The sequence below is a fragment of the Lactuca serriola genome, chromosome 7, assembly GCF_051521515.1.
Source record: "Lactuca serriola cultivar US96UC23 chromosome 7, Lser_US96UC23_V15, whole genome shotgun sequence".
NCBI classification, from domain to species: domain Eukaryota; kingdom Viridiplantae; phylum Streptophyta; class Magnoliopsida; order Asterales; family Asteraceae; genus Lactuca; species Lactuca serriola.
This window is the reverse complement of record NC_136414.1, coordinates 78,087,464-78,148,411: the sequence shown is the minus strand read 5'-3', so window position 1 is coordinate 78,148,411 and position 60,948 is coordinate 78,087,464. Positions and strand designations below refer to the sequence as shown.

The 60,948-nt window shown below is 37.8% G+C and overlaps 2 protein-coding genes across 2 annotated transcripts; one reads left to right on the top strand and one right to left on the bottom strand.

The window, feature by feature from the left end:
* Positions 1-11,231: 11,231 nt before the first annotated feature.
* On the bottom strand, positions 11,232-12,231 carry LOC145061807 (putative germin-like protein 2-1). Its single transcript, XM_079009382.1, has 2 exons — positions 11,937-12,231; positions 11,232-11,862 (listed from the first exon to the last, which is right to left on the bottom strand). The coding sequence occupies exons 1-2, from the start codon at positions 12,049-12,051 to the stop codon at positions 11,327-11,329; spliced, it is 651 nt and encodes a 216-aa protein (XP_078865508.1). The 5' UTR covers positions 12,052-12,231; the 3' UTR covers positions 11,232-11,326.
* Positions 12,232-20,228: 7,997 nt separating this feature from the next.
* On the top strand, positions 20,229-25,083 carry LOC145060986 (kinase superfamily with octicosapeptide/Phox/Bem1p domain-containing protein). The gene is made up of 8 exons (XM_079008330.1): positions 20,229-22,478; positions 22,573-22,695; positions 22,795-22,947; positions 23,192-23,355; positions 23,417-23,564; positions 23,644-23,766; positions 23,864-23,951; positions 24,655-25,083. The coding sequence occupies exons 1-8, from the start codon at positions 20,769-20,771 to the stop codon at positions 24,819-24,821; spliced, it is 2,676 nt and encodes an 891-aa protein (XP_078864456.1). The 5' UTR covers positions 20,229-20,768; the 3' UTR covers positions 24,822-25,083.
* Positions 25,084-60,948: the final 35,865 nt, after the last annotated feature.

Here is a 60,948-nt window from a genome sequence, read left to right as displayed (position 1 = left end):
TTCGAAAATTCTTTATTTCCCTTCAAAACTAGCGAAGCTTTTATCCCTTCGTACGAAAATTTTGAAAAAGTGTTAAACTATCGAAGTTTTACGGGCCATTTTCGTAACATTTGCACTCTTCTTCAAAACATACGAAGCGTTGTCCCAATCATACGAAGAGTTGAAAAAGATGTTAAACTTTCGTAAGTGCAGGGATCATTTTCGAAACTTTGCTTTCTTCCCCGATTCATACGAATCCACAACATCATTCGTATGAAATCCTCAGCACCCTTCATACAAAACCCTCAACAGCATTTTAAGGAAAAAAAAATTCTCTCCCCTTCGTTAGATTCAAACACGCACCAAACTAACGAAAATTTTTTCACTGCCATTTTAACGAAAACGAAGGCATTCGAAGCCTCTGAATCAATTCTGAACCATTTCGTTTTCCAGTTCAGCAATCATCAACATTCAATCAACTAACGAAAATCATTGATTTTTCCAGTTCGTTTGCCAAGTATCGATTTCACAGCCTTCGTTCTTAACTGAGAAACCAACATCAATATTCGCTTTGCCAAACAACCATTTGATTATTCGTTCACCATCCAAGGTCCTTTCTTCCCCAAATCAAACCCAATTTCGTGCAATCCATTTATCATCGACTCCAAATCGAAAATCAATTTATTAAAGTCGACCTTTCCCACTTTGTTATCACAATCCAAACACAACGACCATACAAGAACCCTTCGTACATCAACTCCAAAATCTCACAGCGACATTAAATTCGTTATCACTTACAGGGCTTCACTCTCAATCGACTTCCCAAACACACTCGATTATCAGTTCATCTCCCTTTGAAAACGATATCAACCATCAACATTCAAAATCAGAAACCATTAGCCAAAAACAATCTTCGATACAAGTGCTCCCCCTCTACTGGATTATTAAGCATACTTTCGCCAATTTTTGGAGAATTCGATGTTGAATTACTGTCAACAATGATTTGAGTAAGATCCGAATCATCAATATGCTTCGAAGATTCAGATTGATGATTATCATTCGCATGATCTTCAACATTCACAGCCCTGTCAGGAACACCAAAAATTAAATCATAATCAAAATCAGATGAACTCACAATTTCAGACTCATCATTTGATTCATTAATAATCGGCTTTTGTTCAAAAAGTTTGTCAACTTGTTTGACAAAAAAGTCATCAAAAGTAATATTGAATGTCTCTTCGACTTTTTGTGTGCGCTTATTTAACACTTTGTAGGCAACCGAATTGTGTGAATGTCCCAAAAATATTCCTTCGCCAGCCTTAGCTTGAAATTTCGAAAGATTATCCTTGAGATTCATGATAAAGCACCTACAACCAAACACATGAAAGAATTAACATTTGGTTTTCGGTTATTAATAATTTCATATGGAGTGATGTTAAAACGTCAATGAATAAAAGAACGATTCTGAGTAAAACATGTTGTTGACACTGCTTCGGCCCAAAAATATCGAGGAAGATTCGCATATGTCAACATTGTTCTGGCTGCTTCGCAAAGTGACCTTTTCCTTCGTTCAACTACATCATTTTGTTGTGGTGTATATGGTGACGAAAAATTATGTGAAAATCCTTTCTCAACTAAGTACGAATCCAACATTTTATTTTTCAACTCAGAGCCATTATCACTTTTGATTTTTCGAACATTCTTTTTCAAACTCTTCTCAATTTTCTTGATAAAAGCAATCATTCTTTGAGCAACTTTAGATTTTAACATGAGAAAATACACCCAAGTAAATCGAGAAAAATCATCAACAATAACCAAAATGTACCGTTTCTTATTGAGTGTTTCAACAGTTGATTGTCCACAAAGGTCAATATGAAGTAATTCCAACGGTTCCACAATTTTCGAATCTATCACAATTGGATGTCCTTTTTGATGTTGTTTCCCTTGTTCGCAAGCTGCACATAAGGTATCATTATCAAATTTTAAAACCAGTAAGCCTCGAACAAGATCATCAATTACCAACTTTTTTAAATTTCAAAAATTTAAATGTAATAAACGACGATGCCATAACCAGTTAACATCAGATGTAGCTTTTGAAAGTAAACAAATTGAAGGTTTCCTAACAATCTGTTTGATATCAAGAGTAAACATATCGCCAAATTGTTTTGATTTCAGCAACACTTCATTCGTTTCAATGTCTGAGATAATACTTCCTGCTTCGTTAAACACAACTTGATTGCGAGTGCCCACAACAAGTTGTGAAACACTTATCAAATTATGTTTAAGACCTTCGACATAAGCAACATGATTTACAGTGAATTTTCCATTCGTTACTTTGACGTATCCTTTGACTTGACATTTGTGATTGTTTCCGAACTTCACAACTCCAGCGTTTTCCAAACTTCGAAAATCTCTCAAATTTTCCTTTCGACCAGTCATGTGACGTGAGCAACCACTATCGATATACCATTTCTCATCATATTGCTCATCACATAGCACCTGCGATCAATGAAAGAATTTAGGTACCCAATACTGTTTGGGTCCTTGGAAATTAGTTGTAAAAACATAATGAAATACATAACTTTTAACCCAATCACAAACTTTAGTTTTGAGACTATCAATTAAGTCTACATCACAAGGTAAAGGAACCGAAACATAAGTTTTTGATAGTTTGGGATTGTCACTGACATAAGCCTTCGTTTTCTTAGGTTGTGTCTCAACATTCTTTTCGTTCAAAACCGGTTTCCAAGTCTTTTCTTAAACATTCGAATCTTTTGAAGATAAACTTCCAGTTGACGAAGTATTCGGATACTTCTCATACGCTTCTTGAATTTGTTGTTGAGAGTAATTCCTTGATTGATACATTTGTCCTTTTCCTTCAAGCCAATGATCAATGTTTTTCTCTCGAGACAACCCTTTTTGTGTATGAAACTTTTAAGGTTTGTTTGATCGAAGGATTTGGAAAATTCGGTTTTTGTGGAATAAAATCAACATTGGATTTTGGAGGAAATGCTTGAGCATATTTACCATGAACCTTGTTTTTGTCATTTGTACTTGGAAAAATGTTACGTTGAAAATGTTTTGATTGATTTGGAAATGATTTTGGTTTTAAGTTCTGATTTTGAGAAAATTTTTGTTGTGGATGATAGGAAAAACAATTTCCTACATTTTGATTTTGAAATTTCTTTGAAGAATTATTAGCATTTGTAGAAAATGAGGTCTTCTGAACTTTTGAAAACTTGTTTTGTGAATTGAATTCAGACTTTGATTTCTTTCTTTGAGCGGAATTTTTCTTGTTGTCTGAATAAGATGATGAATACGAAGACTTGTTCTTCACAAATTTAGTCTTTGTGTTTGCAAATGTTTTTGATGTCAAACCATTTTGTTTCATTCGAGACTCAATGGTTTGCCAAAAAATCTTCTTTCGTGCTTGTCTTTTTGAAATTTTATTTTCTTTTGTAAACTTGTCAATTTGTTCTTTAAATTCTTGTGAATTTAATTTGACAACTGGTTCAGTCTCCACAATAACCTCTTTTGTAACTGCTTTCACAACCCACTTTCGTTGAGGTTTTTTTCTTTGAAAAACATACGAATTCTTTGTTAATGTGTTTTCGATAGTGTTTTGATTTGCAAAGAATCCTTCTTCTTTTGTTTTCTTGTTGTCTTCTTCAACTAATTTCTTGAACTCCGGTTTGACATTCTCAAGATTCCCAATAGTAACAAATACTTTATTTCGGAATATAACATCATCAGTGCACTTGAAATTTGGATACACCACAGTGTTTGTTTCCAGAAAATGAGCACCTTTTTCTGACAACACTTTATCGAATTTTTCTATATCCCCATACACTTGGTCAACAACTATTTGTGGAAGTATATTTCCTTTTGAATCTTTGTTTGAAGAGATCTTTTTGTACGGATTGTCTTTATCATCTTCATCATCACTACTATCCGTTTGACTATCTCGGCTAAAGATGCACAAAACCCAAATCCGATCCGATCCGGTTTCGCTTACGTCATCAAAAATCCGATCCGGTCAAAATCCGATCCGGTTCCAACCAAAATCCGAATCCGATTCTAATCCGATTTGAAACCGGTTTAAACCGATTTTAGTAGGTTTTAATTGGATTTTGGGGCGGATTTGGATCCGGTTTTTAGCGAATCCGGTTTACGATCCGGTATCAAATCCGATTTGGAATATAGGATTAGGATCCGATTGAAAATCCGGTTTTAAATCCGATCCGATCCGGTTTGGTCAAAACCGGTTTTGACCCAATCCGGTTTCGGATTGGATCCGGTTTTGAATAGTGAAACCGGTTTTTGTGTGCATCTCTAATCTCGGATATCCACAAGATCAGAATCACAAACTTTCGAAGTTGAAGGTTTGTCAGTGTCGATCTTAACATTCGAATCCTTACATATTTCTTTTCCTTTAGATTTTGATGCAACATTAATGACAGACAATTGAGAACAATCAACATCCTCAATATCACTAATTTCACTAATATTATCAAAATTATCTTCAATATCTACAAAATTAGAATGAGAATCTGTGACATCCCCAATTTCACGGCCATAAAAGACCGATTTGTTTATGCTTTGTTTTTAAAATCAGAGTAATCTTTTAAAGAAAACAGTTGCAGAATTTGTTCTCAAAACAAAATATGATAAAAATTATCAAAGCATTTCTTTAAAGAAATGTATTTTCATTATATAACAAAATCTCGGGATGTCATGTTCAATACAGACCAAAAGCATAAACTGAACAAAATAGACCTTACAACAGTTATTCATAACTACTGGCCTATAATCCAAAATCTCTCGTCAGGTCCACCAACTTATACTCTTGTGCCATTACCTATATGCAAAGAAAACTGAGTGGGTCAGGCTTGGAAGCTTGGTGAGCATATAGGGTTTTCAACCCACTATAATATAATTATTATATTTAATTATCAAACAATCAATCCAATTACCTACCCCCATTATCTTCCTTTATTTCATAGAGATTTACCCTAAGAACTAATTACCCTTCTCCCATTCATTCCTAAGAATTGCCCTAAGGAATTGGCACAAAGTCTGGTGCTGCCATGGTTCTTAAATTAACTCTAGTGAACACGCAGTTTAAAATAATTAATGAACACCTAGTTCAAGAACACCTAAGGAACACTTAGTTCAAATATCCCTGGCGAACTCAATCACCTAAGGAACACAAAGTACGAAAGCTCTTAGTTCAAACCACGTGATAATAATGTATATCTCGATCCTACAAAACCACTAATATTATTAACACATATAAATCATATTTCTAAAACAATTTATCCCATCCCGTCGATCCCTACATACTGACCCTATACAATGATCTTACGAGATCTAGCCTAAGGAATCAATATGAACAACAACTGATGAAGCTGCTTTGGAAATTTCCTGGCAGCAAATGAGGATCAATAAAGACATCAAATGAGGCGAATGGAATAAGTTTCACCACGAACCTTCGTTCGTAATATAAAGAACCACAAGACAGTTAAGTCAAGGGTAGTTATCTAGATAACAATGCCTAGGTGTGGTCCGACTATCGTGAGGTATTATACCCCCAGACTATCCCTATCCAACATCGAACTTTACCTAGCAGTGGCCTAAATACATGAGGTATTTCACCCCCAGATGCACCCTATCCAGCAATATAACACCAGACATACCTAGCAGTGGTTTATTACCGACACACTTTATTAGGCAGTCTACGAAGTTCCCTTAATTAATTCGTGAAAGAAAATGCTGATATATGAAGCTCGGTCGATCACTTCATAAAAGAAACGCTGACTCCAAAGCTCTCTCAAAATAAAAGTATGGGGAAATACTACTAGAGTACTCATGTACACTCCCGTAACCGACACACAAAATTGTCAAAAAGACTTTGTACATGATAGTACTTCTGGCACATTATGGTACTCTGGTATGCGAAAGACTCATACCCGAGAACATAATAGTACCATGACACAAGCAGCACCCAAGATACAGAGCTTTGAAAAGGACTTCGTACAAAAAATGTATTTCTATACGTAGGATGTACTCCACCGATCATCAATCTCACCCCACACGTACTCTTAATAAGAGACTACTCAAAGTCCAATCTTAATTGAACTAAACATCCTTATTTAAGTCTTAACCCATCACTAGGCAAGCCTACAATGCCTATAATCAATTTTTGATACTATCTCCGTTTAGGCAACGCCAACTAGTGTAAACTTAACACAAGGTTTTAAGTAATAATATCATATATACACATCTTGTCACATATTGAACCATATCTGATTCGCACGTTGTATATCATCAAATATATCTAACATGTATTTCGGACAATAACAAATACTTCACATACATATGTATATTTATAATTTAATCAATACTCGTATTAAAATCACATTCCTAAAAGGGACTATACACATGATACCTTATCGAATGAACACGTAGTTCAAGAATACATAATCCGTACTCCCAGATCTTTAATTTGCCTCATTACCTAATCTATATTCCAGGATCTAAAACTAACCTCTTGATCTGATCCATACTCTCAGATCAAAAACTAACCTCCTAATCTGATCCATACATCCAGATCTAAAACAGGTTTGTCTCTTTATCCTTTTATCTCATGGTCCAACCCATCTTTTATCACCTACCAACAACCTCATCTTACCAATGTTCTACCCAACATATCTTTAGATACAAAATACATATATAGTTTAACTAATTAAAACTTATATAATTCATCCATATATTCACTTATAGCACGTATTTCATAGCAAATATTTAATATTTACGTGTAAGAAGAAAGTGACCACACACTCACTTGATTAGAAGATGATCAGACATCGCTACGACTTGTAGAAGTAGTATCCTTCGGTAGATCAGGAAGATCTTCACAAAAATTGGCTTCTCGCAGGCAGAGCTTTGGCTCGGGAATTGCACTTCTCGGGATCTTCGGGGCTTCGGGACTTGCTTCGGGGCTCGGGATTAATATCAGGGCTACGGGATATTTCTTGCACGAAAAACGATGCAAAACGGGAGAGAGAGAAGATAAAATGAGCAAAAGAATCGGCTGCCCTCGCATGCCTTTTATAGAGGCTGAAGCCTCGCATTACGTTGCGCGTAATGCTCAACACGCGACGCATACACTTCGGATTCGTCATCGGAGCACTTGAGTGTGAGGCGGGTCACACTTTGGTGTACGCTGGGCGTACTCAGCTATGTTGGGCGTAGTTCGGATAAGCTTGCTGATTCCTTCGGATATTCATCCGATTTAAAGATTAAATAATAAATATTATTTATTTAAAAACTTCGGAAATTCATATCATCATCATACGAACTCCGTTTTCGACGTTCTTTATATCCACGCGTAGGTGAGACTACGCTTTACAACTTTTGTTTAGACTTCGTCGACTAATTTTGAATTTATTTTTAGTAGGCCGAGACAGGAAAACTCCGTTATAAATTCAAAACTTCTTTATCTGGCGTCCGTTTTCGTCTGTCTTTTCACCATTGCACTACTATCAACGAGATCTTCAATTCTCGTTTAGATTGTTTCTACCAACAATCACTCGATTTCGAATTTGAGTTTCGGGCTGCATACTGCTAAGCTGAAACTTAAAAAAAATCATAACTTCCTCATACGAAGTCAGATTTAGGCATTCTTTTTATGCACGCTCTCGATTTAATGAACTCTACAACATTCGTTTAGATCACTAGGGCTAAATATCGCTCTATCTTAATTTCGTACTTTACGTCATTCAGCGTCGTGCCGGTTCTGTCACGAAACTTCGACATGTCATAACTTCTTCGTTATAACTCAGATTTCGGCGTTCTTTATACGTACGGAGTCCTTGTAACATATATACTACAACTTAGTTAAGATTATTCATCGTAAATAATCTTCTATCAAAAAGTCATTTTTGACGCTTATCGTCTCTAAGACGTTACAGAATCAGATGTCAAATTCTCAGTCTTTTTAAAAATTTTGATTTGTTCAGATTTAGTCAAAGTTTCATTCACAATGTTAACTAATTCATCTATATCAAGACATTCATCAGTTTTGACAATTCCATATGCATATCTATCAGCAGGAACTTTGTCAAACTCAACAATATTTTTCTCACAATCATACGAAATATTATCAACCTTCTCTCTTTCATATGCTAGAAAAGGCAATAATTTTCTATGTTGTTCCTTGCTAATTTCACACGAATGATGCAATGCAGTTAATTTGACATAAAGTCGTTTAGCAGAATTACAGTAAATATTACGTTGAGCTAACAAAATTTTTACATCACTAGTAAGAGAATCCCTATCACACATGATGTTTGTAACATGCAACTCTAAACATTCTATCTTGGCAATTTTCGAATCTAACTTCTTCTGAGTCTCTAACAACTGTGTGCTTAATTTCTTAGCTTTGTTACTAGCAGACACCACAAGTGAATCAAAGTAAGCAACATTATCATCAAAAGCAACAATTTATGAATCATATGCACTCAAAGGAATATTAAAGGATTCAAGTATAGAACGTACCTTAGTTTTCATTGGAGACTTATCAGCAAATTTGGATACAAAGCATCGACCTGTCACCTCTTCGTTCGAATCTTTCTCCAGATTCGCATACATGGCACCATGCGTAGGATTACCCATTTCTTCATCATCTGTCCCGAAGACTAGATCTGATAAGTGCCATCATCCTCCTGTTCACCTCTAGCCACCAAAGACATATTCCTTGCCTTAGCTCTCACTTCCTCTAGTCTCTTAGAATAGTACGCTTCGTCCTTCACTTTGTTCTTTCTTTCATCCTTCTTAAGAAGCATGCAATCATTTGCTAGATGATTTGCTCCGTTGCAGTAATGGCAATCCACACCCGAATCTCCTTTCAATTTCCTCTCATTCTTATCCTCAACTACTTTTCCATCATTCTTATCAAACTTATTTTTCTCTTCTACAACATTCTTTTTCACAAAACTTCCTGTTCCCTCACTTTGTTTCATTTTTGAATTAAACGGTTTCTTGAAAAACTTCTTGACTCGGTTGTTCGATTAAAAAGCGATTGCCTCATCATCTGAATTTATGATAAACCCCTCTTCATCATCAGAATCACCTTTTTCGACAGCTTCCTTTTTAGATACTTTAGAGACAAGAGCTAATGGACCACCCAGATTGAGCTTCGAAACTTCTGCTATTTCATTCACTTCATTTTCGTGTGTTTTTAGTTGATTGTACAAATTATTTAAAGAAGATGTGTCGAAACTCTATTGATTTTTCACCATCATGCTAACACTCATCCACTCCTTTTGAAGTCCCATCACAAATGTAAGATTGAACTCCATAGGAGACCTTGTGATTCCATATCGATTCCACCGATAAATCAACTCATTCAGGCAATCATAGTAAACTTCAATTGTTTCACTCTCCTTTTGTCTGAATTCTTTCAGTTCCATAAGACATTGCTTTACTGAATTGATTTTAGTCTTCTCGCTTCCCTGATATTTCTCCTTGTGAGTATTCCAGATTTCCTTTGCACTCTTACAACCACACACATAATTGCAAACCATAGGAGGCAGTGCACCTCTCAATTCTCTCATACAACGCTTTTCGTTTTTCTTCAACCTTGTGGATTGTTCATCAACAATAGTAGTAGAATTTGAAGATCCAATGTTTTGAACATTCAGTAGAGGTTGAGCAGTTCCTGAAATACAATTCCAGAGTTCTTCATCCAAGTCATTCAGATAATCCTCCATGTGATTAGCCCATTGGTCATAATACTCCGGAATTAACATAGGAATCTTTGTGGAAGATCCTAACAAATGAGAGAAAGAAGTCATTGTGTTCATGTTGAAGTTTGCCACTATCGTACGGATGAGAATTTTTCAGAAAACTTGAAGAAATTTGAATATGATTGAATGAATTGAACAGAAACTCAAAATCAAACACTTGATTATGCAAATCAAATGCAGAATCAAATCAAAACTGATGATCAGAGATGATTTTCTGAATCTAACAGTGCAGAAACTTTTGAATCAAACTTTACGATTCAAAAACAAAAGATTCAACTGAAAATCAGATCGCAGTAATGATTCCTGCTCTGATACCAAATGATGTGCCTATAGAACATGGTTTGGCATGCGGAATTAAAGATTGACAATGAACATGGTGATTTGAGTGTTTAAAAGATGTATTGAATATGTATGGTGTTACAACAAGGGACATAGATCTACATCTACATAAATAACACACACTTACACACTCACTTTTACATCTCTCAAGCGCACCTCTACATGTGGACTAAACCCACCTTATGTAGAGGTGTTTACATGTCTCTCTCTCACTCTCTATCTCACTAGTCAAAAGGCTAATACACCACATGCAAGTGGGTTTACAGAAGTCAACACATTACAAATTCATACATGGATAACTTTGCACCCTAACACATCTAATAATAGACCTGATGAAATACTTGAAAAACATATGGAAGAAAATAAAAAGAGCTTTGAACGCTACCAAAAATCTTTAGATATGAAGAATGTACAGAAAAAAAAATTAAAGAAGAAATATAAAGAGTGAAAAGATTTCAATCATTTTCATTGATCTCAGTGCCATTTCAGAAGATGGACGTGAAATTTGAAGAAATCGTTGCAACTATATTAAAATAAAATACAATATGTAGTAAAATGTGTATTTTAGGTATATTATTTTTTATTTAATGTACTATTCATAACTCTTAATTTCTAAATTGTAATCATTAATTAATATTTTGTCTTTGTAATTTTTAATTTCTAAATATTGTAATATTCTAGTTTTATTTATTAATATTATTTGTAAAAGAATTATGATAAATTGTCGATGTGACAATCCGTTGAATTGTTAAGAGTTTAGTAGAGTATAGAGTTTAATAGGTAAAATGATATAATTAGTGGAATGCTATATGACAATCCATTAAACTTTTAAGAATTCAATGCATTGGAGATAGGATAACATTGTTAAGTATGTATACTTATGTAGCAAGGTAAATACATCATCCTCACTTGTGTTCTAGATTTTATTGGTTATAAAACTTCTTGCATCCTATTTAAGAGTTTACAATTCGTCCTCTACATGTACTATTTTGTTGTTACTAATTAAAACTTTTAAATATGACCATTATCATATCAAACCAACTTAATATATAAAGTACACCATGAATAAATACCAACATGAAAAGACAATTGCACATAAATAAATTTGAATGAAGCCTTCAAAAGAAGCCAAAGAATGAAATTAAACAATCACACGGACATCAACTGTAAACCTTTTTATCATTGGAATATTTGTAACTTTAGAATTTGGCTTGTAGCTGATCCACCACACTCTTATCCACTTGGAATGCCTTGGCTAGAATATCCGTTGGAATTGAAGGATTTGCTCCGAAAACAGCATTTGCAATTGTTATAGCACCTGGGTTTTGACTGCTTAATGCAGCAATAACAACAGCATTTCCATTACCCACATTCCGCTGGAAATGAACAAGTCCCACAGGGAACACAAAAACATCACCCTTTTGCAACACCTTGGTGATAAAGCGGTTATCGGGATTAGAAGTGACAAATCCAACTTGTAGGGTCCCTTCAAGAACCGTAAGAATCTCTGTGGCTCTCGGGTGAGTGTGAGGAGGATTAAGTCCCCATGGTGCATAGTCAATTCGAACCATTGCGATGCCTAAAGTGTTTAGCCCTGGTAACTGAGTCGCAAAGACTGGGGTCACCTTTGATCCCAATTGGTTTGATGTGTTACCCCTAAGATGTAGCCCACTGAAGAAGAAATCAGCTGCTTGAACTTGCATCGGGTTCTTACATGTTACACCATTTACTTTGACTGCACATTAATGACAATATTTTGTTAATAGACAAGCAAGATTTTAAATAAAAGAGCACCTAAGTAGATATTACCTGAGCTATTGGGATCGGCTACACAAAAATCTTGGAGGGGACTAGGCTCGTAGGCTAAGGCAAGGTAGCTAAAAGTTAGAGCTACAACACTCAATAAAATGAATCTGTTCCACATTTCTTCAAATATTATTAATAACAGCAATGAAAGATAAAAAAAAAAATATGAAAGCTAAGGAATAAGAGGGACAATGCAGATGGTTTTTGGTGCTTTACGAAGCTGCTTTGTTCAATATATATAGGGCTAATCTGCATGGTTTTTTATCCTATTGTTTAATACATATATCTTATGTTTCTCTCTGCATCCAATGTAAAATAAGCTATCTATCAGAATTGCCGCCTAAGACATTAAGAACAACATTATGCTCGTTTGGATAAGGAATTGGTCAGCCGGCTTTCTGGCATCTTTTATTCCTTTATAGTGCTATGAAATGGTCAAATTAAATCCTGAAATGTTAAACACCGAAATTGCCTACCATGTTCTTCTTAATTAAGTGCTAGTTTTACAAAAATGATGATACCTTACATGGTAGTAACTATCATTTTGTGGTGTGGGTGATAGGATAGTGTTTTTTAGAATGACATTATATTATTTAGATAAAAAGCCAGCTGGTGACCCACAAGAGTACACGCAGGTGGCTGACAAGAGCACGAGAAAGGAAACAAAGCACCAACAATACAATGGGAAGTGTTTTTTAGGGGCTCTCAAAATTATATCATGAAAACCAACCAACATTTACTAACCGAACCAATAAAATTTGTAGCCGACCAAAATTTGTAGCCGACATGTTTGGTTGGTAATGTCGTACCAACTGAGCAATCTTGGTACGGTAATGGTACAAAAATTTCGATGTCATGGTAACACCATACCAATCAATTCATTATATATATATATATATATATATATATATATATATATATATATATATATAAAGCTAATGGTATATTTTGATTGTTAACTATCTTAATATTTATAGTTTTAAGAAAATTATCTTAAGTCATTTTGTTGTATTAGTCAATAGTTATTACCATGTTAAAACAAAAAATTATTTTTTATTTTAGCGTTACTTCAATAGAATTCTTTGTAAATTAAAAGAACTACATAACTAATAGTTTTACTAAACTTCAAAATTATATGATGTCTTTACTTATTTTTAAATCTTACAATAGAAAATTAAAAGATGTTGGTATATACCATTAACAGTTTGTATCAACCAAACATGTTGGTAGCCAAATATATTGGTACCAAATATACTTGGTACGGTGGTACGGTACTAGTAGCAAATTTTTTATACAAACTATAGTTTGTACGGTACACGGTTTACGAAAAAAGGAATTTGTACCGTACCAATTCCACGCCTAAATAATACCAACACCAAAACACCCATAAATTACGGATCTACAAAGATTGTGGCATACCAACTAAGTGACATAAAAGCCATAACTTGGACATGGACCAATACAAAAACCAATGGTGGAGGTACGGAGGAAACTGTCTATTCCCATAATGTACGTGCTATGTTGTTTTATGGCTTAGAAAAAAAAAAAAACTTGTAATGTAACACCTATTCCAAGTAAATGACTCATTTATGCTTTTAGGCAATTAAAGATGTAAAATGTGGATTTTCTAATGGCCACGACAAGGTGAAGGATACACCATGACGTGGCCATGGTTGTATAAAATACGCATCAATCTTGTGTGCCACGACATGACAAGCTTGTGGTCATGACGTGGCGGCTGCCTAAGGGCTTAACCCTAATTCTGGGGTTTGTGTCCCTATTTAAGAGAAGTGGTGGACAGGGTTTGTATACCCTCAGCCTCCATCACCTCCCTTTCACCCTCCAAGAAACCCTAGCCTCCCTTTTAACCTTGTGAGCTCTTTGTGGTGATTTTAGCTCCCATTGAAGAAGAAGAAGAAGAAGAAGAAGAAGAAGAAGAAGAAGATGTTTTTGGTTTATTGTTCTAGCTAGCAAATCTCCCCATCATCATCTTGTGTTGTGTTTAGGACTCTTGTAAGTCCTCAAGTTCGTTCCTTTTTTGTTCAAGCATGATAGATCTAGGTTTTTATCCATTTTCCTCCACGTTTGATCTAGGTTTTCATCTTAAGTGTTAGGATTTCATAAAGTTAGCAACTTTATGATTCCTTGAGGTCATTTTACGACCTCTTGTCCTAGATTTGGAAATTTATTTGTAACACCTGGTTTTATTTAGAAAGGTTTTATGCATGGACTCGGCGAGTTGGGAGATCAACTCGTTGAGTAGAGTCGTGATATCTTGGAACGCGGGATGGGACCGACTCGGCGACTCCGAGCTGTTTAAAGAAAACCCAAAATTTTGGGTTTTGCCCCTATATAAACGACATTATATTCCTTTGTAGTCTCCCTTAACATCATAAAAGATCGTTTACGGCCGCAAACACTTTGGTGTGTGAAGCAAGAGCTTTGGGAGCTTGAACCTTGGGATTGTGGAAGGAATTCCAAGCTTGAAGAAGAAGTATCAAGGGGAAAACACTAGATCTAGCATCTAGTTCGTATGGGGCATTGAATTGAGATATGAATCTGTTACCTTAAGCCTAGATTTTATTTGAGAGTTATGACAAACTTTGAGGAAATGGAAGCAAGCTTAGATCTGGACCTATCACAAGGATATGGTTCTAGATCTGGACCTTCTTAGGTCCCAAATATCATAAAGTTGAACCTTTTATTAAGTTCATTCCCTCTCCATGCATGAAAACCTTATTTGATGGTTAGTTTTGGTGTTATGGCCATATGAGGCTTTGCATGCACGTAAAGTTTGCAACTTTACGTGTTATCCATACTAGTAGAGTATAGATCTGAAGTTTGGGACCTTGAGTCCCACTGGAAAGGGTCGTAAACATAAGGGACTAAGGGGACTCGGCGAGTCGTGCAAGTGACTCGACGAGTCGAGAGGGTTTCCTCGTTTACGGCCAAGGGTTCACGGTCAAGGGTGTTCGGTTGGGAGTTTACAGCCGTAAACATCAAGGAACTCAACGAGTCTCTCGGATGACTCGACGAGTCAATGAGTTAAGCAAGGAACCTGATGAGTGGCTGATTGCACTCGTCGAGTCAAGGTCAATATGGACTGTTGATCTTGACTACAGACCTAGACTTTGACAGGTTTGACTCAGAGGAGCCTTAGGGGCTAAGTTAAGATTATTTATTTGTTGGTTATATGCAATTTGAGAGGAGCAGCGTAGGTCATCCCTAAATTCAGTCGCCGGTTCAGCTTTGTGAGGTGAGTTTTCTCACCATACCAATGGGTCTAAGGCAGTTTGGGAGGACCCATTCTATGTTAGTTGGTTTACTTGCTATGTAGAGGTGCGATATGTATGTATGCATGATATACGGTAGAGATAGCCTTTGTCGCTAATGGTAGAGATAGCCTTATGGCTAAAGGTAGAGACAACCTTTATGGCTGATGGTAGAGATAGCCTTGTGGCTAACAGTAGAGATAGATTCATAGCTAATTGACGTCTGATAATGGTAGAGATAGTTTTTACAGCTAATGTGATATGTGGTTTGTGTGGGGTATGCTCTGGGGACTCACTAAGCTTTCAGCTTACCGTTTGTGGATTTGTTTAAGGTACATCGGAGCCTAAGGGCAAAGGCAAGGCCTGATGATGTAGCGTGCACTCTATCTCTCTTTCCCTATATGGTTTGGGGGACACTCTGATGTTTGAAAATAATTTTGAAAACAATTATTGGGATTTTCATGTTTAAAGAAATATGGTTGACTAATTAAAAATGAAAATTTTCTTTTGTAAAATTTGGGTCGTTACATTATTGAGTTATGAGTTCCATGCATTAGATTTGATCTCATTTCTCTCCATTTGAACCTAGCATGAGTTTCTAGACTTGCATTGCACATGCATTAGGTTGTGAAGAGAAGTTCCCATGGTATGACAGATTGACCATCATGGCATGGTGATGGACAGCTTCGCGACTATTTTGTCCTAACGTGGTTACGATGTGGGGGTCAGTTGGGGCTGGCTTTGACCGTTGACTGTTTGAACAGTTTGACTTTTGGTCGAAATTTGAGGGGTGTTAAGCTATAGTATGAGGTTTAGCTTGTGTTTGGTTTAAGAGGTTTGTGTGGCTAATTTTGTGGGACTGTGAGTAGTAGATTACAGCTCCTAGTTCAGGTGAGTCTTCTCACTGTATTACCTATGTCATAGTGGTATGCGTGAGACATTAGTTGAGTCTTATTTGTTGATTGTTGTTATATGTGTACCTGAGTTGTTGATAACTCTAAGACTGCTGATAATCCGTAGGGTTGCTGATAACCCACAAGGTTTTTGATGACCCATAAGGTCACTGTGAGCCCATAGGACTACTCATAGCTTCAAGATTGCTGATAACCCATAGTTGTTTATATTTGTTGTGGTGTATGTGATATTTAGGACTGCTAATAGTCCTTTAGGCTGCTGATAGTCCAAGGGTTGTTGATAACCCATAGTTGATTATCATGTTGTGATGTATGTGATATTTAGGACTGCTAATAGTCCTTTAGGCTGCTGATAGTCCGAGGGTTGTTGATAACCCATAGTTGATTATCATGTTGTGATGTATGTGATATTTTGGGGAACTCACTAAGCTTTGTGCTTACAGTTGTGGATTAAATGTTTTTCAGTTACTTATCAGATTGCGAAGGTAAGACTATACACACATCAACAATTTTATGATTCGAGATTCCACATAAACATTTGTCACTGTATAGGAAAAAATGCATCACTATAAGTATATTATGGTCACTGTTGAACATCTTATGGGTGACTAAATGTAAACATTTGTCACTACATAGGAAAAAATATGTCACTATAAGTATTTTATAGTTACCATCAGATTTCTTGTGGGTGACTAAATGTAAACATTTGTCACTGTATAGGAAAAAACCTCACTATAAGTATTTAATGACCAGTGTCGAATTTCTTGTGGGTGACTATATATGTCATTGTGTAGGAAAAAATACGCCACTATAAGTACTTTATGGTCATTTTCAAATTTCTTATGGGTGGCTAAATGTAAATATTTGTCACTGTAAAGGGAAAAACACGTCACTATAAGTATTTTATGATGGCGATTAAATTTATGATTTGTTTTAAGCATAACAATAGTCACGATATAATATTAAACATGTCACTACAACTTATCAATAGTCCTAATAAAAGAAATAGCACGTAACTATACTTATTTTATGGTCACCGTGTAATTGTTTTGTGAATGAGTAAATGTACACAGTAGTCATTCTATAAGAATATTCTCATCACTAAAATTATTTTATTGTGACACTTTACCTTCTGGTGATAAAAGTTACAAAATAGTCATAATAAAATAAATTAAAAGTGACTATAATTATATTATAGGTGATGGTTATTAAAATAAGTTGGATATAACTTCAAAAACTTCCCACCATACAGTGACGAGTTTAACCTGTAGCAACGGGTGTTTATGGGTTATAGTCAACACAGTTAAATGTCACCATAACTTATCATCAATGACATGACATTTCCTTATACATTAAATGAAAAAACAAACTTGTCATAAATGCTAATAGTGACGGGTTTTTGCATCAACAGAACCAATTTTTGTACTCGTGTAAGGGGTAGTTTGATATCTTGTTGACTGGGTATGGTTAACACTTTTTGGCTAACCCAGTCCAATCTGCATTTTTGATACATGAGAAAATGGGCATGACCTGGTCAACACTTCCTGATACGGCTCTAAAAAAGAGGTTGACCAAGTAGGTACATAACATAATAACAATCGTGCCCTAATAAAAAACAAGGCTCCTCCAAAATCCAACTCCATCAATGTTTACACCCATTTCAACAGTGCTTTCTTCTTCTCCTTGCACCAGACTTCCAACATTGCTCCTTCCTTCTCCACCTCCCATATATGTGTTGCTCCTCCCACCTCCGACCTATGTCTTTACCGTTGTAATCCAACGTCATTGCTCCATCTTGAACGAAACTCCCCACCGGCTGCTTCACCTCTAGTGACATTTGTCATTGCTTCTTCCCCCCCCCCCTCCCCCCCCTTCAACTTTTTTCTTTACTGAAGTCTATCATTGTCAAAGTCAATTTCATCGACCTCATGAGTCTGTAATTCATCTATCATACACTCTCAATCTATTTCATATTGTTGTTGATAATTTGATATTGATTCCATTGTAACTTGTAAATATCCTTTCATATGGTACTTACTATGAAATAATGATATTACTTATAAATCGGGGATTACTATGGCTTCATGAATGGGGGCGGTTGTTATTCAAGCCATGTCCATTACTATTTGACAGCTATGGTGACAGTTTTGTTCTCTTTTTCTTCAGCCATTCAAGCCATGTCCATTACTATTTGACAGCTATGGTGACAATTTTGTTCTCTTTTTCTTCAGCCTTAGGTAAGGAAACATAATATTGTTGGTTGTTGTTCAAGCTCAAATTGCAAACCATTTGGTACTATAGCCTAGTTCTTATGGTTGGATTGGCAAAAGTTTGATGAATTTTTTTTTTATACTTCACATGCATGGATTTTTTTTATATATATTTTTTTGTATATTCTCTTGACATGGTCATGTTATAGATTCATTTTAATTAAGATTTTCAAGAGTTTACTATATTTCTAATCGGCATGGTCTTGTTATATGTTTATTTTAATATTAAGGGGTTGTTTGATAGTTTATGTTTGAGTCAGTTCTGACTGAGCCATAGACTGATTCGATCCACTTCAGTATTCACGATCTCCCTGTTTCTTGATAACTCTCTCCCTTTCAAATTTTACGATCAAAATTTACCCTCTATTACAACTTGCATCAAGAGAGGCGGAGGTTGGTGGGGGAACCTACATCACGAGAGGCGGAGGTTGGCGACGCTTACGGCGGCGGTGAAAGTGTCCTGCGGGAGGGACCTTTTGAAAGAGGAAGAGTCGTTTGATGGGCTCTGTGGAAGACATTGTGGTGAAGGCGTTGGAAGGATTCTAGGACACAAATGTTTTTCTCTTATCACCTACTCAGTCAGCTTTTGTTTTCTTTAGGACCGAGTCAGGAAGGAATGACCGGGTAAGAAGCATATTTGGCATGTATCAAACACAGTGACCGGACCGATTCAGCCAAAAAGTATAGACCGGACCAGGTCTGCATAATATCAAACATGCCCTAAGTAATCAACATATCATTGATGTTATTTGATAGTTACAGTTTTAATTATGTAGAAAATATGAATTTGTATTTTTTTGAGTTGCAAACAAAACACAAAATTTTAAATCACCAATACCCTACACTCTCTGTCATCGGTAGAATTCCTCCGAATTTCCGAACCAAGCTCGACATGGCGAGGGTCGGCCCGGTGTTCGCTGAGGTTGCTGATTAACGAGGCCAATCCGTCTGGTCTTATGTTAATACACAAAAGTATAATAATATAATTCGGATCGGAACCGGACCGAACCGACATGAACTCGAATAACCCGAAAACTAAATAAGGGTAATTGCATGAACCGAAAACCAAACCGATTAACCAATACGAGTTCGGTTCGGTTCATGTATAAATTGGTTCGATTCGGTTATTACCCGAAGAACATGTACAAGATGATTAAAGACCTAATATAACCGACAAAAAAAAAACTGAATGAACCTTATTATGATTCTTTAACCTCAATAACCTGAATAATAGAATAACAATGTACTTTTATACATCAACATAAAACATTTAAAGACTAACATAACACAATAACACATTAAAAGAATTACATTTACATAGTAGATTAATATAATGAGAATTAATTTATTACTTGAGTTTCTTGAGTTAGAGGCTTGGAACACAATTTTCCATGACTAGGCAAAATAGGAATTCGTGAATCCTTAGAGACAATAGGAATGGTTGATTTTTGAAAGTCTGAAATAAGATGAATGATCGACAAAAGTGATTTCAAGTTTGGAAATAAATGAGAATATTGGTCGATTTTGAAACGACAAGAACGAGCGTAAGATTTTTTTTTTTTTTTTATGGACGACGAGGACAGAAGTATGAATAGTAATTTTGATTTCTATCGATCAGAGAAAAAGGACGATGAATGCTTATTCGGGTTGGGTATTTAGAACCAAATAAACTCTTATTTCAATAACCCGGACCGAATAATTCAAAACCAAATAAACATAATATAAATACCCAAAACTCGAATCAAATTAATTGTTGGGTTTTGGGTTCGGATTTCTAGGTCAAATTGTCATACCTTGCAGAGATTTATTCGGGAAGAAGCCAAAACTTATCACCAAATCTCTAATTCCACGCGCAAGTCTTTGGAATATGCGATACCCTACTCTCATAGATGCTGATTAGCAAGCAGTGCAGACTCTAGAGGAATACGATCCCCGTGTGGCCCTAGTTGGAAAGCCACCTCTCCGGTATTATTCACGGGAAAAAAATGGCGTTTTTGCTCTTCTTCTTCATCTTCTCCTCTCATTAACTCTCATTTACCCTCAACTTTCTCTTTCAATCATCGCCCTTTTCTTCACCAAATCATACGCAAACTTCGCGTAACACAGCGCACAGATTCGGATTAAAATTTACTCTTCTTATCAACGTAAGTGGCCACAAACGTTTTGAAATTAGATTTCATTGATTTTGGAAGAATCGATCACTTTCCTACTCCATTCTCTTTGGTTCTTGGTTGATTTCAGTTTTGCTTGGTAAATCTTGGGTTTTTATATTACACTTTCTGTTTGTTTGATTAAATTTATTGCATCGGTAATCGCTTGATTTGGGGATGAGAAATAGAAATTCACACGTCTTACTTTCTGTGTGAATGATATACACGGATGTGTTGTAGTCGCGTTAGGGTTTTGGAGGAATCAACACTGGAAATCGAGGAAACACAAGTCGAAATGGATAGCCCTACTGCAGTAACTACCCCTCCAGATTCAGTTCCTACTTCGAATGACGATCAACCTCGGTTAAAGTTTTTGTGTAGTTTTAATGGCAGCATATTGCCTCGTCCACAAGATGGGAAACTTAGATACGTTGGTGGAGAGACACGGATTGTGAGTGTTCCACGAGATATCAATTTTGAAGAACTGATGGGGAAGATGAAGGAGTTGTTTGATGGAGCTAGCGTATTGAAATATCAGCAACCAGATGAGGATCTCGATGCTCTTGTTTCCGTTGTGAATGATGATGATGTCACAAATATGATGGAAGACTACGAAAAGTTAGGTTCAGGAGATGGATTCACTCGCCTTCGGATCTTCTTGTTCTCAAGCATCGAACAAGATGATTCAATACATTTTGTTGAGAGAGATGAAAGGGACAATGAAAGAAGATATGTTGATGCTTTAAACAGTCATAATGACTTCCCTGAAGTTCAAGGAATGACTCCAGTGGATGATGTTCAGTTGATAGATCAGTACTACAATCAGTTGAACATAGACAATAATCTTCAAAACCAGAGGAATTTTGAGATGCCAATGATGGGAGTTAACTTGCGCCATGTAAACATCCCTCACCAACACTCTCCAACTCAAAAGTATCCTGACATGGAGTCACCATGGAGTCCTGCATACTATTCTCCAAGACATGAATTCCCGAATTCGCCCTCCTCTTCACGTTACCATTCTCCTTATACTGATCAAGTTGATAGAGTTCCTCAAGAAGATTATTTCAGGCAACAACAACATTTCAATCATCAACCTCAGTATGATCAACAGTCTCCATTACCACAGAATCCTGTATGGATGCCACCAACAAACGGTTTTCCTGGTAATATTCTTCCAATAAATGAAGCTCTGGATATTCCTAACATAGGGAATGGTTTTCCTCATGTTGCTGAAGGTGGAATTTGGCATGGAAATTATCCAAATGCTTATGGGAATGAGAATCTTTATCATCCATCATCACATGGGCATGTGCCTCCTAATGCTTTCTGGAGAAATGGTCAAACTCCTTCTCATGGACATGGACATGGGATTCCTCCTTATGAAGCATCACAAGAAAATGGTGCATGTAACATAGGATATATAAGGACTAATAGGGAATCTAGTCCTAGGATTCCAGTTGGAATGGAGAATCAGAATCTTTGGGTTGATTCATCTCCTAAAGTTACACCCATTAATGGTGGTGTTAGTTTTACTGATCATTCTTATGGGCATCGTATACCTACTGAACCAGTCCCATTTGTGCCTCCACCTGTTCAGTTTATGCCTGAACCCGTTCAACTCAGTCCTGACCCGGTTCAGATCATTCCTGACCCGGTTCATTTTACTCCTGAAATACTGAGTAACTTAAAGGAAAAAGATGGTTTTGGAGGAGAAAACTTGAATCTACCAATCAATCAAGTTAATGGAGATGAAAGCTCTCATAAAGACAAGACTCCTTCTCTTAAAAGCGAAGAACATGAGGTCCATGATTTGAGTAATGCACCTCAAAACATTGAATCTGTAAACAAATCTCAGTTAGAAGGTGCTAAAGAGGTGGAAATTGAAGCTCAAGATGATGTGAATGATGCTAAAGTTTGTTTTTTTATAGGAGATGTGGTGAGTAAAGATCAAAGATCACTAGTTATTACTTTTAAGCTTCAAGTATTAATCACTTTTCATCTTTGATCTATTTATTTGTTTTTTTTTATAGGACACAAACACAAACACAAACACACAGGTGGATTTAGATAGGGATTCTGGAAGTGACAACCAAAGCAATTCTAAGATTGAAGAAACAAAGGCTGAAGAGGAAGCTAAGTCTAGGGGTTTACAGGTTCTTTCTTTTCTACATATATTGTGTTTTCTTTTTGGATTTACTTGAATTTTTGGTATATGCATTTGACATTTTGTTTTCGTTTACATTCTTTATTAGACAATAAAGAATGATGATCTTGAGGAAATACGGGAGTTAGGATCAGGTACATATGGAGCTGTTTATCATGGAAAATGGAAGGGGTCAGATGTAGCAATCAAAAGAATAAAAGCAAGTTGTTTTGCTGGAAGGCCTTCTGAAAGAGAACGTTTGGTATAATTACACTAATACCCTTAAACATTTTATCAAACAAATCTTGTGAGCAGTAATTGATTATAGATTACTCTTAAGTAAAAAGGTTTTCTTGAGAATGGTTTTACTTTGATTATCATACAGGGACTCAATCTGCTCTTTTAGATCCTCCTTTTTGATTCATTTTAAATTTATTTATATATATATATATATATATATATATATATATATATATATATATATATATATATATATATATACACAGATTGCAGATTTTTGGAAGGAGGCATTGATTTTAAGCTCATTGCATCATCCAAATGTGGTGTCTTTTTATGGAATAGTTCGTGATGGGCCTGATGGATCTTTGGCTACTGTAACTGAGTTCATGGTTAATGGATCTCTCAAACAATTCTTACAGAAAAAAGACAGGTGGATTTTCCATTTTTCTCAAGGGTATTTTGGACATTTCACTAACGGTTTAAAGTGACAGAACTATTGATCGGCGTAAGAGACTTATCATTGCCATGGATGCTTCTTTTGGAATGGAATATTTGCATGGAAAAAACATCGTTCATTTTGATCTAAAATGTGAAAACCTTCTTGTCAATATGAGAGATCCACACAGACCAATTTGCAAGGTATTGAATTATTTCAATTAAAATCATTTTTTTATTTTTATTCTTTTAAATATTTTATTGAGATTTATCATTTGTGTAGATTGGAGATCTTGGCCTATCAAAAGTAAAACAACACACTTTGGTTTCTGGAGGTGTTCGAGGAACATTGCCTTGGATGGCACCCGAACTTCTTAGTGGCAAAAATCACATGGTATCCGAAAAGGTACATCACCAAGTGTGGAAATTACTAAAATACCCCTATTCCATTACGACCATTTATGGATAGATGTAATCATGTATGTGTTTGTTGTTTTTTGTAGATTGATGTTTACTCATTTGGGATTGTCATGTGGGAATTGCTCACGGGAGATGAACCTTATGGAGATTTGCATTGTGCTTCCATAATCGGTAAATTCAAGAAATAGCAACCTACTTTCCTTTCTTTATAAATATCTACCCACTTTTAACAATGCCATAATTTGGTAGATTTTTCAAATTATTGAAAATAAAAAAAGGTTAATCTCTTAAAAGACCTTATATTTTGTGTGTTTTTATTTTTCCAAATTAATCCTCAGCTTTATTTTTTTCCTGAAAAAGAACTTGTATTTTTTTCATTTTCTCCAAAAAAACCCCTCAACTTTGTATTTTTTTCCGAAAAAAACCTTCAACCTTCTAATTGTTTCCGAAAAAACCTTAAACTTATGTAGTTTTTTTTTTTCCCGAAAGAACCCTCTCATTTTACAAGTTCTTTTGGAAAAGGGTTAATCTCGTAAAAGACCTTATATTTTATGTTTTTTTTCCGGATTAAGCCTTAAATTTATTTTTTGCCTGAAAAAGGCCTTGTATTTTTTTTTTCATTTTCTCCAAAAAAAAACCTCAACTTTGTATTTTTTTTTTTTCCGAAAAAACTCTCAACCTTCTAAAAAAGTTGAGGATTTGTTTGGAAACATGTAGAAGGTTGAGGGTTTTGTTTTCGAAAAAAAAAATAAAGAAGAGGTTTAATCTGAAAAAAAAAACACAAAATATAAGGTCTTTTATGAGATTAACCAAAAAAAAAAAAATCAAAAGTACAATGCTATAATTTGAAAATGAGATTTATTAATTAATGTAGGAGGAATTGTGAACAATTCATTACGTCCAACAATCCCAACATGGTGTGACCCCGAATGGAAGGCATTAATGGCAAGCTGTTGGTCTTCTGATCCAACCGAAAGGCCTTCTTTTTCACAAATTTCACACAAGTTAAGAACAATGGCTGCAGCTATTAATGTTAAATGATACAAAAAGGACCCATCAACTTCCAAGATATGTCAAATTCACCCCCCCCTGGACTTGGGACTCTTTTGCACCCCTTTTTGGGTCTCTCTTTTGTATATAATACTATAACTCAGCGACTCGCTAGTATTATTGTCGTTTGTTTTAGTAGACAATAATATATTTAGCATGTGAAAGTAAAACATAGAAGATCAATTTTTTGATCTTATGATTCCCGATGTACACAACGTTTTATATGGCGTATGGAGGAAAATTTGTATTTTAATTTGGTTTAGGAAATCTTGTTTTGTTTTTTGCTGTTAGGGTGTTGGATTTCGAATAGCTGTCTAGTTATGATATTATAGCAATGGTTAGACCTGGCAATGAGGCGGGTTTTGAGCGAATCGACCTTGATCCAAAACCTTTTAAAAAATTTCAAAATCCAATCCAAACCTGCTCCGTAACCCGCAGGGTTTTCAATAATCAAACACATACCCTTATTCATCGAATCAGTAGATATCCAAACCCGCCCCATAATCCGTAGGATTTTTGAATAATCAAACACATTTTACTTAAATCATAAAATCACATTTATTAAATAAAAAATGTTGATTTAGAATACATGTTACTTACTCGTAGACGTTCAATTGGAATTAAAATCTTTATTGTAGTTACTTCTGATTATTTTTTGAGCGTCAATTGCATTGATAGAGAATAACAGTTACAAATTTTCTTCTGGTTGATAAATGACTTCATTGATTTATAAATGAAATTTGTGATTGCATGACGAAATATAAATGAAATGACATGATGATTTTTGAGAAAATGCTGAAAGTATAGAAGTTGAGTCTACGAGTCTTATGTAAAAACAGTTTAGTTTTTGGCCTTTTCTCTTTGGATTTTCGATTGGAATTTAAAGTAAACATTAAGTAGTATAAAATATAAATGTATACTTCTAAAATTTATGTGGGGGCGGGTTATAAACAGATCGGATCGGTGATGATCCATACCCGACCCTTTTAATAAAAGGGTTAGCGGGTACGGGTCGTTAACGGGTAAACAGATAAAAAACTATGCTCCAAACCCATATAATTGTTACGGGTTTGGATCGGATCAGGGTCAAAAACACGCTCCATTGCGAGGCCTAGCAATGGTATTCAAATAGAAAATAACTTTTATTGCTTTGATTGGGTGGGTTTTTTTGAAGAATAAGAAAAAAAAAATGATGGGGAATGTGCTTAAGTTGAGTCATTTTTTTGACGCATAATGATTTTATAAGAAGAAAAGTGGAACTAAATTTAACTTTAAAAGTCATAAACTTCTTTATTAATTTAACTTTACTGTTAACTTTTCGTTGAACCTATACTGATAATCTATGAGGGTGTTTGGGATTACTTTTCGGTAAATTACACGAATGGTCCCTATGGTTTGGGGGAATCTGCATGTTTATTCTCTTGGCATGATTTTTAACTCGTACAGTCCCTATTATATAATTTTGTTCCGCATTTGGTAATTGTCAGACCTAAAAAGACTATATTGCCCTTGATGATATTCTTTAATCTTTTTAAACTCTTATTTTAATTATTGTATGGAATAAATTATTGAACAAATACACTATACTGACTCTACCTCTTCCCTTTATCCCTCCCTAACCCCTGCCCCTACATCTCCTCATAGACTCGTCAACGGCAGGGTGGAGGAATGATTGCTTGATCTATCTTCTTCCGATGGTGTACTGGTGTTCTTTTGGGCGAAAAGAGATAGAGAGATGGGAAGAGAGATACATAAGACGGTGAGAGTCTGAGAGGTTTAAGCGGCACCAGGAGGGCAAGAGACAGGGAGTTTGGTAGATCATCGGTGATTGGTGGAGGTTTATAAGCGACAACTGGTTTTTACTATTTAGACGGGAGAATGGATGGGAGACAAGGGAAGTGATGGATCTAGGAAGAAGGGAACGGGCAACGAAAAAGCACATTTTAGAACTCGACTTCGATTGTTGGTCCAGTTCTCAAAACACAATTAAACACCACTACTACTTCTGACAGAGATCTTAGTTTAGGTTTGACAGGCAGCAGGAGTATGCTGGAGAAGAAGGTATCTCAGATGGCGGTACAGATGTGAACTAGAGAGACAAGAATGACGTTCTTAGTTTTGGACTTTTTTATTAAATAATATTAAAATAAATAATAAAAAATTAAGAAAGGATATTTCAGTCATATTAGGTATGGCAAGGACCAAACACGCAACAAAATTATATACTAGGGACCTTCCGAGTTAAAAATCATGCCCATGGACTAAACGTGTAGATTCCCCCAAATCACAGGGACCATTCATGTAATTTACCCATTACTTTTTAACCTTAAAAGTTTTTTTTTTTTGAAAAATGACTTTTTGCGTAAGCAGTTTCTTAAAATGTGTTTGGATTAGCTTTTGATGGGCGAAAACCAAAATTTGTTTTTAAAACGTGTTTGGCTTAACTTTTACATGTAAAGCGACTAAAAAGGACATGCTTAAAAAGTGTTTGGGTAGTTGTAATGGGTATAAATGTAATTTACTTGGTAAGATGTTAAAAAATCACAAAAATATCCGATTTCATGACTTTTGAAAAAACTGCTTTTTGTTCATGGCGAAAAGTTGTTTTAAAAAGAACTTTGGTAACACTTAGTTCCAGTATGAATTTATTTCCTTAAATTGTGATTTTTCCTGTTGAACTCGGTGAGTTGAAGGCTTCAACTCGACATGTTGAGTGGATTTTGGCCGCGAGAATTAATGGACCAACTCGACGAGTTGGGGTGCCTCAACTCGACGATTTGGCGGCTGGGAAGGAAACCATAATTTTTAGGGTGTTGCACCCTATTTAAAGGCATTAAGTCTCTTGGCTGGCCTCCTTAGCAGCCTCCTCTGTCCAGAAAACCCTAAATGAGTGTATCCTCGTCCTTGAGAGTGTGTGAGCTTGGAGAGAAGACCTAGATCCAACATCTCCCTACCCTTTTCAGTCATTTGGAGGTATAAAGTTAATACCTTGCTTTGTTATTATTTTGGATCTATTGTTTTGGGCTCATGGTTGAGTTGCCCAAGAAGTTGAGTTTTCTAGTGGTTGTCATGTTAGATCTAGCCATGTTATGGCCTTATTTGACTTAAAGTTGCAAACTTTACTAGATCTTAGGTCCCATTTATGCATTAAGTCCTTTATTAAATCCATTTTGAGTCTTAGGGTTCCTTTTAGCATGCATGGATGTAAATTTGGAAACTTTACGTGATTTCTCAACCTTAGGGGACCATATATGCATATTGAGGCTTTGTTTTGAGAGTTTAAGGGCTTAATGGGTCAAGCATCACTCCAATGAGTCTAGGGTTTGGGTTTGACTCAACTTGGATGGTTCCTAAGGGTAAAGTTGGAAACTTAACCCTTCTAGACATCATTTTCAAGGAGATCTGAGAATTGAAGCTCCGAGATCCGATTGAAACAGCTTAATGCATTAAGCTGTTGGATTCTTGGATAACTCGGCGAGTTTATTAGGTGAAATATGCGAGTTGATGCGAGTTTTCCCGATTTGTGCAGTTAATGGAGAAACTCGACAAGTTGAAGGACAACTCGGCGAGTTGGATCAACTCAGACTGTTGAATTTGACCTTTGACTTTAGTCTTTGACCAAGTTTGACTTTTAAGGGGTTTTAGGGCATTTTGAGTTGTATTTAAGGAATTGTTTCTGTTTAGGGGCGGCGTAGAGCTGATATTCACAGCCAGGACCTAGTCAGCTATCGTTTAGTATTTGAGGTGAGTCTTCTCACCATACTCATGGGTCGAAGGCACGAAGCCCGAGTCATTATTGATTATGAAATGATTCTTATGGGAATATGTAATTGCTTGTTATTGGATTTATATGTGGACTTATATGCAGACCATGGGAGGAGCCCATGGCATTTGGCAAGACCATGGGAGGAGCCCATGGCTCAACGATACAAGACCATGGGGGTAGCCCATGGCATTCCAATGAAGACCATGGAAAAATTATATGTATATATGTGTGCATGGTATTATGTGATTATATGATTCGTGTATTTTGGGAAACTCACTAAGCTTGTGCTTATAGTTTTATTGAATGTTTCAGGTACTTCTATTGATAAGGGCAAGGGTCAGGCTTGATAGCGCGACGTGCATTCTCTAGTGTTTTCACATTTAGTTTTCGTACTATGAATTTTAAAATAATATGGCTATGTAATGGGATTTTTGTACTCCTTATGGTTGATGTTTATGAAATTAAAAGTTGAAAATATTCTGAAAAATTTGGGCTGGTACAAGTTGGTATCAGAGCCTTGGTTTGAGGGATTCGGGCACACTTCTATATGTGTCAGAACTCAAACTGAGGAAATAGTAACAAATTGATTTTCAAATAGAAACCAAAGTTAAATATCCTAAAAATTATTTTGTAAGAAAAAGGGAGAATGTAATGCGAGTAATTGGCCGAGCTCAAGTAAGTGTTCCTAATGTTTTAGCCATGCTATAGTATATATGGAAATTAATGTTGTATGGATTATTTTCTAAGTGTATGCTTTCAAAGTTGTACATGTTTAGGATTGTATAACCCTAGAATGAGGGAATCTGCCTTATTCCTGTTCCTTGTTTGGTTGTGGTTTAGGTTAGAAGCTTTATTTAACAGTGTATGTGATTATCTTTGTGTATCACTTGTATTCATAGGGTAACCTGCTATGATTAATCTGAGTTTCTGGTTTGGTGAGGGTTGAGAATCCTAGAGCAGTCTAGGATCTGAGTTAGTGTTGTGTTTATAAGTCATGATTTGTGATTGGATGATTTAGGGATATCAAGTATGGCCTTGGGGAAGGTACAGGTAGGTATGGAAAGTAGTATTGGGCCCGTACTACTGAAAGTACAAGATTTGTACCCGAATCAATGACAGACCTGATAGTTCCTAGAAGTCCGGTGAGGAGGAATCTCTTTCGAATTCCTTATCTTGTCTATTTGTGATATTTTCAGTTGAGGATGGTGATGATCACGCGAGGTTCAGGTTCAGGCTCGGGTGCAGAGCCCATCGATGAAAGGTTGCACGATCTTATCGCAACCGAGGTTACTCGTGGCATCCTTGACGCTACCCCGGTGATTTTCGATACCGTCAAGGAGGGCATCATGGAGATCATGGAGGAGCAGCTCAGGTCTTTCCAAGCCGAGATTGCTACAGGCCAGATTAGGGCCCGAGCTCCCTCGTTCAGGGAGTTTAAAGCGTGTGGAGCGCCTGAGTTCTTCGACGTCAGGGATCTCATCACTAGTTGATGCTGGGTCATAGAAATGGAGAATGCCCAGCGTAGGAGCTCTTGCCCCGAGGCAGAAAAGGTGGGGTTTGCATCTTGTATGTTGAGGGATCGAGCACGAGATTGGTGGGAGGAGGTGACCCGCAAGGTGGGATCCGCAGGTGTGGCTGAGATGTCTTGGGAGGAGTTTGTGAGGAGGTTTGATCGAGAGTTTTCACCGCCCATCAAGGTATAGCGTTTGGTGAGAGAATTTCAAGATTTGCAGCAGACTACCGAGACTGTGGCGGAGATCACCGTCATGTTCCGGGAGAGGGCACTATTGGTCCTGCAGTATGCTCCGGATGAGGAGATGAAGAAGACGAGGTATCATTTCATGCTGAGGGATGCTATCCATGAGTTTGTGAGCTTTTCGAGGTGCAATATCCTGAATGAGATAGTGGAGAAGGCCCGGGAACATGAAATTGAGTTAGAGCTCCACACGAAATGATACTTCCTAGAAGGGGCCAACAGGGCCGTGGTTATTGTGCCAAGTGCGGTAAGCCGCACAGTGGAGCTTGCTGAGCAGCGGGCTTAACATGTTATGCGTGTGGCCAGCCGGGTCACATGAGTTGGGATTACCCCAAGAAGGGATTAATTTGTTTCCACTGCAACCAGACCGGTCATAAAAAGGCCAATTGTCCGAGATTGGTTAGAGGAGGAGGAGCAGTGGCTGCGCCTGCGCCCGCCACGGTGAGGATTACAGACGGCTGCCCGATCAAGGCGGTAGCTCCTACGGTGAAGAGTCGTGCATTTCAGCTGACTACTGAGGAGGCCCGAGCAGCGCCTGACGTCGTGACCGGTATGTGATTTATTTATGTTTCGTTTATTTTATTATTATGCTTATGTTATTAGGATTTTATATAGGGACCTTTTTGGTCAATGGTTTGTCGGCTCAGATTCATTTTGATTCGGGGGCTACCCGATCCTTTGTATCTCTTGCACTTAGCAAGAAGTTTTGTAATGCTTCGAGGACTTTGGATTCCTCACTCGAGGTGGAGATTGCGGAAGACCGCACCGTGAGTGCTGGGAGCATATTTCGAAGGAGTGTTCTGAATATGTTCGGGGAGAGGTTTCCTATCGATTTGGTTCCGATTCCTTTGCGAGGATTGAAGGTGATCATCGTGATGGATTGGTTGTGGCCAAATGGGGCCATGATAGATTGCGAGCGTCAGTTAGTGAGGGTTCGAACCCCATGTGGTGGAGAACTGGTTATTCATGGAGAGAGAGCCTCGTATGGGCCAACTCTCTGTTCGGCTACGAGGGCTAGGAGACTTCTTCAACAGGGTTGTAGTGGGTTTTTAGCTTACGTTTTGGATACAAGGGTGGAAGCCACGCTAGATATGAGCAGGGTACCGATTGTGTGAGATTTCCTGATGTGTTTCCAGAGGAGTTACCTGGGGTGCCTCTCGAGAGGCAAGTGGAGTTCCGTATTGATTTAGTGCTTGTGCGGCTCTAATATCTTAGGCGTCGTATCGTCTAGCTCCGCCTGAGATACAGGAGTTGTCTACATAGCTTCAAGAGCTGCTAGACCGGGGACTCATTCGTCCGAGAAGTTCCTCCTAGGGAGCATCGATTCTGTTCGTGAAAAAAAAGGATGGGTCCAACAGGATGTATATTGATTATCGAGAGCTGAACAAGCTAACGGTGAAGAACCGTTATCTGCTACCAAGGATTGACGATTTGTTCGATCAGCTTCAGGGTGCCTTATGGTTTTCCAAAATTGATCTTTGGTCAGGGTATAATCAGAAGAGGATCCGAGATGAAGACATACCGAAGACGGCGTTCAAAACTCGTTATGGTCATTACGAGTTTGTGGTGATGCCATTTGGGCTCACCAATGCTCCGGCAACGTTCATGGATCTCATGAACCGGGTTTGCAGACCAATGTTGGATCAGTCTGTTCTAAGACCAACGAACACACGAGCAATATTTGAGAGAGGTGTTGGAGACCTTGAGGAGGGAGAGGTTTTATGCCAACTTCTCCAAAGACGAGTTTTGGTTGCGTGAGGTGCAGTTTTTCGGGAACATCATCAACCAAGAGGGTATTTTGGTGGATCCCGCCAAGATTGAGGCGGTAATGCATTGGGAGGTTCCAAAAAACGCATCCGAGATCATGAGGTTTCTTGGGATTAGCAGGGTATTATCGTAGATTCATCCAAGATTTCTCCAAAATTCTTGAACCATTGACCCATTTGACCAAGAAGAGTGTGACCTTTCGGTGGCGTCCAGATTAGCAGTCGAATTTCGAGACATTGAGGCATAACTTATGTGAGGCCCCGATTCTAGCTCTACCCGAGGGACTAGATGATTTTGTAGTGTATTGCAACGCTTCTATTTCAGGGTTAGGAGTTGTGCTGATGCGGAAAGGGCATGCGATTGCTTATGCCTCGAGGCAACTGAAGCCTCATGAGGCGAATTACCCCACTCATGATTTGGAATTAGGGGTAGTGGTTTTTGCCCGCAATATTTAGAGGAATTTTCTCTATAGGGTACGATGTACCATCTTCACCAATCACAAGAGTTTGAAGTATTTGATGAATCAACAGAATTTGAATATGCATCAGAGGCGGTGGTTAGATGTGGTGATAGATTATGACTGTGAGATCTTGTACCATCCCGGGAAGGCCAATGTGGTAGCCGATGCTTTGAGCCATAAGACAGAAAGTGCCTCGATTCGAGATGTTTGCTTGAGGATGACAGATTCACCTTTATTAGATATGATTAAGGAGGCACAGGTGGAGGGTTTAAAAAGGGAGAATTAGAAGATCGAGCGGATTCGAGGGCAAATTCCGTTGTTTGTTTGAGATGGTCGAGGGTTATTGACCCAGTGTGGTAGAGTTTGGGTTCCGACATCCGAAGGTGTGAGGCAAAGAGTCTCGGAGGAGGCGCACAAGTCTAAATTTTCTATCCATCCGGGGGCCACAAAGATGTACCGAGACCTGAGATTGAACTATTAGTGGCCCACCATGAACCGGAAGGTTGCGTGTCGTTTGTCGAGTGGTGTTTGACCTGCAGGAAGTTTAAGGCCGAACATCAGAGGCCTCACGGCAAGATGCAGCCGCTACCTATTCCCATGTGGAAATGAGAAGAGATCACCATGGATTTTATCACGAAGCTACGTAAGACGACGTGGAGTGTGGATTCCATTTGGGTTCTCGTGGGCAGGTTGACCAAGAGTGCGCATTTATACCGATTTCCGAGAATATCTCCGCTGAGAAATTAGCAGACATTTATGTGCGGGAGGTGGTGGTCAGGCATAGGGTGCCAGTATCTGTGGTCTCGGACCGCGATGTTCATTTCTCCTCCAGATTCTTGAGGAAGTTTCATGAGGAGTTGGGCACTCGATTGCATTTCAGTATTGCTTACCACCCCCAGACCGATAGGAAAAGCGAGTGGATGCTCCAGACGCTCGAGGATATGCTTCGGGCATGTGTATTGGATTTCGGGGGAAGTTGGGATACTTACCTCCCTCTAGTAGAGTTCTCATATAATAATAGTTATCATGCTGGTATCGATCGACCCCCGTTTGAGATGCTGTATGGTCGGAGGTGTAGGACTCCAATTTGTTGGGTGGAGGTTGGACATCGAGTTATGGGAAGCACTGAGGTGGTGCTTAAGACCACCGAGTTGATTCAACAGGTGCGTAATAGGTTGCGAGTCGCGCAGAGCCGTCAGAAAAGTTATGGTGACCGGCGTTTTTCGAATCTCGAGTTTCAGGTGGGGGATTATATTTTTTGAAGGTGTCACCATGGAAGGGTGCCATTCGGTTTCGGAAGATGGGCAAGCTGGGGCCCCGATTCATTGGTCCGTTCAGGATTTCTGCCCGAGTTGGCAGGGTTGCTTATCGATTGGATCTACCGGACGAGCTTAATCATATCCGCACCACCTTCCATGTGTCTCAAATTCGGAAGTGTGTTGCTGATGAGGCCGCAATCATTTCCTTAGATGATATTTAGGTTGATGGGAGCCTGAATTATGTGGAGAAGCACATTGTGATTTTGGACAGAAAAACAACGGCTCTACGGAACAAAAAAGTGAAGTTACTAAAGGTGTCGTGGTAGCATCTGAAGGGATCAGAATTGACGGGGGAGCCCGAGGAGGAGATGAGGGAGCATTACCCAGGGTTGTTCGAGGCCGTGGACTTCAAGGACGAAGTCTGATTCAAGTGGAGGGGATTTGTAACGCTTAACTCTGGTATGAATTTATTTCCTTAAATTGTGATTTTTCCTGTTGAACTTGGCAAGTTGAAGGCTTCAATTCGACGTGTTGAGTGAATTTTGTCCACAAGAATTAATGGATCAACTCGACGAGTTAGGGTGCCTCAACTCGATGAGTTGGCAGCTGGGAAGGAAACCCTAATTTTTAGGGTGTTGCACCCTATTTAAAGGCCTTAAGCCTCTTGGTTGGCCTCCTTACCAGCCTCCTCTGTCCAGAAAACCATAAAAGAGTGTATCATCGTCCTTGAGAGTGTGTGAGCTTGTGGAGGGCCTTAAGAGTTGATATTTTGCACACTTTTGGAGGATCCTTAAAGTTGAAAGTGCATAGCTTGAGTGTTTAAGGGCTTAATGGGTCAAGCATCACTCCAATGAGTCTAGGGTTTAGGTTTGACTCAACTTAAATGGTTCCTAAGGGTAAGGTTGGAAACTTTACCCTTCTAGACATCATTTTCAAGGAGATCTGAGAATTGAAGCTCCGAGATCCGATTGAAACAGCTTAATGCATTAAGCTTTTGGATTCTTGGTTAACTCGGCGAGTTCATTAGGTGAACTCGGCGAGTTGATGCGAGTTTTCCCGATTTGTGCAGTTAATGGAGAAACTCGACGAGTTGAAGGACAACTCGGCGAGTTGGATGAACTCAGACTGTTGAATTTGACCTTTGACTTTAGTCTTTGACCAAGTTTGACTTTTAAGGGGTTTTAGGGTATTTTGAGTTGTATTTAAGGAATTGTTTATGTTTCGGGGCGGTGTAGAGCTGATATTCACAGCCGGGACCTAGTCAGCTATCGTTTAGTATTTGAGGTGAGTCTTCTCACCATACTCATGGGTCGAAGGCACGAAGCCCGAGTCATTATTGATTATGAAATGATTCTTATGGAAATATGTAATTGCTTGTTATTGGATTTATATGTGGACTTATATGCAGACCATGGGAGGAGCCAATGGCATTTGGCAAGACCATGGGAGGAGCCCATGGCTCAGCGATACAAGACCATGGGGGTAGCCCATGGCATTCCAATGAAGACCATGGAGGGAGTCCATGGCAAACTTATATGTATATATGTGTGCATGGTATTATGTGATTAGATGATTCGTGTGTTTTGGGAAATTCACTAAGCTTGTGCTTATAGTTTTATTGAATGTTTCAGGTACATTTATTGATAAGGGCAAGGGTCCGGCTTGATGACACGACTTGAATTCTACAGTGTTTTCACATTTAGTTTTCGTACTCTGAATTTTAAGATAATATGGCTATGTAATGAGATTTTTGTACTCCTTATGGCTGATGTTTATGAAACTAAAAGTTAAAAATTTTCTGAAAAATGTTACAACTTTTCCATTTGCCAAATATCTTTTGGATTTTTTTTTGACTTTTTAGAAAAATTAAAAGTCCAAAAGTTGTTATAAAAGGGAATCCCAAACACCATCTATACACGACAAATTAATATATATATATATATATATATATATATATATATATATATATATATATATATATATATATATATATATGGGTAAAGTGAATATACCTAACAACCTTATATAAGCTTACGTACCTAACTCCATAATACTACATCGGTTTGTATCATATTTACATTGTAATTGCCTAAGGTTCTTAAACTTCAACCCCATAACTTGATTACTTCCAAAATTTTTGGACTTTCAACAATATCTTTCTTTTACATCACATCTTTCTATCGAATACCACCTATGGCCTTCATATCATACCGCTACAAATGAAAAGATGTAGGAGAAATATAATGATGAATTTCCAAATTTTTTTGAAGTAAATCAAGTTTAGGAATGAAGTTTAAGAACCTCGGATGATTGCAATGAAAATTTAATGCAAAATGACGTAGTTTGATGAGGTTAGGTACCTAAGCTTATATAAGGTTGTTAGGTATATTCACTTTACCCTATATATATATATATATATATATATATATATATATATATATATATAATTTATTAATATCGAATTAAATATTAATAAATCAAAATTTCAAAAAAACTATAATAAATGTTTGCAAACCTTTTTTTGAATAACCAAATACATTTTACTGAGCAAATTTCAAAATCTATCCAAACCAGCTCCGTATCCCACACCAAATCAACAAACATCCAAATCCGTCTCGTAACGTGTAGATGTTTTTGAATAACAAAATACATTTTACTTAATTCTTAAAATAACATTTCCTAAATAAAAAAATGTCTATTGTAACTTAATTTTTAAAATAAATTTTCTTAGATAAAACAAATGTTGATTTTGAAAACATATTTCGTACTCGAGGATTTTCGATTGAAATTAAAAATAATTATTGCAACAACTTCTAATTGATTTTTGATTGTCAATTACACTGATAGTGAATACCCTTTGCAAACTTTATTCCAATTGACAGATGATTTTATAGATTTATAAATGACATTCGAGATTGCTTGATGAAATATCAATAAAATGAAATCATGAATTATGGCTGAAAACTAGAAGTCTAGATATAGACTCCTTAAGCCCTAAGTAAACATGGTTTCATCTTTTCCATTTGGAATTTTGTAGGCAAAATAATAACGATGATTTGATGACGCGGAATGTAAGAACTAACACACTCATGAAGAACTATTTGGTTAACAAGATATTTTATTCAACTATGATGAGGAAATTACACAAAAAAGAAATATTGCAATCTAACTAATCTAAGCTAAGAAATCTCATCTCATTCAAGGACTACATCTTGCCACACCAACTAAATGAATACACCATGTCTATTTATAGGTGTACAAACGAGTCTACCTAATTAACCCACATGTCATAAAAGGAGGCCCTTTGTCATCATACATGGAAGACTTTGAACCTTACATTCACCCCCTCAAAGTATGGAATGGATGACCAGGCTTTATCTTCCAAAACATGCCTCTAGCAAATAAGAAATGACCTTGTGACGAGGAATATCAAAGTAATCCACGAATCTTGATTCTTTATTAGTATTCAAAATGGGTTCTAGGATATAGAAATGCGAAACCAAGCATCAAAGTAAAAATATCACCTTCAAGATCCCAATGGCTTAGAGTAATACTTTTCAACTTCATCTTCTAATATAATCCAAAAGATTGTCAAGAAAGCCAAACCCGCCATAAAAACCCACTTCGGAATTAAGAAACCAAATCACTTCTTATCTTGAAGAGCTCCCCCTCTAAGTCACAATGATCTTCAAATATGCTAATGATATAAGTCACCAAAAAATATAATGTAACAAATCAAATTCAAGATTTGTAACTTCACTTGATCGAGAAATCTGTAAAAGTTAGAGTTAATCAAAGCACCAAGGTCATTGGCAGAACCTTTGGGATCACTGTCCTAAAGTTCATCAATATCAAAAAATGATATACCCACTTTTATATCTCTTACCACAAGCTTCATCAAAAATCTCTAGTTTGATAAATCACAATCCAATTTCGAATGACCATATCAAATTCTCTCCCTTTTTATAATAAAAAAAATGATTATAAAAACTTCAAATAGTAATGAGACTGATCTTGAATTGGATAAATCATTGCTATGCTCCCCCTCGACAAAATGGAATAAACATTGATGTTTAAAACCCGAAATAGTCGAAAAAGTATGAGATTTTTCAAAACATGACCTTCCGAACCTCCAAGACTTGTTGGAATCCAATATTTACTGTTCACGGGAAATATGCCCACGAATAATTTCAATTTTTGATCATCAACCCTTTAATTGGTAACTATTTCAGAATTTGGACTAAAACTGTCAAGTTTCTGAAGTTACAGGGACTATATATGCAACTTGAATTTGTCTTCCCCATTTATCCTTCGATAAACACAGACACAACAACAACAAAAGAAAGAAAATGTTTAATCCTGAACTCTTTCACTCTGGTCACATTCATTCTGAGCACCATTGTTATGATTGTCTTCGCAATTATGATCGTGTGTCTTTCATTTGGGGTTCCGATCGATCCATTGCATCATCATTCCAATTCTGAGAGCCATCAATCACTGCGATGGGTTAGAAATGCGAGAAATTTTTTCCGATTGCGACACCAACCATTGTGATACCGGTTTAAATACAAAATCAATGTTGCAAGACATTCTTTCATTTTGATATCAATCCCTTCGCAATTCCTTGCTCATTCGTTTCGATTTCATCTTCTGCTTTTGGTTTTGTTAGGATAGAGTAAAGATCCTTCACAATCTGTTCATATACATCAGGAACCTAATTTTGATTTTCCAATTTGACCAGCAATTGCGAACAAAAACATAATCATAGTGTGACAACTCGAAATTTCTATCTTGTACACTTATTCAAATCAATCAAGGTCAGACTCATTTTTGCTATCTTTTAGCACTGTTTAGAGTCAATTTGAGTGTTTAAAGCCTAGTATAAACAAGGTAAGAGGCTAGGGATGAGTGTATTTGAGTTCAACACCTTTGAATTGAGCCAAACATCCCTTTATGAGGTGTGTGCGGCCGCACACATGGGTGTACGGCCATACACCCAGCCCAACCGTACACTATCATGTATAAATGAGAGTCTTAGCCTCCATTTACCCCTTTTCACACTCCTAAGCCAAGAAATCAACTTCTCTCTCAAGTATCATCTGATTTTTCTTCTAGATCTTCAAGTTGTAAGTGTTTCTTCCTATGATTTGTTGATTCCTTTCACTATCTTGTAAGGATCTATGGTTTCATCCATTAAATTACTCCTTTTGTTTAGATCTTCAAGTGTTCACCAAGAACACCAAGAACACCTACTAAGTTTTTAGACCTCAAACACCCCTAAAGGCTTCTATATCGTAAGTACCAGTCCTTATACTTGTTACTTACTAGTTTTACTCCCTAGAAATCATCCAAACCATGATCATCAAGGAGTGTACGGCCGTACACACCCCATGTGGCCGTACACCCCTTTGTTTAGTGTTATTTGGCTTCAAACTCAAGTTCTAAGCTAGCACATGATCAAGAACACTTATGGGATGCAAGATAGAGACTTAGAATACACTTTTGACAATTTTTGCATGATCATCAAGGGTGTACGGCTGTACACTCCTTGTGTGTCCGTACACACCCTTTTTAAGGCCCAAAATGGGAATAAAATTTCATTAAGGCTAAGCATTGGTTAAAACACTCCCCTTAGATGCTTAATAAGACTTTAAATCAGTCATGGGTATGTTTCACCATGCGTGTGCGGCTGCACAGCCACTTGGGCCGTACACTCTGGCCGTACACACACATGAAACACACCATTCGGACCGTACACTCCAAGGTGTAGCCTTACACCCATTATATGCAACCCTTGGTACTTCTAGTAATTAAATCTAAGTGTTTCCTATGTCCTAGGGTGTGTTTCCTTGCATAATTAGTTGTTTAAACACTAATTATATACATATATGTGTCATTATATGCTTATTAGGATCCGTGTGTGTGCTCAAGTGTTCACTTGACACTTAGCTTCCTATAACGATCTTTCATTCGTATCACTCACTACTGGTGAGTTCATACCCCTTAACTTATCTTTTAAATGATTTTAAATGCTTTTATGGGGGGGGGGGGGAATACAAGTAGAAACATTATAGTTATTATATCAATCACATGTGACTAATAACTATCAAACAAACAAAATTACTATACTTAAAACTGTGTTATCAAACAAACTGTTTCAAATCGTTTTACAAACTCTTTTATATGCAAAACTCCTTATTAAACTCTTTCAAACTTATATATTGTCAAAATCATATCTATATAAATATAGTTATATAAGTAGGATTGAAAGGACTTAGGACTTATAACTCGCCTTACTTCCTGTTCCTTATTTGGTTGTGGACTTAGGGTATTCGGTTGTTTGTCCGACGGTCGTTTGAATCTTAGTTATATATTATGTGTATGTATATGGATATTAAAAGTTCTACATTCAGTTCAATACCTTTGGGTAGCAAAGGTGTACAAACATGTTCATTCATACAAACAACTTTACTAGTAAACTATAATAGGTATAGTTTAGGAAGTCACTACTCACTATTTCTAGTACAATGAAACATACAAGAGTCAGTTCATTCATGAGTCAATACGAACATACTATGATGAGAAACTAAGAGAACATACAATACACTACACTATAAAAGAGAACATACTATGATGAGAAACTAAGAGAACATACAATACACTACACCATACAAGAGAACATACTATGATGAGAAACAAAGAGAACATACACTACACTAGTACAGAGAGAACATACAAACGCTAGAACATAGTATACAAACACTAGAACACTATAACATTAAGGTGTGCCACTACTTCATGACGTGGCAAGCAATTGCTGTGTCACGTTTTTCCACTAGAGTCTCCTGGAGGGAGAGCATGAGTTGGTGTATAGATCTATATGAGATTGACTATCCTACACCTTGCTGCTAGCTACAGTGGGACCTGCAGGTCTACGGGTGACTAATCTCATACCTTTTTGATGCCTTAGAGCGTCGTGTTTTAACTGGTCGATCAAGCATGGTTACAACGATATCACATTTTGCCTTAATTAAAAACAATGGTTTTAGTAGTTAGTACAATAGTAGTAGCTATATAATAATACTACAAGTACATCATTATTATTTTCCCATTACATTGACATTGTGAGCTTCTCACATAAACGGTAATTTAAACTATATTTCTGGTAAATGATAGTCTATCTTCGGGGAAAAATACACACTTTTACAAACAAAGAACATATAGAACATTCAGGCCTTGGTAGAAGGCTACATTTAGTAGAAAATATAGGATTTTCTAGGAGATACAAACATTTACAAATAGTTACAAACATTTACAAACAAATACAAACATTTACAAACATTCACTACAAACACATTCATACAAGAAATGACACTAAAATACTTATGAAGTCACCAGCTTTAATGTTGATCTACGCTTTCAAAATAACTTGTATTCCCTGGTCGTTAGTAGACAGGTACCAATGCCAGATTTTGAGAATGGAGCACGTTCAAGACTCATCTCTTATTTTGGATTCATATTTTTGGTGTCTTATAAACTATACATAACACACTTGTATTAAATTATATTATTAATGAAATGGATGATGTTGTTGCTTGTTTACTATTATGCATTCTTGTGATACTGTACATGACGTCCTCCGCCCCCGAACGTTTCCACCGTTCAGGTTTTGGGGTGTGACAAATTGGTATCAGAGCATTGTTTATAGTGAATTGAGTATATCATCTCGTAAAAGATATACAACTATAAACACAAACGGGATAAAATACTTTGACCAAGAGTTTATACTTTTAAATAATAAAATATTTAACCAAAGTAGATATACATGCATTCATACTAAAATCAGTGTCACTAAGACAGACCAAAAGTATTACGATTGTTGAACAACACAATCAGGCTTAGGAACATATAATTAGATCTGGGAGTGATATATCCTGATCAACTATATATTTCCGAGAAGTGATTAGCATGTCCCTGGGAGTGGTTGTGGCGTTACAACATGTCTAAAAACTTACCAACACTACTACAATGAAAACATTGGAACAGAGCATAAACTTAAAATACTATAGGAGTATTTTGCGTTACTACAATTACTTGCGTATATCCTGATCTACGCTTTCAAAATAACTTGTATTCTCAGGTCATCAATAGACAGGTGCCGATGCCAGGTTTTGAGAAGATGGAGCACGTTCAAGATTCATCTCTTATTTTGATTCATATTTTTGGTGTCTTATGAACTATACAGAACACCCTTGTATTAAATTATATTATTAATGCAATGGATGATTTTGTTGCTTGTTTACTATTATGCATTGTTGTGATACTGCACATGACGTCCTCCACCCCCGAACGTTTCCACCGTTCAACTTTTGGGGTGTGACAGATTGGTATCAGAGCATTGTTTATAGTGAATTGAGTATATCAACCCATAAAAGATATACAACTATAAACACAAACAGGATAAAATACTTTGACCAAGAGTTTATACTTTTAAATAATAAAATATTTAACCAAAGTAGATATACATGCATTCATACTAAAATCAGTGTCACTAAGACAGAACAAAAGTATTATGATTGTGGAACAACACAATCAGGCTTGGGAACATATAATTAGATCTGGGAGTGATATATCTTGATCAACTATATATTTCTGAGAAGTGATTTGCATGTCCCTGGGAATGGTTTTGGCGTTACAGCATGTCTAAAAACTTACCAACACTACTACAATGAAAACATTGGAACAGAGCACAAACTTAAAATACTATAGGAGTATTTTGTGTTACTATAATTACTTGTGCGTAAACTAAACAGGTCTTTATTAGTATGTCAATAGTTGATGAGTGGATACGCTACGGTTATATGTGACTAGGGTGTCATAGACTTAGAATCTGTGATCTTCGCCTTACTTCATGTTCCTTGTTTGGTTGTCGACTTAGACTTAGAATCACTTATTCGAAGGTCTATCCTGTTTTGGTTACAAATGACTGGTATGAACTACGCAGATGTTGGAGTAACTGATAAGGATCATCTTATAATTATCTTATTAAGTGCGTCTATTAACTATTTCTTTTACTCCTATTCTCACGTAGATAACATGGTTGGATTCCATATCCCCGGAGATCCGTACTTTCCCAACCAAGGAAACTGAGGATGGCTAGATGCAAAGCCAGAAGAGAATCATCCAATCCCTTTGGATGATGACTTTGCAGAGAATTTCTTGGAGGATTCTGACTTCGAACTAGAAGTTAGTAAGCTACCCCTAGTGGCTCAAAACCCAAACCCTAACCTTTGTCCATCATTTCAAGGTCCTACACCTCTGTGGGCAACAAACTTGAACAGATGGACCCACGAACAGGGTCCACCCTTACCTTACAATGAAGATCGAAGCTTCTATAACTTGAGCGAGGGAGGCTCAGTGGACAGAATCTTGCCTATTCTAGTCCCCAGGGTTGCTCGTACCGATGAGCAGGGTAGAGCGGCCATCAACCAAATCATGGAGGTTGATGCTAATGCGGGAGTCAATACCCTATGCATTCGTCATCTGGAGTCTGCTTAGGCAAGGACTCAGAATCAGAATGTGGCTCTACAGAGAGAACTTACTAAAACCCAAGCCGAAGTTAGGCAATTTTGAGCTCGACAGGCAATGTCTGAAAGGCGATTTAGAGACATGGAACGCCGTCTAGCAGAATCAAGGACTTACTCTAGTGGTTCTCGTCGCAGATAGAGCCTACTCAACTTTCTGTTTTGGATATTACTTAAGTCTTTGTGATAGTTTAGTTTTAGTTTCCTATCTATGATAAGACTTTAAACTTGTTAAGTCTTAGTTTTGTCAAAAATTTTCCTATCTCGGTTTGATGTAAGAGCTACTTATAGGTCATTTTTCTCAAACTGGTTACATCTGTAATACCAGTATTATTGACAGATATCTAATCTCATGGAAATTATAATCCAAGTGCTTTCATCTTTCTAGTACTAGATCTACATTCAATCATACTCTCAATTGTGTTGTTGGACAATGGAGAGTTAGTCCATGAGTCACTCTCATCATTCTCTCTATCAAATTCTTACCAACGAGGCGCACTACCCCAATAACTTCGAATCAAACTCCTCCTCATCCTCAATACAATCCGGCAGCTATCCAAGCGGCTGTGAATGCGGCTTTTACGAAAGCTCTAGCACAATTCACCACTACTGGTACTAGTGGGAGTGGAACTAATGTGCCTCCCACTATTTTCGAAGCTCCGGTGCGCTCTAGAGAGTGCTCGTATAAAGACTTCACCAGCTGCAAACCCAGGGCCTTCAATGGAACTGGCGGAATCATTGCCCTCTCGTAATGGTTCGAGAAGAAGGAGTCGATCTTTGAGATCTGCTCTTGTCCGAAAGGGAGCAAGGTAAATTTGCCGTCTGCACCTTTGCGGACCGAGCTTTGACGTGGTGGAATAGCCATGTCAAGTCACTATCTCTAATAGTGGCAAATGCTATCGGCTGGGAAGCTCTGAAGGAGCTTATGATCGAGGAATACTGCCTAGGGGCGAAGTTCAAAAGTTGGAGCAAGAGCTCTGGAGCCTGACCATGAAGGGCTCCAACATAGTCTCCTATACTGCCAAATTCAGCGATCTGGTAGCGCTATGTCTAGGAATGGTCTCTTCTGAAGCAAAGAAGGTGGAAAGGTATATCTAGGGGCTGGTGCCTCCATTCTAGCTTAATGTACTAGCTTGAAACCCTGATACCTTCTATAGTGCCAAACGATTGGCACAATGGCTCATTAGTCATGGGGTCCATACCCCGTCAACAACAACAACCTTAGCCATCTCAGAACCCCCAAAGCCGTTGATAACAAACGAAACTTCTGGGATGACAGGAAGAAGAACGCTGCACAGAAAGCTGCCAAAAAGCAGCAAGTCATAGCGGTTCATGATATGATAGCACCTTCCGCTGCTGCTCTGGTAAAGCAGGACGCAGGAAACTTGCTGAAGTGCAACAAATGCCACTTCCACCACATCGGACCCTACCGGGAAATGCAGTGCTCTAACTACAATAGGAAGGGGCACACAGCCCGTTTATGCAAATCTCCGGCAAGGCCAATCAACCAAGTCCCCGGCATTGGTGTGGGCCAGACTTGCTACGGATGTGGCGAGGTGGGCCACTATAAAAGGAACTGCCCGAAGGTAGGGAATGCCGGTGGAGTGGCAAGAGTTTTGGCTATAGGCCACGAGGAAGCAGTTGCTGACCCTACAGTGGTCACTGGTACGTTTGTGACAACCCGAAATTTCTATCTTGTACAACTATGCAACTCAATCAAAGTCAGACTTGTTTCTACTAACTTTTAGCACTGCTTAGAGTCTGTTTGAGCATTCTGAGACTAGTACATCAAAGGAATGAGTGATAGGAAGTGTCTGTTGAAGTTGTAACCTAACAAGCAAGCCTTAAACTTCATCATGTGGAGTTTACAGCCACACCATGTGAGTTTACGGCCATAAACTCAGGGTGGCCATAAACTCATGTCATAAGTATGATATTCCTCCAATACTTCCTCATTCTTCACCATTTCAAGTCTAGAAAACCGATTTCTATCTCAAGTATCATTGGATCTTCATTTTGTTCTTCAAAAATGTAAGTGTTTCATCCCTTGATTTGTTGATACATCTTCTTATCTAGCATAACCCATTGATTCCATCCATTAACATCATCTTTTGGGTTAGATCTTCAAGAACACCAAGAACACACACTAGTGTTTTGGTCCAAAATCAACCTTTTTAGCTTCTATATCGTAAGTATTACTTCCTTATACTTTATATCTAATAAAAACACTTGATTAGCACCTTGAAATCATCCAATATCCAAGATCAAAGAGAGTTTACGACCAAGAGCATCTCCCTTGGCCGTGAACCCTTATTTAAGGTGCAAATGTGGTCATAACTCTTCCTATGGCTTAGACTTAAGATTAGAACACTTCCTTGTGGATTATAAGACCTTTAGTTCACTCTTTGGCACTAATGTTTATGAGCTTACGGCCGTAATGTAACATACACATTTTGAAATCGTGTATTGTAAATTATAAAAGAGAATAATATTCTGAAATATTATGTGAAATTGAGTGTTGAGTTCTAACAGATAGTTTTTACTAGAAATGAAGTAAAACTATGTTTAGAATCACTCAGAAAATAATAGAAGTCTTATGAGATTCCAATTAAAAGCCAAATAGTGAAATTTAGCCAAAATATAATATTTTAAATAAGTAAAATTTTATTATTGAAAGTTGTAAATAATCTCGTTATAAACATTTAGGTGAAAACCTCATTGAAATCCGAGTTATAATGAAGAAGTTATGACCAATCAAAGATCCGCGACAAAACCGACACGACGCTGAATAACGTAAAATGTGAGTTTTTGATAAACTACCTTTTAGCCTTAGTAATCTAAATGAAATTCGTAGTATTCGTTAAACCGAGATGTTCGATAAAAAGAACGCCAAAATCTGACTTCGTATGAGGAAGTTATGATTTTTCTAAGTTTCAGCTTAGCAATAGACAACTAAAAACTCGAATTTTAGATTGATTGATTTTTAGCCGACACAACCTAAACTAGAATTGAAGATCTCGTCAATAGTAGTACAACGGTAAAAAGACAGACAAAAACGGATGTCGGATGAAGAAGTTATGAATTTTTAACGGATTTACCAGTCCCGTTCTGTTAAAAATAATAATATTAAAAATAAATTCAAAATTAGCCGACGAAGTTTAAACAAAAGTTGTAGAATATATTCCCGCCTACGTGTGCATATAAAGAACGTCAAAAACGGAGCCCGTATGCGAAAGTTATGGATTTTAGAAAATTTGGGCTCATTTTCCGAGGAATCTCGCAAAGATAAGGTCTGGAATAGGCGACGTCATCGGATCCTCGCATGCATGCCTTATGTCCGCCTCGTGTCCAAAGTAGCTTAGTCACCGATGCGATGTGCAGTCGAGACTCCGACGCGTGTCGCTGATCCTTGCGTCCGAAGCGCTGGTCCAACCTCGATCCGACGCGTGCCCTTCGCGTGTTCGAACCTCGCACCCTCCACCTGGCCTTCGCTCCTGCTGCCACCTGCCTTTGCTGACTCACCCTTCTCGGCCGACCCTCGCAATCTCGCCCTATAAATAGGAAGGCTGCGAGCCTTCTCGGGTAATTTTAAGAAATTGCCATTTTCACCCATTTTTCAATATTTTTACTATTTTGACATCCCCCGAAGCCCCGGTATCAATTTTAGCACCCGAAACACGTCCCAAAGTTCCCGAGAAGCCCAAAAAATTTATCTTTTCGGTTTTGAAGCTCTACCTTCGTAGAGCTCGGCTCTCAATAAATCTTTCGGTTTTCAACGAAGGAAATTATATTTAGAGCCGAAGTGCTGACCAATTTACTATTTTAGCCCCCGATTATTTCACAGTGAGTTTAATATATAGGAACAATTGTATGCTATGTGTTATATGTGCTATGTTCTTTTTAGTGTTATTATTCCGGGTTATTTTCCCGTGTTATTTTTATTCGTTATTTTTAATAGCAAAGTAATACCTTTGACCATGTGATCTGTGAAAGGACTTAGATTCACATTGGTACTGGTATGTAGCCTCTGGCCATGTAGAACATGTCTCCGTAATAGAGTGATTTCTACTATATGGTATTGGCAGAAGGTTAGACAGGGCTATAAGCCTGAAATCTACCAAAATGTTTAATCAGAAATTGTATGTTTTCTGTGTCATTTGGGCTGAAGCTTTATTGATGTATATCAAGTTTTCAAAATTATTATGTCTTATTGATTGTATATCTTTGAATCAAATCCTCGATTGATATGGAAAGTTTATCACATGGTTCACATATGCCCTTGTTGTTCCTTGTTCCTTTTGCTTCTGCCATATTGAAGTATATATATGGCATAACATTATATTGTATCTATTATTAAACTCACTAAGCGTCACCGCTTACCTTCTCAATGTTTAACAATTGCAGGAGATAAGTAAACAATATGATTATATACTGTCGGAAGATGTAGAATAGTTTTTACTATTACTTTTGTACTTAGGTTTATGTATGAATAAAATTACAATATCCTAGGTAGTTATGTAAAATATTAAAACATAGTCGGTTTGTATTCAATCTTTTGTAATCACTTTATCAATTTAAAATATTATTTTATAGATATGCATGTAGCATGTTTTGGAGTAACTATATTGTCAAGTATGAAAGTTTGGGTCTTTTAGAAATATGAAAGTGAGGGACTTTCACGTAAACTCATAGGGCCGCAAAGCCTATGGCCGTAAATTCACAAGAAGCATACTACTTGGCCGTAAACACCATTGTGTGGCCATACCCCTTAGATGCATCCCTTTGTACTTCTAGCTCTTGAATCTATGTTTTTCATATGTCCTAGGGTGTCTTTCCTTGCATAATTAGTTGTTTAAACACTAATTATATACATATATGTGTCATTATATGCTTATTAGGATCCGTGTGTGTGCTCAAGTCTTCACTTGACTCCTAGCTTCCTATAACGATCTTTCATTCGTATGACTCACTACAGGAGAGTTCATACCCCTTAACTTATCTTTTAAATGATTTTAAATGCTCTTATGGGGGGAATACAAGTAGAAACATTATAGTTATTATATCAATCATATGTGATTAATAACTATCAAACAAACAAAATTACTATATTTCAAACTGTGTTATCAACCAAACTATTTCAAATCGTTTTACAAACTCTTTTATATGCAAAACTCCTTATTAAAATCTTTCCAACTTATATATTGTCAAAATCATATCTATATAAATATAGTTATATAAGTAGGATTGAATAGACTTAGGACTGATAACTCGCCTTACTTCCTGTTCCTTGTTTAGTTGTGGACTTAGGGTGTTCGGTTGTTTGTACGACGGTCGTTTGAATCTTAGTTATATATTATGTGTATGTATATGGATGTTAAAAGTTCTACATTAATTTCAATACCTTTTGGTAGCAAAGGTGTACAAACATGTTCATTCATACAAACAACTTTACTAGTAAACTATAATAGGTATAGTTTAGGAAGTCACTACTCACTATTTCTAGTACAATGAAACATACAAGAGTCAGTTCATTCATGAGTCAAAACGAACATACTAGGAATAGAAACTAAGAGAACATACAATACAATACACTACACTAAAGAACATACTATGATGAGAAACTAAGAGAACATACAATACACTACATTATACAAGAGAACATTCTATGATGAGAAACTAATAGAACATACACTGTACTAGTACAAAAAGAACATACAATACACTACGCTAGTATAGAGAGAACATACAACCACTAGAAAACTATAACATTAATGTGAGACACTACTTCATGACGTGGCAAGCATTTGTCGTGTTGCGTTTTGCAACCAGAGTCTCCTGGAGGGAGAGCGTGAATTGGTGTATAGATCTATACAAGATTGACTATCCTACACCTTGCTGCTAGCTACAGTGGGACATGCAGGTCTACCGGTGACTAATGTCATAACATTTCGATTCCTTAGACCGTCGTGTTTCGACTAGTCAATCAAGCATGGTTACAACTATATCACATTTTTCCTTAATTAAAAACAACAGCTTTAAGGTAGTTAGTATAATGGTAGTAGCTATGTACTAATACTACATGTACATCAATATTATTTTCTAATTACATTTATATAGTGAGCTACTCACATAAACGGTAATGTAAACTATACTTCTGGTAAATGATAGTCTATCTTTAGGGAAAATTACACACTTTTACAAACGAATAACATACATAACATTTGGATCTTGGTAGAAGTCTACTTTTAGTAGAAAATGTAGGATTTCTAGGAGATACAAACATTTACAAACATTTACTACGAACACTTTCATACAAGCAACGACACTAAAATACTTATGAACTCACCAGCTTTAATGCTGATCTACGCTTTCAAAATAACTTGTATTCTCAGGTCATCAATAGACAGGTGCCGATGCCAGGTTTTGAGAAGATGGAGCACGTTCAAGATTCATCTCTTATTTTGATTCATATTTTTGGTGTCTTATGAACTATACAGAACACCCTTGTATTAAATTATATTATTAATGCAATGGATGATTTTGTTGCTTGTTTACTATTATGCATTGTTGTGATACTGTACATGACGTCCTCCACCCCCGAACGTTTCCACCGTTCAACTTTTGGGGTGTGACAGATTGGTATCAGAGCATTGTTTATAGTGAATTGAGTATATCAACCCATAAAAGATATACAACTATAAACACAAACAGGATAAAATACTTTGACCAAGAGTTTATACTTTTAAATAATAAAATATTTAACCAAAGTAGATATACATGCATTCATACTAAAATCAGTGTCACTAAGACAGAACAAAAGTATTATGATTGTGGAACAACACAATCAGGCTTGGGAACATATAATTAGATCTGGGAGTGATATATCTTGATCAACTATATATTTCTGAGAAGTGATTTGCATGTCCCTGGGAATGGTTTTGGCGTTACAGCATGTCTAAAAACTTACCAACACTACTACAATGAAAACATTGGAACAGAGCACAAACTTAAAATACTATAGGAGTATTTTGTGTTACTATAATTACTTGTGCGTAAACTAAACAGGTCTTTATTAGTATGTCAATAGTTGATGAGTGGATACGCTACGGTTATATGTGACTAGGATGTCATAGACTTAGAATCTGTGATCTTTTCCTTACTTCTTGTTCCTTGTTTGGTTGTGGACTTAGAGTTAGGATCACTTACTCAAAGGTCTATCCTGTTTTGGTTACATATGATTGGTTTGCACTACGCAAATGTTAGAGTAACTGATATGGATCATATTATAATTATCTTATTAAGTGTGTCTATTAACTATTTCTTTTACCCCTATTCTCACGTAGATAACATGGTTGGATTCCATATCCCCAGATATCCGTACTTTCCCAACCAAGGAAACGGAGGATGGCTCGATGCAGAGCCATAAGAGAATCATCTAATCCCTTTGGATGACGACTTCACAGAGAACTTCTCGGAGGATTCTAACTCCGAACCAGAAGTTAATAAGCTACCCCTAGTGGCTCAAAACACAAACCCTAAACTTCGTCAAGCATTTCAAGGTCCTACACCTCTGTGGGCAACAAACTTGAACAGATGGAGCCACGAACAGGGTTAACCCTTACCCTACAATAGAGACCGAAGCTTCTATAACTTGAGCGAAGGAGGCTCAGTGGACAGGATCCTACCTATCCTAGTCCGTATAGTTGCTCGTACTGATGAGCAGGGTAGAGTGGCTATCATCCAAATCATGGAGGTTGATGCCAATGCAGGAGTCAATACCCTACGCATTCGCCATCTGGAGTCTACTCAGGCTAGGACTCATAGTCAGAATGTGGCTCTACAGAGAGAACTTAGCGAAACCCAAGTCGAAGTCAGGGAACTTCGAGCTTGACAGGCAATGACTGAGAGGCGCATGAGGGACACGGAGCGCCTTCTGGTAGAGTCAAGGACTCACTCTAGTGGTTCTCGTCGCAGATAGAGCCTACTCAATTCTCTCTTTTGGATATAACTGAAGTCTATGTGGTAGCTCTAGTTTTATTTTCCTATCTATGATAAGACTTTGAACTTGTTAAGTCTTAGTTCTATCAAAAATTTTCCTATCTTGGTTTGATATAAGACCTACTTCTGGGTCATTTTTTCCCAAACTTGTTACATCTGTAACATCAGTATTATTGACAGATATCTAATCTCATGGAAATTATTATCTAAGTGCTTTCATCTCCCTAGTACTAGATCTAAATTCAATCATACTCTCATATGTGTTGTTGGACTATGGAGAGTTAGTGCATGAGTCACTCTTATCATTCTCTCTATCCAATTCTTACCAACATCTTCATCTTTGTAAACTTTTAGTTGAGCAATGCCGCCACGAAGAGGGACAAGATGCGACCCTCTGATAACTCCAACACCACCACCTCCTCCACAATATAACCCAGCAGCAATCCAAGTTGTGGTTAATGCGGCTGTTACAACAGCCCTAGCTCAGTTTAGTGCTAGTGGAACTAGCGGGAGTGGGACAAATGTTCATTCCACTCAAGGTGATGCTCCCGTGCGCTCTAGAGAGTGCTCATACGAGGAATTCACCAGCTGCAAACCCAGGGCCTTTAATGGAACTGGTGGAATCATTGCCCTCTCGCAATGGTTCGAGAAGACGAAGTCGATCTTTGAGATCTGCTCTTGTCCGGAATGGAGCAAAGTAAAATTTGCCTCCTGCACCTTCGTGGACCGAGCTTTGGCGTGGTGGAATATCCATGTCAAGTGATTATTTCTTATAGTGCCAAATGCCATTGGCTGGGAAGCTCTGAAGGAGCTCATGATCGAGGAATACTGCCCAAGGGGCGAAGTTCAGAAGTTAGAGCAAGAGCTATGGAGCCTAACCATGAAGGGCTCCGACATAGTCTCCTACACTGTCAGATTCAACGATCTAGTAGCACAATGCCCATGAATGGTCCCTTCTGAGGCGAAGAAGGTGGAAAGGTTTATATGGGGGCTGGTGCCTCCATTCTAGGGGAATGTGCTAGCTTCAAACCCCGCTACCTTCGATAGTTCCAAGCGATTGGCACAACGGCTCATTGACCATGGGGTCCGTACCCCGTCAACAACAACAACCCTAGCCATCTCAGAACCCTTCAAATCCGCTGATAACAAGCGGAAGTTCTGGGAGGACAAGAAAAAGAACGCTGCACAGAAAGTTGCCAAAAAGCAGCAGGTAGTAGCGGTTCATGCTGCGATAGCACCTGCCGCTGCTGAACCTATAAGCATTACGCGGGAAACTTGCCGAAGTGCAACAAATGCATCTTCCATCACACTGGAACCTACCGGGAAATGCAGTTCTCTAACTGCAACAGGAAGGGGCACACTGCCCATTTCTGCATAGCTCCAACAAGGCCAATGAACCAAGTCCCCGACACTGGTGTGGGCCAGACTTGCTACGGATGTGGCAAGATGGGCCACTACAAGAGGAACTGCCCTAAGGCAGGGAATGCCGGTGGAGTGGCAAGAGTTTTGGCTGTAGGCCACGAGGAAGCAGTTGCTGACCCTACAGTGGTCACTGGTACGTTTCTCCTCGATAACTCTTATGTATGCATACTGTTTGATAGTGGAGCTGAGAGGAGCTTCTTAAATCAGAAATTTGCTTGTTTACTTAAACAACAATCACGTGCACTTAAAGAACCATTCACTGTAGAAATGGATAACGGGAAGACAGATAGCACTAGCTGCATATACATAGGATGTACACTAACACTAGATAGCCATTCATTTCCAGTCGACCTCATGCCGGTCTCAATTAAAAGTTTCAACGTCATAATCGGCATGGATTGGTTGAGTTCTCATCGTGCCGACATCATGTGTTACGAGAAGATTGTTCAACTTAAATCGCCAGCTAACGAAACTCTAGTTATCTACGACGACAAACTCAACACGAACCTTCATATCATCTCGAGCATTCAAGCTCAGAAATACCTGCGAAAGAAATTCCGCACATTCCTTACTCATGTTGTCGAGGTGAGCCAAGAGATGAAAGACATAAAGAACATTTCGGTAGTAAGCGATTTTCCCAACATATTTCCAGAAGAACTACCAGGATTACCTCTGCAACGTCAAGTCGAGTTTAGAATCGACCTAATTCCAGGGGCTACCCCAGTATCCAAATCGCCCTATCGCCTACCACCAGCCGAGATGCAGGAACTATCAAGTCAACTTAACGAACTGATGAGAAAGGGCTTTATTAGACCAAGCTTCTCACCATGGGGAGCACCAGTCTTGTTCGTCAAGAAGAAAGACGGATCATTCCGTATGTCCATCGACTATAGAGAACGGAACAAGCTAACTGTCAAAAGTTGTTCCCCTCTGCCTCGCATTGACGATTTGTTTGACCAACTTCAAGGGGCGAACTACTTTTCAAAGATAGATCTGAGATCCGGGTATAACCAATTACGAGTGCAAGGGGAGGATGTTCCGAAGACAGCCTTCCGAATTCGTTATGGACACTACAAGTTTGTAGTGATGATGTTCGGATTGACCAATGCACCCGCAGTATTCATGGATTTAATGAGTCGGGTTTGCTGTCCTTACTTGGATCCATTTGTCATCGTGTTCATCGATGACATACTTATCTACTCTCGTTGTAAGGAGGAGCATAGTCAACATCTGTGACATGTCTTAGAAACATTGCAATCAGAGAAGCTTTATGCAAAGTTCTCGAAATGTGAATTTTGGATCAGAAGAGTTGAATTCTGGGGTCACGTTGTTAGTGAAGAAGGAATACTCGTGGACCCTTCCAAAATCAAAGCCATTGAGAACTGGTCAGCACCGAAGACGCCTACAGAGATTCGTCAATTTCTAGGCCTCCCTGGCTACTATCGCAGATTCATTCAGAACTTCTCACGGATTGCGAAACCTCTTACAACACTGAACCAGAAGGACGTGTCCTTTGACTGAGAAGAGAAACAAGAGAAATCATTCCAAACGCTCAAACGAGCCTTATGCACCGCACCGATACTATCTCTCCACGAAGGAATAGAAGACTTTGTAGTCTATTGCAATGCATCTTATCAAGGGCTCGACTTTGTTCTAATGCAACGAGGTAAGGTCATCGCCTATGCCTTAAGACAGTTGAAGACACACGAGGTCAACTACACCACACATGATCTTGAGTTAGGAGCAATAGTGTTTGCTCTGAAGATCTGGAGACACTACCTGTACGGTACGAAAAACACTATCTTTACCGACCACAAAAGCCTACAACACATATTCGACCAGAAGGAGCTCAACATGAGACAGCGACGGTGGGTTGAGCTATTTAGTGACTATGAGTGCGAAATTCATTATCATACTGGCAAGGCCAACGTAGTAGCTGATGCCCTGAGTCGAAAAGAATATTCTGGTCGTAGAGTCAAATCTTTGACCATTACTATCCATTCACACTTGTCCACACAAATTAAGGAGGCTCAACTCGAAGCTTTGAAACCCAAAAATATGTCGGGTGAATTCCTGAAAGGGATGGATAAGAACTTGGCGGTCGAGGGTGACGGAGCTTTATATCTCATGGATCGGATCTGGACACCGAAACATGGTGGTTACAGAGACTTGGTCATGACTGAAGTGCACAACACTCGATATTCCTTCCACCCAGGTTCAGATAAGATGTATCTGGATCTCAAAAAGTTATACTGGTAGCCTAACATGAAAGCAGAGATTACTATCTTCGTGAGTAAATGCCTTACTTGCACCAAGGTTAAGGTCGAGTACCAGAAACACTCAGGTTTACTTCCACAACCAGAGATACCTGAATTGAAGTAGGAGTGGATCACAATGGACTTCATCACCAAGTTGCCTAAGCAACTGGTGGTCTCGATACCATTTGGGTGATCGTAGACATGTTAACAAAGTCCGCACACTTCCTGCCTATCAAAGAGACTGACAAGATGGAGAAACTAACAAGAGCATAAATTAGGGAGATAATACAAATGCACGGTGTTCCCATATCCATTATCTCAGATAGAGATAGTAGATTCACTTCGAGGTTTTGGCGGTCGCTACAAAGTTGCCTAGGAACTAGGATGGACATGAGTACAACTTACCATCCGCAAACCGACAGACAAAGTGAGACGACTATTCAAACTTTGGAAGATATGTTGCGAGCTTGCGTGATAGACTTTGGGAAGGCATGGGATACTTATTTACCCCTTGTCGAGTTTTCCTACAACAATAGTTATCACACGAGCATAAATGTTGCTCCATTTAAATCCCTCTATGGCCGAAAGTGCAGATCCCCTCTGTGTTGGGCTGAGGTGGGCGACACACAGTTAGCTAAAGGACGAGTTCCTGACAGCACTCTCATAGGTCCGGAGATCATTCGAGAAAAGATAGAGAAGATCGTTCAGATTCGTGAACGATTGAAAGCCTCTAGAGACCGACAGAAAAGCTACGCAGACAAGAGAAGGAAACTGTTGGAATTCCAGGTGGGCAACCACGTTCTATTGAAGGTCTCACCCTGGAAGGGCTTGATATGCTTCAAAAAGCGTGGAAAGCTAAATCCAAGATACATAGGGCCTTTCGAGATTTTCGCAAGAATCGGCCTTGTAGCTTATAAAATCAATCTACCTCGCAAAATCTGTAACATACATTCTACTTTCCATGTCTCGAACTTGAAAAAGTGTCTATCCGATGAGACTCTTGTAATCCCACTCGACGAGATCGAGATTGAGATCGACGAGAGCCTCAACTTCGTGGAAGAACCTGTAGATATCATGGATCGAGAGGTCAAGCAAACAAAGCAAAGCCGTATCCCGTTAGTGATGGTTCACTGGAATGCCAAGCGATGACCGAAATTCACTTGGGAGCGCGAGGATCAAATGAAACTGAAATATCCTCACCTTTTCGCTTAGTTAATTGTAACTACTTATTTGCTTAAACTCTAATTTCGGGACGAAATTCTCTCTAATGGGGGGATGATGTGAAAACCCGGAATTTCTATCTTGTACAACTATTCAACTCAATCAAAGCCAGACTTGTTTCTACTAACTCTTAGCACTTTTTAGAGTCTGTTTTAGCATTCTGAGCCTAGTACATCAAAGGAATGAGTGATAGGAAGTGTCTGTTGAAGTTGTAACCTAACAAGAAAGGCTTAAACTTCATCATGTGGAGTTTACCACCACACCATGTGATTTTACGGCCGTAAACTCAGGGTAGTCGTAAACTCATATCATAAGTATGATATTCCTCCATTACTTCCTTATTCTTCACCATTTCAAGTCTAGAAAACCGATTTCTCTCTCAAGTATCATTGGATCTTCATTTTGTTCTTCAAAAATGTAAGTGTTTCATCCCTTGATTTGTTGATACATCTCCTTATCTAGCATAACCCATTGATTCCATCCATTAACATCATCTTTTGGGTTAGATCTTCAAGAACAGTAAGAACACACACTAGTGTTTTGGTCCAAAATCAACCTTTTTAGCTTCTATATCATAAGTATTACTTCCCTATACTTGATATCTAGTAAGAACACCTGATTAGCACCTTGAAATCATCCAATATCCAAGATCAAAAAGAGTTTACGGCCAAGAGCATCTCCCTTGGCCGTAAACCCTTATTTAAGATGAAAATGTGGTCATAACTCTTCCTAAGGCTTGGACTTAAGACTAGAACACTTCCTTGTGGATTATAAGACCTTTAATTCACTCTTTGGCACTAAACTTTATGAGTTTACGGTCGTAAACTCATAGGGCCGTAAACCCTGTGGCCGTAAACTCACAAGAAGCATACCACTTGGCCGTAAACACCATTGTGTGCCCATATACCTGTTAGCTGCAACCCTTTGTACTTCTAGAACTCGAATCTAAGTGTTTCCTATGTCCTAGGGTGTGTTTCCTTGCATAAATAGTTGTTTAAACACTAATTATATACATATATGTGTCATTATATGCTTATTAGGATCCGTGTGTGTGCTCAAGTGTTCACTTGACACTTAGCTTCCTATAATGATCTTTCATTCGTATCACTCACTACAGGTGAGTTCATACCCCTTAACTTATCTTTTAAATGATTTTAAATGCTTTTATCGGGGGGGGGGGGGGGGGGGAATACAAGTAGAAACATTATAGTTATTATGTCAATCACATGTGATTAATAACTATCAAACAAACAAAATTACTATACTTAAAACTGTGTTATCAAACAAACTGTTTCAAATTGTTTTACAAACTCTTTTATATGCAAAACTCCTTATTCAACTCTTTCAAACTTATATATTGTCAAAATCATATCTATATAAATATAGTTATATAAGTAGGATTGAAAGGACTTAGGACTTATAACTCGCCTTACTTCCTGTTCCTTATTTGGTTGTGGACTTAGGGTATTCGGTTTTTTGTCCGACGGTCGTTTGAATCTTAGTTATATATTATGTGTATGTATATGGATATTAAAAGTTCTACATTCATTTCAATACCTTTGGGTAGCAAAGGTGTACAAACATGTTCATTCATACAAACAACTTTACTAGTAAACTATAATAGGTATAGTTTAGGAAGTCACTACTCACTATTTCTAGTACAATGAAGCATACAAGATTCAGTTCATTCATGAGTCAAAACGAACATACTATGATGAGAAACTAAGAGAACATACAATACAATACAATACACTACACTAAAGAACATACTATGATGAGAAACTAAGAGAACATACAATACACTACACTATACAAGAGAACATACTATGATGAGAAACTAAGAGAACATACACTATACTAGTACAAAGAGAAGATACAATACACTACGCTAGTACAGAGAGAACATACAAACACTAGAACACTATAACATTAATGTGAGCCACTACTTCATGACATGTCAAGCAATTGTCGTGTTGCTTTTTGCAACCAGTGTCTCCTGGAGGAGAGTGTGAATTGGTGTATAGATCTATACGTGATTGACTATCCTACACCTTGCTGCTAGCTATAGTGGGACCTGTAGGTCTACAGGTGACAAATGTCATAACATTTCGATGCCTTAGAGCGTCGTGTTTCAACTAGTCGATCAATCATGGTTACAACTATATCACATTTTTCCTTAATTAAAAACAACAACCTTAAGGTAGTTAGTACAATGGTAGTAGGTATTTACTAATACTACATGTACATCAATATTATTTTCCCATTACATTTATATAGTGAGCTACTCACATAAACGGTAATGTAAACTATATTTCTGGTAAATGATAGTCATTCTTTGGGGAAAATTACACACTTTTACAAACAAATAACATACATAACATTTGGGTCTTGGTAGAAGGCTACTTTTAGTAGAAAATATAGGATTTCTAGGAGATACAAACATTTACAAACATTTAATACGAACACTTTCATACAAGCATCGACACTAAAATACTTATGAAGTCACCAGCTTTATTACTGATCTACGCTTTCAAAATAACTTGTATTCTCAGGTCATCAATAGACAGGTGCCGATGCCAGGTTTTGAGAAGAAGGAGCACGTTCAAGATTCATCTCTTATTTTGATTCATATTTTTGGCTTCTTATAAACTATATAGAACACACTTGTATTGAATTAAATTATTAATGCAATGGATGATGTTGTTGCTTGTTTACTATTATGCATTGTTGTGATACTGTACATGACGTCCTCCGCCCCCGAACGTTTCCGCCATTGAGGTTTTGGGGTGTGACAACGTTTCTCCTCGATAACTCTTATGCATTCATTCTGTTTGACAATGGAGCTGAGAGGAGCTTCGTAAATCAGAAATTTGCTCGCTTACTTTAACAACAATCATGTGAACTTACGCATTGTTCCCGAGTTCCACTTAAGGAGAGAAACGGAGGGATATGGAGAGAAAGTGAGGGATGTCGAAGGAAACCCGCGTTCCCGAGTTTAATTGACGGAAGGAAAGTGAGGGGAAAGAAAGGAAAATGGAAGCATATTTTCCTTCCAAACTTTCCTGCCAAATTGGGCGGAAAAGGGAAGAAACTTGGAATGCATCTTGCATTGATCTTATTATGGACCATTATATCCTCAACCCTATTTAATAAATCACGTAGCCGCATATCGTTTTCCTCATTCCTCTATCGTTTTTTTCATCTTCCTTGTCAATCACATTTTAGTTTTCTGTGGTTTGCCCATCATCTTGCTCAAGGAACTTCTCTCCATACCCTATAATCAATCAGGTATGTTTTTTTTATTCTTCACTTATGTATGCAACCACGAGTATGCATGGCTGCCATGTGAAGTGTGTGTTTTTTTTCTTTTTCTATTTAGAAACACAACTTCACTGTGTTTGATCTTTATTTAATTGATGGACATATAACTTAGTCGCATGATTAAGATTTATAACATAAATCACAAAACCCACACCACTTTTTGTTTATCTTAGACGAATTAGTTGGACCAAGAATAACAATCTTGCTTCCCCACCGTTGTTTCGCCTTGGATTCCTACGCGGAGGCATCCTTCAACTATAGGTTGAAAAGGTAAAGATAAGAGTTCCATAAAATAGAGAATTAATGTGACTCATGAACTGAACTGCTATAGTTCAACAACAGATGCTAGTATGAGTCTTAAAATAGAAGGATGAAAGTTATTTGTAAGACTGAAAGTATGAAACAAGTATTTGGTTTCTCAAAGACTTTTCAAGGTTTGAACGAAATACTCAACGTAGTAATAATAGTGTCACTTATATTAATATAAAAGTTGATACAACGATCATGAAAATTTGACCCCTATAAGGGTCTCCGATTACAAAGTTCGAGAAATTTAAAGACTTTTAGCCGAGGTCCTAAGCTATAACAAAATTTGAGTCTTTGACAAGCACTACTTGCGACGTAGGTTGCGTTTGGAGCTTGACTCTGCATCTGATTGCTTCGACTCCATTAGACGCCTATCAAAAGCGGCTTGTTGTTCCCTTAGTTCAACGAGGGCTGCAATCATTTGCGCTTGGAATGCCTCGGTTTGGAGTTGAGCATTGTCTTGTATCTTGTCCAGCCTACGGATGTCAGAAGTGTGAACCTGCACTTCCACGTTGACATCCCGGAGTCGGCTAGCTTGAACTCCGGACTGATAGGACTGATTGGCTAGCTTACCCACCATTACCGGGAGTGCCCGATCAGCCGAACCTCCGCCGCGGACATCATAGAAGTCCCGAAACATGCCATAGGGAGGAAGTAAGTTCTGTTGTTGGCTCCAATGATGGAGGTGACATCCCCAGATGGGAGTCGGTCCTTGAAAGTTCCTTACGAAGACGGGAGGTTGAACGGGTGGTGGATCGATCACTTCCGGTTCTGAGTCGGTACCCGAGTCATGATCCACTTCTATGGGTTCCTCATCCTCTTCGGGATCATCTTCGAACCATCCTCCGTTGCCTTGGTTGGGAAAGTAGGGGTCGCCGGGGTGGTGAAATCCAGCCATTTGACTGTACGAGAAATAGGGTTATAGGAGTTGAATAATGTTGAAACTTGCAAAACATGTAAGTTAAACTAGTTTAGGTAGCAAATACTCCTATAGTATTTA

Excerpts from the sequence above, each read along its gene's own strand:
- LOC145060986 (XM_079008330.1), top strand. The coding sequence starts at position 20,769 with ATGTGTTGTAGTCGCGTTAGGGTTTTGGAGGAATCAACACTGGAAATC. Across the intron at positions 23,356-23,416 it reads TTCTTACAGAAAAAAGACAG|AACTATTGATCGGCGTAAGA; the intron begins GTGGATTTTCCA and ends TTAAAGTGACAG. Across the intron at positions 23,767-23,863 it reads ATCACATGGTATCCGAAAAG|ATTGATGTTTACTCATTTGG; the intron begins GTACATCACCAA and ends TGTTTTTTGTAG.
- LOC145061807 (XM_079009382.1), bottom strand. The coding sequence starts at position 12,051 with ATGTGGAACAGATTCATTTTATTGAGTGTTGTAGCTCTAACTTTTAGC. Across the intron at positions 11,863-11,936 it reads AGCCGATCCCAATAGCTCAG|TCAAAGTAAATGGTGTAACA; the intron begins GTAATATCTACT and ends ATTAATGTGCAG.